Source organism: Eucalyptus grandis, chromosome 1 (genome assembly GCF_016545825.1).
Source record: "Eucalyptus grandis isolate ANBG69807.140 chromosome 1, ASM1654582v1, whole genome shotgun sequence".
Classification (NCBI taxonomy): Eukaryota; Viridiplantae; Streptophyta; class Magnoliopsida; order Myrtales; family Myrtaceae; genus Eucalyptus; species Eucalyptus grandis.
Window position 1 is genome coordinate 12,229,059 of NC_052612.1, and position 72,089 is coordinate 12,301,147.

The 72,089-nt window shown below is 39.3% G+C and overlaps 2 protein-coding genes and 4 pseudogenes across 2 annotated transcripts; 1 reads left to right on the forward strand and 5 right to left on the reverse strand.

Moving 5' to 3' along the window:
• Window positions 1–1,704: 1,704 nt before the first annotated feature.
• LOC104441785 (thaumatin-like protein) lies at window positions 1,705–2,648 on the reverse strand. Its single transcript, XM_010055011.3, has one exon. It carries the CDS (start codon window positions 2,598–2,600, stop codon window positions 1,923–1,925), a length of 678 nt encoding a protein of 225 aa, XP_010053313.2. The 5' UTR covers window positions 2,601–2,648; the 3' UTR covers window positions 1,705–1,922.
• Window positions 2,649–7,418: 4,770 nt separating this feature from the next.
• Window positions 7,419–8,831, reverse strand: LOC108959231 (thaumatin-like protein 1). Its single transcript, XM_018872692.2, has 2 exons — window positions 8,825–8,831; window positions 7,419–8,253 (listed from the first exon to the last, which is right to left on the reverse strand). The coding sequence occupies exons 1-2, from the start codon at window positions 8,829–8,831 to the stop codon at window positions 7,571–7,573; spliced, it is 690 nt and encodes a 229-aa protein (XP_018728237.2). The 3' UTR covers window positions 7,419–7,570.
• A 1,352-nt stretch (window positions 8,832–10,183) lies between these two features.
• LOC120295436 lies at window positions 10,184–11,006 on the reverse strand (annotated as a pseudogene).
• A 421-nt stretch (window positions 11,007–11,427) lies between these two features.
• On the forward strand, window positions 11,428–13,917 carry LOC120293161 (annotated as a pseudogene).
• A 33,677-nt stretch (window positions 13,918–47,594) lies between these two features.
• Window positions 47,595–48,171, reverse strand: LOC120295439 (annotated as a pseudogene).
• A 10,226-nt stretch (window positions 48,172–58,397) lies between these two features.
• LOC120295443 lies at window positions 58,398–59,144 on the reverse strand (annotated as a pseudogene).
• Window positions 59,145–72,089: the final 12,945 nt, after the last annotated feature.

Here is a 72,089-nt window from a genome sequence, read left to right on the forward strand (position 1 = left end):
TCCTAAGTAAAGTCGTAATAACAAACTCTTTCTTAAGAATTATCCCTAACAAATGACACATGATACTCTAATTTGCAGTAGATTTATTATTCTCCTTACAAAGAGTACTTCTTTTTGCACTCTCCACTCACTTGCTTCCCATTAGGATTTGTACTTGCCTCAATCAATCAATACTATTACTTGTGTTCAACCAAAAAACATAAAAAGTATTGGTTCTTATAGCATAAGTTTTGATGAGTTTTAATGTTGCAAATTAGCAATTATTGATGATCCTAACATTTTCTATAGCTCTTCTCATAAAGTATTTATCTTTTGGAACATTTTAATTATTTTCTCTCAATATCTCCTTAATGGATTGCCTTTAAAAGTGAGACGTGGAACTCTAATGTATAATAGATTAATTTGCAAGGAGTATTTTTCTTGCACTTTCCACTCAATTTGCATTTACCTAGGATCTGTGCCTGTATCATTCAACACCATGAGCATTGTTCGAATACGTGCTATGAAAATGATATCTCGCAAATGACAAAGTTGGCAATACACGTAAATATATTTCTCCTTCAAACATGGTCTTTGACACCGCATATTGAAATCAGTTTTCCATGGACAAAACAACAATCCAATCAAACGGTGGAGTAGTGATCGATATTAGGATGTTTGAAAAAGACAACCATCTTCTACGTGCGTGTCCTTGTTTGAATACCCATGTAAAAGTGTCAATCTTAGTCCAGTCATATAGCACTTAGATTGCTCATAATTTCTCATGTAGCAGAATCGATAAAGTGGGCCCATTGTGAACATATTTTCCCTAGTTGGACAACATTGACTAAGTCTTGTGGATTTTATGTGTGTGGCGAATAATTCCTCTTTCCATCATGAATCACTATTACAGGTGCTCTCATTGCCTTTTATATACCGAATTATCAAGAATTGTCAACATAGACTTTTTTTCCTAAGTAAAGTCGTAATAACAAACTCTTTCTTAAGAATTATCCCTAACAAATGACACATGATACTCTAATTTGCAGTAGATTTATTATTCTCCTTACAAAGAGTACTTCTTTTTGCACTCTCCACTCACTTGCTTCCCATTAGGATTTGTACTTGCCTCAATCAATCAATACTATTACTTGTGTTCAACCAAAAACATAAAAAGTATTGGTTCTTATAGCATAAGTTTTGATGAGTTTTAATGTTGCAAATTAGCAATTATTGATGATCCTAACATTTTCTGTAGCTCTTCCCATAAAGTATTTATTTTTTTGGAACATTTTAATTATTTTCTCTCAATATCTCCTTAATGGATTGCCTTTAAAAGTGAGATGTGGAACTCTAATGTACAATAGATTAATTTACAAGGAGTATTTTTCTTGCACCCTCCACTCAATTTGCATTTACCTAGGATCTGTGCCTGTCTCATTCAACACCATGAGCGTTGTTCGAATACGTGCTATGAAAATGATATCTCACAAACAACAAAGTTGGCGATAGACGTAAATTATCTTGAAACGAAGTTGGTGGTTTAATCTTCCAAATGCAAGTAGAGTAAGTGGTAAAACCCATCGTTACACGAGCGCGGCCTGAAGCCTTTATTATTTATCTACAAACAATAGTCTCTTTTATCCAAGTGTCGCCCTCGCTCTGCACCTCTCGATTCCAACATCCCAAGAAGAAAAAGGCGAGATAGCTATGGATAACCCAAAGAAAAGGGAATACTAAACAGTCATATAAATTGCTCGATTAAGAGCGTCTAAAGATGTTCATTTATTCAACTCCTTAAACATTTGTTCTTGCCTCAGCTGCATACATAGAGGAGCTTGAGGCAATACACTCGTGCAAGTACACTAGCTCAAACTAACTTGAGCACCATTATTTCGGCATAGGGTCTCCTATAGAGTATTCCCTACGATTCCGCTCTTACTTCAAGGACAGAACACAACCTTATAGTTGGTTCCGCCAGGGCAGGTGAAATTGCTGGTTTGATCATCCTTAGGGTAACTGTAAGCATCGGGGCACCTATCCTTGAAGAACTTGGAGAAATTCGTGGGCCCGCAGCTTCCGGAGTAGCAGCAGTACTGGTTGGTCCTGAACACGGTGCAGGGGTTGTTGCAACCGCCGGGCGCCTTTAGCCGGGCAGGGCACTGGCCATTGATGTCGGCCGTGCACTTGATCCCACGGGTGCACCCATTGGAGTTCGGGCTGAAGTCCATGGGGACGTTGAAGCCGTCAACCAAGGAGATGACAAAGAAGTCCATGCCGCCGAACTGGTTCAGCGCATACTCGGCCAGGGTGTTTGGGGGCTGGCCGTAGGATGTGCACTCACGGACGCCGCCACAATCGCCAGTCTTGCACTTGCCTTTCCCGGAGGCATCAAATTGGCAGTTAGTCCGGGCCCAGATACGGGCTTGTTTCGTACCAGGGCTCACGTTCAAGCTCCAGGACTGGCCTCGGTCAAGCTGTTGGCCACCTCCTGGGACCGCCGCAGCCCAGACCGTGTAGGTGCAATTGTTCCTAATATTGAAAGTGGCAGCATTGGCGCAAGTGAGGAAGAGGGAGAGCAAGAGGACGGAGGAAATGCAAATGGCATGGGAGCGAGCCATGCTTAGGGTTTGCTCAGAACTTGGTTTTGTGTGATATGTGATAGTACTTGTGTACTAGCTTGGTGGGTAATGGAGAAATGCACGAGGGTTTATATAGGGGCGAGCGTAGCTAGGGATTGGCTGAGAGAGGCCAACAGGTGTCTCTACATGATTAGTTGATCGAATATCAGATGGGGTTTGATAATGCTGTCCTTGGCTTGGCTCCAAGTCAAGTCAAGAACGAAGATAAAGCCTCCACAATGCACACAGGCTCATCTGTAACCGGTCAACAATTTTTACCGTGCGAGTGCTTGAGAGCTTTATCATCAGGGAGCGGCTAATGGTTTTGGCAATTATCCATCATTCAGGCCCTTCTGCTTAGAAATTTCAACCAGTCTTTGCTATAAAACAATGAGCTCAATATCTGAAAATGAGGAAAAGGGATTAGAAGCTGAGCAGAGAGAATTAGCAGGTGAACTTCTGCAAGACAAGTATGTGAGTTGCAGCGTACCATTTTTAATTTAAGTATCTACTTGTTATTTGATAATTACTTTAAAATGAAAATCTTGATATTGTCCCCTGATGCAATTTCACTATGTCGATCAAATTGTTATTTCGAGTTTTGAATTGATAGAGATTATATACTTCTTTATCATACATGTGTCCATACTAAAGCCCTATTGAGAAATCTCTCTCTAACGTGGGATTGTTGGAGATAATGAAGCCATGTGACAATCATATCAATCTCATGAACTTTATGGAAGAGCTTGATTTAGGAGTTATCCATGATAATTCAAAATAGAATATACAAAAAAAGAATTGTAATTGACATGGTAATAAAATTTGCTACTCTTTTGGTGGTCTCAACTTCAAGCCCCATTGAAGTTAAATCCTAAATTCACTGGGCCAATATTGAGGGAATGTGCCCTTAAGATCACCCAAGGAGTCGGACGTCTCGTTAAGGAACGTGAAAACTAACTCGGACAATACTTGATCCCACTACCAAAAAAAAAATCACTATATATGGTCATTTCAAGTATATTCATTCATTTTAAACTCGGTATTATTTAATTATATATTTCCCAAATTTATGATTATCTAGATATTTTTTAATTCCTCTTTTCGAGATATTAAATAAAATTTAAGTTTCTTCGTCGAACGGCGATCACTCTCCAATATCGCAAAAAGATTGAATTTTCCTAGACAAAATAAATGTTATATATGGCAAATCACTTGAAAGTTATTTTCGCTTAGTTATTTTTATTTTTTCTTTTTTTGGGTCTTTCGATGATGCTATTGGGGAGGGAATTATTCTTGGGGGATCGATATTCACCATCAAGAAGAGTCCACAAACGTTATTGTCAAAGTCTTGACTAAGAAAACACGACGCAGAAAAAATCAAAAGCAGAAGAAAGAGGTGCAATCACGTGCTTATGCTTGTTAATCTCACAGGTAGAGGTGTTAAAATGGGTCACAAACCCATTTATGACCCATTTAAATCTTAAATGGATCATAAATGGGTCACTTGTTTATAACAAAAGATAATTAAATGGATTTCACAATTATAGGTGTAAGATAGGTGGGTCTTAATTGGGTTTTTAAATGAGTTGGGTTGAAAACTCATCTTTAACAAAAACATTATAATTCCTCCTTCTCTCTTCAACTTTATAAAAATCCAAATTATAATTTTTTATTTTATTTTCTCTTTTCTTTTTCTTCCTTTTTTTTTTCTTTCTTCTTTTTTTTTCTTTCTCTTTTTTCTTTCTCCTTCCTCCTTCCGGTCGCCGGCACGGCGACGGCCGGCGACCGGCCAGGCGAGCCTCGAGCTCGCCGGATCCGGCGAGGCGGAGGCCTCGCCGACGCCCGGCGAGGCTTGAGCCTCGCCGATCCGGCGAGACTCGAGCTCGCCGGCGTCGGCCGTGGCTCGAGCCTCGCCGATCCGGCGAGCCTCGAGCTCGCCGGCATCGTCGAGCTCGCCGGCGTCGTCAAGCTCACCGACATTGGGCAAGGCTCGAGCCTCACCAGATCCGACGAGGGCGAGCTCGAGCTCTCGGCGTCGGGCGAGCCTCGAGCTCGCCGGCATCGGCGAGCTCGAGCTCGAGGCTCGCCCGTGGCCGATCGCCGGCCGTCATCGTGGCGGGGGCCGACCAAAGAAGAAGAAGAAGAAGGAGAAGAAAAAGAAAAGAAAAAAAAAGAGAAAAAGAAAAGAAAATTATATTTTAAAATAAAATAAAAATAATTAAAAATTTAATTTAAAAAATAAATTAAATTTCGATTTTTTAAATAATTATTTTAAAATTTATAAAAATTGTCCATTAAATTTATATTGTATAAAAATTTTTAGCAATACAATTTTTAAAAAAAATATATATATATATATATATATATATATATATATATATATATATATAAAAGCTTGGAAGTATTTTAATAATATAATCTTTAAAAAAAACATGGGAATAAGTTTTTCTAAATTTGTTCAATATGAAATTATTTTATTAATATGAGTTAGGTCGGGTCGGGTATGGGTTGGGTATGGGTCGGGTTGGGTTTGGGTCGAAAAATTTACATTAAACATTAATGGGTCATAAATGGGTTAATGGGTTAATTTGGGTCGGACCATTAATGACCCGACCCAACCCACCCATTTAACGGCTCTACTCACAGGACAAGTCGCAAGCACCCGATACGATTATTCCGAGGAATCAAGAGAGGTGCGATTTCGACTGGGTGGCATGACAATGAGCACCAATTCATGTGCGGTGAGCACATTATGTCAGTTCAATAGTTAGCACGTGAGAATTTGCATTTAATGACATATTTATTTCGTGAAAATTAAATAATTTATACGAAATAATTTTTTAAAAATGATTGTTTCTATCACTTTTAAAAATAAATAAATGAAAAATATTTCTACTGTCACGAAAATATTTAGAAATATTTTTGTTAAAAATAAACATATCTTTCATTGACTAATTATTTTAAGTGATATAAGTAATTATTTTTAGGAAAATATTTTTCAAACCATTCAATTTTTACAAAACAAATGGAGCCTTATTTCCTTCCTTTCTTTTATTTCTTTTTGTGGTTTTTCTTCTCAATATTAGGGTGAATCCCCAGGGGATAATTCTTGTACCTAAGAGTAGATGAAAGAAAACTATTTTCATGTTGGGTTTAAAGTCGACGAAGAAGCTTTGTTATCAAAAGTCACCTTTGGCTGAACATCGGATGAAGAAACTTTGTTATTATTCTTGCACCACCAAAGTATAACTTTAAATCTTATCGTGGAACGAATATCTTAATCACGATGGTATAACTAATGACATTAAATTCACATCAGCAAAATCCGTTACTAGAATGGTAAAAAAGAAGAACGATGAACGTTTTATAAAAGGTATAGAATCCACTTGAGTTGAAAAAAAAAAAAAGATTTTTAATCTTGTATAAGAGTACAAAGACCGCTGATGTTATAATCCCAAACCCATTCGATGCACAGAAGGAATTCACTGATTTGAGTCAGACAATCAGTTTTTTTTTTTTTTTCTAAGTTTGTTTTCTTTTACACCCTTGATTTTGTGTTCTAGGAAATAAGTGGGCAAGTACACGGATTTTAAACAAGACCATGAGTCTCGCTGGATGCCCGATACATGTGAAGACGTATCAACTTCAGTGCTTCTCCATGTCCAACTATGCCTAACCCAAGAGACAGAGAGGCGTCATTCTATCTACAGGAAAACCTTATCCTAAGAAAACGATTTGAATTGAAAGCGAAACAGTTCTTGAGAGCATCCATCCAATGGGTTTATCCTAAGGAATCAACATGCATACCTTTCAAAAATCAATTTTAAATTTTAAATTGAAAAATAAAGGGATTTCATATCTATATAAGAGTGTATGAATCCTCTAAAGAGGTGATGTGAGATAATTTTAACACATATGATTTCAACTTATGACTAGTCAGCATGATAACAACATTATGTCAATTCAATAATTAGCACAGCAGCTTTTGCACTTGTTTTCAATTTTAAAAATAAAAAAAATTGAAAAAAATATTTAATATTAGTAACAACGATGACCTGTGTCCATGTCAACAATTTTTGGCCAAATGGATTCCATTAGCTAAATGTAAAATTCTTTAGAACTAAATGGGCATTATTAAAGGATTTATAACTGAATTAACAAAAATGAATTTCGTGACGTTTTGGACAATTTTCCCCATTGGAATTGACTCGCTTATTTAAATATTCAATCGCATTCACCACACCGGCTGGTTCTCCCTTGGAATCGAGAACCAAACTATTTGGACACCAGTTCCCGATTTTAGAAACCAAGAACTAGACCAATACTTCTTGAAACCTGGACTAAACCACCAGTCCGATTCAGTCTAGGCCGATTCAGTTTGAACGGTTTTTGACTTGGGCATCTGTCTCTCGGTAAACCGTAGGACAGCCCCTCTCGTTTCTTATTACTAGCCTTTCCAATCCGTGATTTCAAAGGTAGCTAGAGTAGGCCCAATTACTGGATGGACTTGGGCGGGCTGAATTTGAACTTTGCCCAACGAAGAAACCAATGCAAAAAGGCTTGGTGGCCTTAGACCGATCGGCCGAAGATCGATATCCAAGCTCACCCAATTGCCCCGCGAACTCGTCGGGTCCGTCCATCGCGAGCCCCCGATTAGGTCCATTTTTTCTCTAAAACCAAATTAAACCCATGCGCACATCATGAAACACGAACCGATATTGAGTCATGACCAACTTGTCAAATCTCCAAAATGGCAAAGGCAATCTCTTTCATTTAGAGGATGTTTTTATAGCATACCGAAGAATTGAAAATAATACGGGTATAAACGAGAGGAATCTTAATTTGCGTTGCGTATAAATTGTCACCAAAGCTATTAAAGTAGTGAAGGGCAAAACCCCTACAAATTGAGCTCATGAGCTACTTTCATTAATTGGCCAACACTATTTTTACTCTACGTAAAATTTTGTCCCTTATGGGCAAAATGTGACCGTATAGTTGGTACCACCTGGGCAAGTGAAGGTTGCTGGATCATCTCGTGGGTAGCTAAAAGCATCCGGGCACCTATCCTTGAAAAATTGGGAGTAAGCAGTGGAGCCACAGCTCTCGGACGCATCGTTGCAACAATACTGGGCGGTCTTGAACACTGTGCACGGATCGTTGCACCCCCCAGGGGCCTTCAGCACCTCTGGGCACTGGTTGTTGATGTCATCTGAGCACTTGATCCCCCTGCACGCACCGGTGGTGGGCCTCAATTGCATGGGGATGTTGAAACCGTTGACGAGCGATATGTCCAGGATGTCCCGACCGTTCTGGCTCGAGTTGAACTCTGCGACGGTGCTGGGCGGGCTACCGGAGCTTGAGCAGTCCAAGAGTAGGTCGCAGTCGCCAGTCTCGCACCGGCCCTGGCCGTTGGCGTCGAAGCTGCAATTGGTCCGGCCCCATATGCGCCTTGTGGTTGTGCCCGCGCCCACAGATAGGACCCACGTCTGGCCACGGTCAAGCCTGCGCCCGCCACCAGGTGTTGCCGCGGCCCAAACAGTGTATGTGCACTGATTGACAACCCTAAAAGTAGCTGCATCTTTAAAAGTAGCTGCATCTGTAAAAGTAGCTGCAGCAGAGGGGACGAGATTAGGGACGGAGGCCGAGTATTGAGCTCATATAGGTTCTTGAACACTTGACCGGGACACAAGTGCTAGAACCGCTTGAAGAAGAGCCATTTTTTCCATTGAGCTCCCCTCGCTGATTATTTTGACTCGCAGAGAGGGGGTCTATGTAGATTGAGGAACCATAGACTTGGCGTAAGGAATGGGGAAATCGACGATAAAATGCCAGTGAACTTTCCCAGAAATTTCTGTGCAGACGATCGTGTCAAATGGGGGACAAACCACGAGTCAACGAATGGATATACGCGCCTTTCGCGGAGGCCGCGTAAGGACCAAGGACTAAAGAGATCGAGAGAGGAACTTCTCTCAGTTTGATTTAGTCAAAGCACATGTCATCGATAGAAACTAGAAACCCGTGACTACACGGCATCACTCTTTCGGGTTCGTCTTCCCACCCACCACTACGTGCGCCAAAAATTTAACTCCGCTCTTGTCGGTCGTCGGATTCAAGGTTCGTTGAATCTTGCGTCGGTGTCCGATCTAAAAAATGTCAATGTCGAGTCTTTCGAATTTGAACTCGGCAAGTTCCCTTTGATTTGATTATATGCATGGAAAATTTACCCGGCATTCTTGTTAGTCGTCAGATTTTTTTGTCACAGTCGACTATAGATCTTGCGTGGATGTCCGATCTAAAACTTGTCAACGTAAAATGTGAACGCAGTAAATATGCTTTGGTTTTGCTCATGGCGAAGTAGATTAAGCCCTTCCTTTCCCTAAAGATATGATCACTGAGAATAGATAATAATCAACATGTCCATTTAAAGGATAAAATCCCAAATACATTTCACGTGAACAACGCCATGTTAATTATTTATCTTTGTTAGGTATAATTTGTCAATATTTCATAAGGATTTTGTCAAAACCCAACTAAAGAATATTTGTTACTTTCAAAGCACCATCCCTCTTGTGTCATGTGTAATCAATATATTGAAAATAGTCACCAAAAAAAAAAAAATTTCTTATTAGATGTGATAAATGAGTGATCTAGTTACTGCACTCATTGACAAGATCCATACTAGAATACCCATATGAACTTGTGCAGCCACATAAATCATAGACGTACTTACTCATAAGTTGGTTTACTTGTCTAGGGTTCTATGCAAAAGTGATCCGAGAGCAATAATTAAATAATCAAATAAGTAAATATTGCGATTTTGAATGCACTACCTAGTCTAACGATATGCACAATCACCATTAATTGATGCTTTATTAGCAAATTAGGCTTCCTTTTATTTAATTTTATGTTAGGTCCTCTTGTTGCACCTTCTAGGGAACAACCACAAAAGAAAAGAACAACTCAAAACGATTCAGGCTCCATTTATATTATGAAAAATGAATAATTGAAAAAATATTTTTTTAAAAATAATTATTTGTATCGTTTATAATAATTAATTAATATGCCATGTTTTGAATATCAACAATAATTTATGTCTAAATAATTTTGTAGAGGATAAAATATTTGTTGTTAATTATTTTTTTCTTTTTTTGTGATTTAAGCAATCATTTGTTTAAAACCTCGAAAGCAGACATCACTTTGAGACATTTGTTTAGTCAAGACAAGACTAAGTCAAACTCGCAGATGTAATGAAACTCGTTGGAAAAATATTTGATTTTACTTTCAGTCAAGCACGTAAAGTTCGATTCTCCCGTTAATCGCGGCATCTCGGTCGGGTTTCAACATGTTTTTTAGTCTTCACCCTTATTCTCTGCATATTTTTAGGTCGAGGTTGAATTGACTATTATCAAAATAGATCTAATTTTTTTGGCTTTTTTTCTTTTACTGAAACCCCTCTGCAGAAAAAATTAAAAAGATTAATAGCTGCAAAAATAATCTCTGAGGCCAAATCACAGTAAAAACGCAAAACAAAAAGAAGACAAAAACAAAAGGTTTGTTTATCACAAAAAAGTTTGCAATAGAGATTATTTCAAACCTTTTTCAGAAAATAATAGAGAACATCGTCTATTTCCATACTTACATTTGTTAGGGCAGAACACGACCCCATAGTTGGTTCCACCAAGGCAGGTGAAAGTGCTGGTTTGATCATCCTTAGGATAACTGTAAGCATCGGGGCACCTATCCTTGAAGAACTTGGAGAAATTTGTGGGCCCGCAGCTTCCGGAGTTGCAGCGGTGCGGGTCGGTCTTGAACACGTTGCGGGGGCCGTTGCACCGCGGGGCGCCTTGGTAGGGGGGCAGCCATTGATGTCGGCCGTGCACTTGATCCCACGGGTGCACCCGTTGGAGGTCGGGTGAAGTCCATGGGGACGTTGAAGCCGTCGACCAGTGGAGATGTCAAAGAAGTCCTTGCCGCCGAACCGGTTCGGCGCATACTCGGCCGAGGTGTTTGGGGGCTGGCGGATGATGTGCACTCGCGGACGCCGCCACGGTCGCCGATGCGGCACTTGCCCTCACCGGGCTGCATCAAATTGGCGGTTAGTCCAGGGCCGAGATACGGCCGCTGTGCGGGTGCCAAGGCGGCGTTTACGCTCCGGGGCTGGCCTCGGTCAAGCCGTCGGCCACCTCTGGGAGGGCCGCAGCCCGGACCGTGTAAGGGCAATCGTTCCTAATATTGAAAGTGGCAGCATTGGCGCAAGTGAGGAAGAGGGAGAGCAAGAGGACGGAGGCAATGCAAATGGCATGGGAGCGAGCCATGCTTGGGGTTTGCTGAGAATTAGGGTTTGTGTGATTTCTCTAAGTGATAGTGCTTGTGGAGTAGTTTGGTGGGTAATGAAGACATACATGAGGGTTTATATGGGGGCGAGGGTGGCTAAGTTGTTGGAGAGAGGCCAACAGGTGTTCCTACAAAATTAGCTGATTGAATATTAGACGCGGTTCGATAACGTCGTCCTTGGCTTGGCTCGAAGACGAGTAGACGAGTCAAGAACGAAGATAAAGCCTCCAGGATGCACGGACCAATGAGAAAGTGACGCGTCAGCGTGCGCCAAGTCAGCGTGCGCCCCCGTCCAATGTTAAAGTGACGCGTGGCTCTACGTGTGCGCCATGGACCCACTGGTTTTCTGCACAAAATATATTATTTTCCCTTTTTTATTTAAAAATTTACGGCCCTTTTTTTTTTTTTTTTGGTCGCTAATTTACGGCCCTTAGTAGACTTGCTGTTGCTTTTTCTCTCCCCTCTCTTTTGGAGTGGGCCTGCACGCATTAATGGCGCTTTCTCGCTTCTCCTTTCTGAAGAATGGATACCCCCACGCTGCAGCTTCCCTTCCCTCCTTTCTTTCCTTTTCCATTCAAAATTTTGGGTGAGAATTCGCTCTCTAAGTTGCTTTGCTTCTCCAGCCGGCTCCAGGGCTGGGTCGTCTCCGCTCTCTAGCCCAAAGCACGTTGCTCCTCCACCTTGCTCCGGCGCTGGCTCATCTTCGCTCTCTGCCCCAAAGCACGTTGCTTCTTCGGCCTGCATCGTTGTGTTCCTTCTCCCCTCTGCTCCGGTGTGGTTTCCTTGCGCAAGACGGCGAGGAATGTTCTTGCTGTAAGTCGTAGACTCCAAGCAATAAGAAGTTCCAGCTCTCTCCGATTCAGCTTCGGATCTGCTACATTCGCGGCTCATAACAGTGAGTTGATTTGGCGAATGCTTGCCGCTACCGGCTGCGTGCGGCGATGGAGGTGGAGAGAGCGAGTGGAGGAAGGTGATGGAGGCGTCATTCGGAAAGCTGGACGAGGTTGGAGGAAAGGAGGTGGACGCATCGATCAGGACGGCGGGGTCGACGGCGGTGGTGGCGGTGGTGGGGAAGGAGGAGGTTGTGGTCGCAAACTGCGGGGATTCGTGAGCGGTGTTTTGTCGTGGCGATGTGGTCATGCCCTTGTCTGTTGATCACAAGGTGAGCTCTCGCTTTGTGTTTGTTCGTTTCCATTGAAGCTGTGGAGCTCAGGGGATCTAATCTTGTTCTTCTTCCCCCCAAAAGACACTTCATTTTTTTTAATTTTTTATTTTTTTGGTAAGAGCAAAAGACACTTCATTTATTCAGACATTTTGCCAGAAATCTTGATCTACAAGTCTTATCCTTTTTGTCTACTTCGTGTCGTTTCTAGGTTATACTTCCAAAAGATCACTTGGTGTACTTTCAAAGGTGCTTAATTTATTAGGTTGACTTTGGGGTCATGCTTCGCAGGGTGGACATCCTATGATTAGGGGAACTTGCTACACTATGGCATTCTCTGTTTTTCGTTCATGGTTATGTAGACAGGCTGAAGCTCATCTTGCCCTGTTGGTTTAATCAGTGAACTAGAATTCATCCCTGTGATCTTTTGTGGTCAGCCACGCATTGTTCATTCTGCAATTCTTTCATAGAACACTGTTGAAATCACTTCAGGTCGCCACGAACGGGAAATAGCTAGTGGTGCCCCATCGCAATATGGCATGTTACCGGGTTGATAAATGAATGCAAACCTTTGAAAGCTCTTGCCAATACTTTTATACCGTCTCTTCTTCAATGACATGTCTATTTTTTGATATTGAAATAGTAACAAGGTCTTCAGCCAGTGAAAGCGAGTAAAGTCATCTTCATATTGAAATGGTACAATTTGAAACGTGGGAAGATTTTCCTGAGCAACATCTTTAGAGCATTTGCCACAGTAGATACTCAATTAGTTGCCAATGCTAAATTGGTAGCAGAATAAATTACTTGAGCTAAAGTGAAAATAGTTACGTCCTGTCATGCGTCATACCTTGAGTTAAATCTTTTGGATTTCGATTAAAATGGCTTACTGATCCCCTGAATAGCCTGACAGGCCTAATGAGAAGGAGAGAGTGGAAGTAGCCGGCGGAAGGGTCACAGATTGGAATGGATCCTGTGTCCTAGGCGTGCTTGCTACATCGAGGTCAATTGGTATGTGGAACTTCATCAATCAAATGGCTGTAATGACAGACTTTATTCAATGCTTTTATGCATGTAATGTTGGTTTCCAATTGCACTGATTACTTCAGCAAGTGCTAAGCAAGTCGAATTTGTGGTTAGCATTAGTACTATTGTGGTGCCAAACCTCTACTTGAAAGGAACATATTGAATCACTCGGATACTAGATTGGTAACAAGTTGTTTGAGTGCACCTTAGAATTGGTAACTGCAGCCTTTCGACATGTACTGAAACAATGCCGGGGGCGAATTACCAACAGGGATCAATAACCAACACCTCTCATGCAGAAGTTTTAGGTGGAGACTGGCTTTTTCTATTGTATTGTGTGGTGTCTATATCTGATAGCGGCGTTTACTTGCTACAGGGGACTATTATTTGAAGCAATACGTGATGGCTGAGCCAGAGGTCACGGAAAGCAAGAGAACAAAGTTGGACGACTTCCTTGTGATAACAAGCGATGGGTTATGGGATGCACTCTCTAATGTGGTTGCCCGCCAGGTCGTGAGGAGATGCCTCGACGGACATATAAAGAGGAGGTTCCCTAAGGAGTTGAGAGGAAGTAACGCCACCGAGGTGGCTGCAATGCTAGCTAAACTGGCTGTGGTTCGAGGTAGCCAGGACAATATCAGTGTGAGTGTGATCGAGCTGAAGAAACCAAACTAGTAAAATGTAAATAGGTACTCTGCAACTGAGAACGTTTCTTTATGGCCAGTGTTGGGCTAATCAATGTTCATCTTGTATAATGACTTCAAGTTGGTATTTAAATGCCAGATCCTTAATGATGAATTTTTTTCCCAAGATTGGCAATTACAACATCAACATTGTGTTGGAGATTGTTTTATCTCTACTTGTGACAGATACTATCTCTATATCCATCCATTAAGTGGAGTCCACTTGAGCTTACTACTTTGCGACAATATGCCAGTCTTGTTCAATTGGTAAACTTGAGAATGTTGAGTTCGGGGTACTGGTGGTTCCCAACTAGAAAAGATTATGAAAATAGATTATGTAGACCCAATCTTACTTTCTGGTATACAGATCCTCTGCATGCATAATGAAAAAAGAAAGTAAAGAGGAGTGCAGGAAATTCATGAACAAAGTCAACATGGGAATAGCTCTCTCCAAATGAGCAAAAGTAAACTTTCATACCTTAAATTCTTCAAGAACCGAATAGACACAACTCTCTTGCAGAAGGCTATATCCTAATAAACACAAAAATTGTTGCAAAGCTTTTTAAAAACACAATCATAAGAAGGAAAAGAAGGAAAAGTTCAAGAAACAAAAAGGACTCCGCAAACTATAAGGTAGCCCTTTGCTCAAAAAAAAAAAAAAAAAAAAACTATAAGGGGCCCTTTCTTTTCTCAGTTCTCAACAAACCATTCTTTGGTGTGGCACATCTCAGACTCTTTCTCTTTTAATCGGCAAAGTCGAGGGGAAAGAGGATGAGCAGTCGTTTTATAATGTCTCTTCACTCCTTTTGTCCTCCGATCCTCACCCTTATTCAGCTTGGAAGCAGGTTCCAACATCATGAAGCGAAGATGAAAATTTTCAAAAAGAAAGAAAGCGAGAACTTTTTGAGGTCGTATCCAACAAGTATTGCTACACAATCCTTTACATCCCTGAAACCCCAGAAAAACTGTGCAATTACTTATGAAGCTGGAGTATCTTCCTATGCCATAGTGTAGCTTGAGATGGAGATGTCCGCTTGAGGCGAAGCGTGGATGTACACAAACTCAAGGCTCTTCCCTGAAGGTAAGGATTGGATCCAAGAAGGGTACACATACGAGTCGCCGGACTTGGTTAGTCCCCACAGAGGACCGTAGAGCTTGGAGATCAACAGGTTGACATATTTCAGCGTCTTGTCCAACTTGTCGGTCACCACCGTCAACTATCTGTGGTAAGTTCTCCCGTTGGCAGTCCATGACGCTGTTGGCTTCTGCTTGGTGGACAGCTCGTTGGAAGCTGTTACTGGAGTCAAGAAGGCGACGGCAGATGAGCGAGGTAATTGAATCACAGAATTAATCAAAGAAAACAAGGGAAGGCAGAGGAAATTGTACCAAGAGCGGGACTTGGCTCTGCCATGGCTGCTTTCGGCGCAGGAACAACCACTCCATTGAATAGAAACCCATCCATCAGATGCCGAAATATGTCAAGACATTGCTTTTGTCTGAAATAACAGCAATTTTCAAAGATCAAATACTTGGAAGGAGCTGACCGTAACCGCCATGACCACCACTCAACCGGACTAATATGCCAGGGAATGGAGCGTTGTTGTGAGTAGCAGGCTCCATTTGCTTGTAATTGTCTCTTTGATCAGCAAAGTTATCATATGCATCGGGGCCACCGACGATAGCACCAGTGATGAGATTGGGTTCGCTCGCTTTGCAACTAAACTAGGTGGCATAACCGCCTCAGCAGCTCACAAAGGACGAATCCTCCTTAATGGACACAATAGAAGCCGCCCGATGATGGACCTGCCTTGGGTAGTTGTTCCCATACCCGATCATGTAGCTCGTGGCTCTGGGGTTGTCTCCCAGGATATAGTCCACCTGCATATGTTCGACACTCATGGCCAGAATATTATCCCATTGTATCTTGAGCTAAGGAAAAAAATTGAGATTTTCCGAGCACAAACATCGAATTGTCACGTTTTCCTCGACTAACTGATTGTATCAGTGACTAGGACACGATCAGAAAGATTGTATTACCTGAGATTTTGCAAAGGAGAGGAGTTCTGATGGTTGAATGCTACCGATGAGCATTGCAAGCTTTTGCCTGAGGAAGAACAAGGAAGGTATAAGTCATTGCGATCAGCTAAAATGTAACAATAACAGGGAAGAACAAGGAAGGCATATGATCCCTTCCACAAAAAGCACCGGGATCACCAACCAGGACTCTCGCTTCTTGAAAACCTTGCTGCAGTGACCTAACAGCTCGAGAGGGGTCAACAGAGAATGGACTTCAAAACCGTTCGTCATAGAAGCCACTGCAGTAAGTCACCCCAAACATGAAGATGGCTGGTCAAATCCATCATTTGACTGTATCTTCTTTAACATCGTCAACATCTAAGAAACAAAACCAGGACATCAAGGTCTGCACATAACTGACTTGCACGTTTTCATTCCTTTCAACTCCCATCGATCCAGCATATTGACGTACGCTTCAATATTGTTCTTTTACCAGTGCCCCAGCATTCTTGACCTATCAATCCAGCATATTGATGTACACTTCAACACCAAGTAAACTAGCTCCACGCAATTATTTGCAATCAAATACACAGGCAGAAAAATGGTCCAGCCCAAAGTACTGAGGACGTAGCCGAAGCTCTTAAGGCATTCCTCGAGCTGAGCGAGGTCGCTGTGGTTCTTCTTGAAAACCTTGTTGCACTAACCTAACAGCTCCTCGAACGACACGGCCCCAAACGACATGGAGTCAAGCAAATTGAGATCTGTTGGGAATTACTGATCCGAAAAGCCGGATTCGACACTAAATCGAACCCTAAATCAATGCGGAAGACGAAGCCGGGAAAACACGCATCACCGATCGTAAAGCACACCACGGATTCAGCGTACCTTGTTAGCCACAGATTAAACACCAACGCTGAAGAAGAGGAAGAAATTCTGGCCCCGTTCGATCTGATGATGACTTGAAGGAGAGAAAACAGTGCCTTGAACTTACTGTTCTTTTTGGAGGAAGAGAGAACGCGCGGGGGAGAAGACATACGTTGAATTGTCAAACGTTATCTTCTCTCTCTCTCTCCTCCTTTTATACCTCTCCCCTTCCACGGGCCCTATTCCCGTGGGCCGGGGCCCCCAGGCCCACAGGCGGGCGGACGGCCAACTCGGGCCCATCTCATAAATCCATCATCTCCCACTCGCACATGGTGGTACAAAACTAACATGGGCGGACAAGCCCTACTCGGCCTCATTAGAGAAAAAATCCATCATAGACTTTCTCTTAACATGGTGGGTCGAACATAATCCTCTTTTCCTCTATTCAACATTCATACCGGTGAATAATCCGTGCGACAAAGCATACTTTGAGAGCTCGTTGCCATACATACGTTAGGAATACATAGCAGCTCATAATGGGCATCACTTCTGAGTAGATTTAGTATGCAGTACCCTAGATCGATCGATCACATTTTATCTCTCTTGATCTCTTTTAAACAATGATATATTTATTGTATTCACAATTATGATTATCACAAAGACAGTCATAATTGGTTAACCGGTGAATACAAAACTACAATGTGATTCTCCAAAATCAATCTTCTTCTTTCTTTCAAACTCTCAATTTCAGTCCAGCTTGCTTTTCTAGAAATGCCCCATTAGATCGAATCAAACTCATGATCATTGGCAACATCCTAAGATAGCAAACACTAAATAGAAATCTTGAGAATAAGTAAGAGTCATGAGGGGACTAAGAAGTTGAGGAACTCTCTTCCTCAAGAGTCTCACACGACATAAAAGTTGAGATCAAACTTTTGCCACTCTTATTGGTCGTCTCTTGCATACGTAGTATGAAATACGTATTACGGTATTAACTCCTTTCCCATGGAGCGTATGTCTACACCTTTCAATACCGTACAGATGATAGTTTAGACATACCCAATGTCTAACTTGAGTTCACGTATCTACTCATTCACTAAATTCATCGGAACTCACATCGGCATCATAGGAGATAAAGTAAAATATGTGGGGTATTTTACTCTCGGACATAGTAAGTATTATGTCCTCATCTTAACATCCAGTTAAGGCGACATACGTGTTTTAAGCTTGAGCTCTCAATTATCACCTAGATAATAAGCTTAAAAAACAGTCTCATCTCTATTTATCACACAAGTAAATAGAGGCGTACCCGTGTGAGTGGGCTAATCTCATCTGTCCGACATACTTCTTCTAACTTAAAGTAATGCACTGAGCATTAAGATGCATAAAAGATCAAACAAAGATTCATAGGCATTAATGATGAAAACACAAATTCATCAAATGTGAACTCTTAGGGAAATTACAATATTCAGTACATCATCCTCTACGCAATCCTAGAGATTTCACATGGCCACAACACACATCTCTAGGTATTGGCTTTGTCATAGGATCTGCTACCATTCCATGCGTAGTATGTACTCTAAGTTCACATCTTTTCGTGCAATTATATCCATAACAAAGTTATACTTGGTATCTATATGTTTGGTCTTGCCATGATATTTTGGATCTTTAGTGTACACTTTTGCTGCTTGATTATCATAGTTAACTAATAACAAATCTGCAGCACTTCCAATAACACCTAAATGATCCAATAATCTCTTAAGCCAAACATCTTCTTATATTGCTGCTGATAATGCCACGAACTCAATTCCATCGTGGACAAGGCTATATACTTTTGTTTCTTACTGCTCCAACACATGGTGCCATTATTCGGTAAGAGAACAAACCTAGAGGTAGATTTCCTTTCATTTAAATCTCCTCCCCAATCAACATCAGAATAGCCTTAGAGTTGCAGATCCTTTCCTTAATAACTCAGCATATAATCAGCAGTTCCCTTTAGATACCTCAGTATTCTCTTAACGGCTTTCTAACGTGCTTGACCTGGATTAGATTAGTATCTACTCACCATTCCAACTGCAAAACATATGTCAGGTCTTGTACACATCATAGCATACATAAAGCTTCCAACAGCACTAGCATAAGGAACATGTTTCATTTGTTCCTTCTCTTGTGGAGTCCTTGGACACAGTCTATGGCTCAATCCTTCACCTTTTGCAATAGGAGTGTCAATGGGTTTACAATCCCATATCATTCAATTCAAAATTTGGAAGACAACCAACTTTTGATAGTATTGACTAGCTCCATATTGCTTCCGGCAATTAGTATATCATCAACATATAATGATATGATCACAAATTGATCCTTGGATCTTTTGATATATACACAATGATCCTCATCTATCATTGTAAAGTCATATGCCATTATGGCATTATGAAAACGTATATATCCTTGTCTTGACGACTGCTTAAGGCCATATATCGACCCCCAAAGTCGACATACCTTTTCTTCTTGGCCTTTCACTATGAAACCAACAGGTTGTTCCATATATATTTCATCCTCTAATTCTCCATTGAGGAAAGCAATCTTTACATCCATTTGATGTAACTCAAGATCCATACTAAACACTATTGCCAGAACTATGCGAATCAAGGCAAATTTTACTATAGGAGAAAAAATATCTTCATAATCAATTCCTTCCTATTGATTATACCCCTTCGCCACAAGGCGAGCCTTATGCATTTCAATCGAGCCATCAGCCTTTCGCTTTTCTTTGAGAACTCACTTGTTCCCAATGGCTTTGCGTCCTTTTGGAAGATCAACCGGTTCCCGGACTTGGTTTGATTTCATTGACTCCATTTTCCTATTTCATTGCATAAATCCATTTCTCCTTACTAGGGCAATTTAGAGCCTCATTAATATTTCTTGGCTCATCCTCATCTTGCGGAGCAACCATAAAAGTTTCCCTTTCAATGTCAAAACATCGACGGGGAATACTTTTGGCGACTTGTTCACCGTATGGGAGATTGTACACTTAGCACATCATTCCCATTATGCTCCCACTTGGATTAGGTAATGATGATGTCGTCACATCAGGTGGTTGCAATTGAGAATGAGTTGAATTCAATTCATCACATCTTATATTACTCCCACTTGGATGAACTCCATTAATATCATAATCTTAATCCAAGGTTTCAAATAGGAAGTAATCTTCCCTATTTCGCCCTTCTTAGGAAATTCATCCACTAAGAATGTGACATCTGTGATTCAAATTCAGTTATTCTCCCACTTTCCTGCTCACTTACGAACACATACCCTTTTGAGTGTTCGGAGTATCTCATTAAAATACTCTACTTTTATATGGGACTCAATTTCCCAAACTTGTGAGAGGACATATGAGTATAGACAGCATAACCCCATGGCTTAAGTAAACTTAAGTCCGGTTTCTACATATCCATAACTCATATGGAGTGAAACTAAGCTGATTTGGAAGGCACCCGGTTAAGTATTTAGGCAGCAGTTAACAACACATCACTCCATAAAAGTGATATGTAAGTTAGCATACGCCATCATGGACCTAACCATTTCTAGTAGGGTTCTGTTTCTTCTCTCTGCAACACCATTTTGTTGAGGAGTATATGGAATAGACAACTGTCTTTCTATTCCTTTTTCATCACATAATTTTCTGAACTTATCAGATAAATATTCTCAACCTCGATCGGATCTAAATACCTTTATTTTCCTGTCTAATTGATGTTCTACCAGGTTCATAAACCTTCTAAAACAACTTATGCTTCAGATTTATGAGAAATCAAATAGACATATCCGAATCAAGTAGAATCATCTATTAAAGTGATGAAACAAACAGCCCCTTGCCTTCCTCTCACATTCATTGAACCACAGACGTCCAAATGGATTAAATGCCGAGGAAATTAAGCTCTTTTACCTTTTCCAAATGGTCTCCTTGTCATTTTCCCTACTAGGCAATGCTCGCATATGGACAAATCAACTTTTTCAATATTGCCCAACAAGCCCTTTTTGGCTAGTCTTTTCATATATTGTTGGCTCATATGACCAAGTCTAGCATGCCATCATATTCACATCATTATCATATAAGATAGAAGACGTGAAACAAGGGGATAACATATTGACATCATCACAGTCAACATTTAGTACAATAAAACCATCTAGAAAGTGACCACAACCATAGTAGTTTGTATCTAAACACAAATCTACACATTTATTATGGAAGTTCATACCAAAACCAAGCTTAACCAACACTAAGACAGACACTAAATTTCGGAATTTCTAGAGCATATAGAACATCAAGATGCGTCCACCATGCATGTTCTATTGGTCGGTGCCAATTCCTTTACATCAGCTCTAGAGTTGTTTCCGATATGGATCCACTCAGTTCCAGTTGGTACTCGTCGGAATTCCACAAAGGATCCTCTATCCTTTGCTACATGGTCTGTCGCTCATGAATCTACATTCCACAAAGGATTGGATTCAGCCAATAATTCAGAACTTGACACATAATCAAAGTTCTCAAATGTACAAGAGGTGTATGCCTTCTTTGGCTCACGACAGTCGCGAGCATAGTGACCCTTCTTGTCACAGTTGTAACATTTCACCCTTGACATTTTCTTCAATTGAGGACTTTTTCCTCTCTTGTGTTGGTTAACTCTTGATCTCTTGTAATAAGGACTTGATCCTTTGCATTCCCACATATTGAACGAATCAATACGCTTGCGCTTAGAGCTCAAAACTCTTTATGAGCTAGAACCAGCATTGCATATATCTATTCTCAGCTCACATGCCGTTAAGCGGTCCTCTACCAGCTTAAGGTGGCGCACAACATTCTCAAGATCTTCCATAACATGGTCAAGAGCTTCTAGTGCTTCTTGCTTTTCCAGCACATATTGAATCTTCATATTCAATATTTCACAATTGTAGCCGTTCAAATCAGCAATTAAATTCTTAGTTCTTTGAAACCATCGTCCGAACACATCGAGACATACATGCCGAATAAATAATGCCTATCATTTATGCATCCCTATTTGCATAGACCCATCATATTAATGAATAATTTTAAGTAAGGCTTCAGAATCAAAAGGTCACTACGTTTCCAATCATCCTCCAAAATCCTAACTTTAAATTATCATTAATATGATTGTCATATGCAAAATCGATTCTATGAAGTTACAAAAACTTCTATAAACTACCTGACTAACTACCCACTGCCAATCGATATGAATGAAAGCAAATATTATCTAACATCCAATAGAATAACAGAGCTTTCACATAATACAACTAATATATCGGTTGCTACATTAACAACAATCGAGGTAGTAATCATTACATAATCAATCAAAGAAATAAATAGGGAATGTCCATTCTAATCTATCAGTCAAAACATCTGAGAAAACTGAAGGTACATTTGCCAACCATGGAAAAACTTTTGGAGAGCTCTCATGTCGCCACCAAGGCGCATTCACTCTGCGCCACGTAGCGCACAATCTAAGGGTTGAAGTTTTGGCCAACTCAATCCTATAGTACTCTCTTACAAAAGCTTCCACGACCTCCTATAACCGGGACCACGTTGACCTCCCATAGCCGATCTAACACTGCTTGCCATTCGGGTGGAAGAGTGTTCAACAAAGCCGGCACCTTCTCAAAATCCGGCATAAGATAACCATTATTGATGATTTCTGTATCATCGATTGACCTTGACCATATGTGATACTAAATCACCATCAAGCCACTGAAAATCAGCTAACTCTTTCATCAGCCTTTTCAGTCTAGCTCTTCCTTCGTCCGTTCTCGGGATTGCGGTATCCGTGCATTACGCATCATAGTTACGCAACAAATGCGGAACTAAAATGGATCACTTATAATCCATAATAAACAAAATGGAAAATACATAAATTTCCATGATTCATGCAACAAATGCAGAATAAAAATGGATTACCTACAACCCACACAGACATAATTGAAAAAGAAACAAATTCCTTTTTTTTTTTTTTTTTTTTTTCCAGGTCAACGGTCAAAGTCAACGGACGGTCAACGGTCAAGTCAACGGTCAACGGTCGCGCGGGTCGGACCGGTCGGACTGGTCGCGGACCGGTCGCCGGTCGGACCGGTCGGACCGCTCGCACGGACCGACCGCCGTGCCTCGCGCGTGCGGGGATGACGTCACGCAGGCGTCATCGGCACGTGCGGCGCGTGCCACCTTCGCGAGTCGGGTTGGGTCGCCGGCCGGGTCAGTCGCCGGCCGGTGGACCGGCCAACCGTCGTCGTCGGCGTCATCAATGACGTCATCCCCGATGTTATCGACCGTTGGTGACGTCCACGATGACGTCGGCGAGTGACGTCGGCACGCGTCGGTCCGCGGACCGGCGCGTGCCGGTTCGCCGGCCGCCGGCGCGCACGTGCCGGTTCGTCACCGACGCGTGTGGCCCACGCGCTGGCCATAGCCAGCGCCCGGGCGCGTGGCGCCCACGCGCATCGGCTTACGGCGCGCGTGTGGGCGCGTGCGGTGCGTCCGGCGGCGTGCGACCACTCGCCGGACTCGTCTCGACGTCGCCTTTCTCCCAGTGCCTTCAGAATTTGATTTTGACTTACGAAAACTCAGAAAAATGGCGAAAAGCGCTCGGGTGTCGGGATTTTCGCCCGGTTCCGTACGGCCGAAGGGATTTCGCGAAAAATCAATCAAAAACATCAGAATTGATCGGGAAAGACGTGAAACAGGGCTCTGATACCAATGTTGGGAATTACTGATCCCCGAAAAGCCGGATTCGACACTAAATCGAACCCCTAAATCAATGCGGAAGATGAAGCCCGGGAAAAACACGCATCACCGATCGTAAAGCACACCACGGATTCGAGCGTACCTTGTTAGCCACAGATTAAACACCAACGCTGAAGAAGAGGAAGAAATTCTGGCCCCGTTCGATCTAATGATGACTTGAAGGAGAGAAAACGAGTGCCTTGAACTTCTTTGTTCTTTTGGAGGAAGAGAGAACGCGCGGGAGAAGACGTACATTGAATTGTCAAACGTTATCTTTCTCTCTCTCTCTCCTCCCTTTTATACCTCTCCCCTTCCACGGGCCCTATTCCCGTGGGCCGGGCTTTTTGGGCCCAACTTGGGCGGACGGGCCAACTCAGGCCCATCTCATAAATCCATCAAGATCGCTGCTCGTAGTCGACACGCGTCGGTTCACACACTGAATGAAGGTCGAAGAAGCTAAATCTGTGATCAAAACACCAAAAAACTAATCAGTTGAGAACAAGGAAAATGCACGACCCGAAATAAAAATCATCCCTTGCAAATATTGTTGAAATAATAGTTATTTTCTTTTGCACGTTTTGCTGATTTGGTTTTTCAGTTATAAGAGTTAGTGTAGTCATGTGTGTTAGTTGTCCTAGTTTTTAGGTGTTAGTGGAGTAAGTGTTTTATGCAAAACATGGGTAGTTATGAGTCCTATTTTAGTGGTGTTTTTACGTTATGTATTTATCTTTTGTAAATGATTTCGTTCTTCTGTACAAAACATGAAGTTTCAACCTCATCTCTCCTCCCTTTAGCAATTTAACAGTGGTATCAGAGCCTGAGAGAAATCTGAGACAATTTAAAAAATAATAATAATAAAGAAGGTTTAGAGGTGTGAGATACTTTCATCAGATAATTGCAGTAGCAATATTTCCAATGGCCACTGACAATTTTGTTCAACCAGCAATTCTACGCTTTGATGGTCATTATGACCATTAGAGCATGTTGATGGAGAATTTTTTACGGTCAAAGGAGTATTGATCAGTTATTGAATCTAGAATTGAAGAGCCATCAGCAGGCATGGCTTTGACAGATCCCCAGAAAGCATAATTGGAAGCTAGAAAGTTGAAGGACTTGAAGGCAAAAAATGATCTCTTTCAAGCAATTGATCGTTCCATCTTGGAGACTATTCTTTGCAAAGAAACTTCCAAGGATATTTGGGATTCTATGAAGACGAAATATCAAGGCTCTGTTAGGGTGAAGCGTGCATAGCTTCAAGTCTTGAGAAGAGATTTTGAGACATTAGCGATAAAGGATGGAGAATCTATCACTAGTTATTGTGCCAAAACAATGGAGATCAGCAACAAGATGCGATTCCATGGCGAGAAGATGGACGGCGTCACCATTGTGGAGAAGATTTTGCGTTCCTTAACACCAAAGTTAATTATGTTGTCTGCTCAATTGAAGAGTCAAAAGATATAGATGCGCTATCTCTTGATGAATTGCAAAGCTCCATATTAGTCCATGAATAGAAGATGAACAGAAGTTCAATAGTAGAGGAGCAAGCGATGAAGGCTTCTATCAATACTCATTCCAACAATTTCAAAGGAAGGGATAGAGGTAGAGGTAGAGGAAGGAGAAATTGAGGAAATAGAGATGTTAGTAAGAATTTCAAAGCCAACAATGACCAATTTCAAGGCAAATGTAGAGAACGAGATCCTGACAAATCCAAGGTAGAGTGTTTTAGATGTCATAAATTTGGTCATTATGCATCTGAATGTTATACTAGGCTACCTAATAATAAAGAAAATGCAGAGAGTTCAAATTTTTGTTGAAGAAAAAGAAGTAGAAACATTGTTGATGGTTGTTCAAGATGAAAAGAAGCCCGAGTCAGATATTTGGTATGTGGATACAGGCTGCAATAACCACATGAGTGGAAGTAAGCCCTCTTTTTCTCATCTAAATGAAGATTTTCATTCCACTATGAGTTTTGGGGATCATTCTACTGTGAAAGTGATGGGAAAATGTGATATTAAGATAAAAACCAAGAATGGTTTTGTGGAAACGATCTCTAATGTGTTGTATGTTCTTGACTTGAAAAGTAACATATTGAGTGCTGGCCAATTACAAGAAAAGGGTTATGTAATCACCATTCAGAGGGGTGCTTGTGAAATTTATGATTCCATTAGAGGTGCTATTGCAGTTGTTCCTATGAGTTCAAATAGATTGTTTCCATTAAAAATTGAAAATATTCAATCTTGTTTGATGGTTGAAAAGAAAGATCCCTCATGGCTGTGGCATTTTTGCTATGGTCACTTGAGTTTTGGTGGATTGAAGACCCTCCAACAAAAAACATGGTGACGAGTCTTCCTCAAATTACTATTCCTTCCCAAGTCTGCGAAGAATGTGTTGTTAGCAAACAACATCGTTCTCCAATCTCAAAAGAGAAGTCATGGAGAGCAAATGATGTTTTACAGCTGGTGCATTCGAACATTTGCGATCTTATAAACCCATCTTCTAATGGAGGTAAAAGATACTTAATTACCTTGATTGATGATTTTTCCATAAAAACCTAGGTTTATTTTTTATAAGAAAAATCAGAAGCTTTCTCCACATTTAAAACTTCAAAGCTCGTGTGGAAAATGAAGCAAGAAAGACCATTAAGACCCTTCGAACAGATCATGGTGGTGAATATTGCTCAAAAGAATTTGAAGTTTTTTATGCTGAGCATGGCATTCGAAGAGAGCTTACTACTGCATATACACCACAACAAAATGGTATATCTGAGAGAAAAAATAGAACAATTCTCAACATGGTGAGAAGCTTATTGGCAAGAGAAAGAATTCGAAAGACTTTCTGGCAAGAAGCAGTAAATTGGAGTATTCATGTTTTGAACAGAAGTCCAACTTTTGCTTATCAAAATATGACACCATAAGAGGCTTGGAGTGGGAGAAGATCGGCTGTAGATCACTTCAAAATCTTTGGATGCATCGCATATGCCCATGTCTCAAATGAGAAAAGGAAGAAACTTGTTAACAAGGCCGAAAAATGTGTCTTTTTTTTGTATAAGTGAAGCATCCAAACATATAAATTACTCAATCCACTAATAAAGAAGATTGTGACTAGCAGGGATGTTGTTTTTATTGAAGAGAACACTTGGGATTGGAATAGGCAGCAGCCTACCCAAGTCCTTTATGACAATGATGCTTAATAGGAGCAGATTTCAGCACCTTGTATGCCCCAAAATTCATTAAATACGACTTCTACAGCTACTAGAATTTCACCAACAGGCGCTGAAGTCAATGAAGAAGAAGCTCAATCTCTTCGCCGCGTTAGAAGAAGGCCTACTTGGATGGAAGATTATGAGGTAACTGGAATTGGAGATTTAATTACTTACTTTGCCTTGTTTTTAAACTATGATCCTACAACTTTTGAGAGTGCTGTCAAAGAAGAAAAATGGTGAAAAGCGATGGATGATGAAATTAATTCCATTGAAAAAAAATAATAATTGGGAGCTATTCGATCTTCCGGATGGACAAAAAACCATTGGTGTAAAGTGGATCTTTAAAATAAAACTAAAAGAAAATGGTGAAGTTGACAAATACAAAGCATGTTTGGTAGCTAAGGGATATAAGCAGCAATATGGGATTGACTATATAGAGGCTTTTTCTCCAGTTGCGAGACATGACATGATCAAATTGGTGGTTGCATTGGTAGCACAGAATTCTTGGCCTATTTTCTAGCTAGATGTCAAATCAGCATTCTTACATGGGTACTTGGAGGAACAGGTATTTGTTGAGCAACCCCTTGGTTATGTCAAGATTGAAAATGAGCATAAAGTTTATAGATTGAAAAAAGCTATTTATGGGCTAAAACAAGCCCCTCAGGCTTGGTATAGTTGTATTGAAACTTATTTTCTTAAAGTTGGTTTTTCAAAATGTCCTTATAAGTATACGCTTTTTATCAAGATTGGAGATAAAGGGAAAATGCTCATTGTCTGCTTGTATGTTGACGATATTATATTTATTGGAAATTGTGATGCCATGTTTGAAGAATTCAAAAAATCTATGATGGATGAGTTTGAAATGTCTGATCTTGGTATGATGCATTATTTCCTTGGCATAGAAGTAGTACAATTGGATGATGGGATCTTTATTTCTCAAAAGAAATATGTGGGAGAAATTTTGGGCAGATTTCAAATGAAGGATTGTAATCCTATAAACAGTCCTGTTGAGTTTAGCTTAAAGCTATTCAAAGATCATGAAGGGAGAAAGGTTGACATCACACTTTACAAACAAATTGTGAACGGTTTGATGTATCTAACTGCAACAAGACCAGACATAATGTATTATGAGAGTTTAATTAGTAAATATATGGAGATTCCTACAAAATTGCATTTGTTAGCTACCAAGAGAATCCTTCGTTACTTGCAAGGAACTAGAGACTTTTGACTATTTTACAAGAATGGTGAAAAGTCCAATTTGTTGGAATTTACTGATAGTGACTATACAGGAGATCAAGATGATATGAGAAGCACTTCGGGTTATGCTTTTATGTTTGGGACATGTGCTATTCCGTGGTCATCCAAGAAGCAACCAATTGTCACCTTGTCAAGTACAGAAGCTGAATTTGTTGTTGTAACAACTAGTGCTTGTCAAGCTATTTGGCTAAGGAGAATTTTTGAGGAGTTGCAATTCAAGCAACCAGGAGCTACTAAAATTTTTGTGACAACAACTCAGCAATCAAACTCTCCAAGAATCATGTGCTACATGGAAGAAGCAAGCACATTAATGTGAAGTTTTATTTCTAGACAGATCTTAGCAATGATGGAACAATTGATCTAATCTACTGCAGGAGTGAAGATCAAGTTGCTGATATATTCACCAATGCCCTCAAGATGGAGTCATTTGTAAAGCTCATAAGGTTACTAGGTGTTTGCACGTTGAAAACAGTCAAGGCTTTAAACTGAATATTAGTAAACATCAGTTTAAGGGAGGGATTGTTGAAATAATAATTATTTCCTTTTGCACGTTTTGCTGATTTGGTTTTTCAACTATAAGAGTTAGTGGAGTCATGTGTGTTAGTTGTCCTAGTTTTTAGGTGTTAGTGGAGTAAGTGCTTTAGCAGAACATGGGTAGTTATGGGTCATATTTTAGTGGTGTTTTTACGTTATGTATTTGTCTTTTGTAAATGACTTGTTTCAGCCTCATCTCTCCTCCCTTTAGCAATTAAACAAATAAACTCGACTCACTATCCAAAGGAAACGCAAAGTAACTAGATGTAGCAAGTGAAATGAGAAGAGATTCAACTCAGTGATGCAATTCATAGCTTTAATAGCTAGATGGAATGAGAATCGGAAGAAGGGAGGGAGAGAGAGAGAGAGAGGACCAAGAGGGATGGGACGACGTCGATGTTGCTGTGCAAGTGGTTGCAGAAATGGGATCCCCCAAATCTCGGCCGCCACGGCAGATTAATGCGCGAAGGAAAGCTGCGTTGAGCAGAGACGGAGCAAAGAGCTAGTGCCGGAGCAGAGACAGAGGAAGCGATGGAGCAAGGAGCGAGCAAGCGTCGGAGTAGCGAGCAAGCGAGCACCGGCATAGAGACCGAGTGAGGGTTGGACGACAACGAGGAGCGGCCGCTTGATGAACGCCGGAGCAGCAACAACGAGCACGGAGTAGCAAACGAGAGAGGAGATTCAAAATGTGAAAGCTTTCGCTTGCGTGAGAGAGGAATTGCTTTTCTTCTTCTTAGAAGGAAAGAACGAAGAAGAGGACAGAGATTATTTTAAGTGCAGAAACTCCGTACAGCGCCACGTCGGTCCACGTGGCGCTTCATGATTGGTCTGGGACCACTTAATATTTTCTTATTTGTAATGAGTCGAACAATTTTTACCATTGCAAAATATTAGCAAGTTTTTTTTTCCTACAGACCAGTGGAGTTGTCTTGCCATGCGAGTGCTTTAGAGCTTTATCATCAGGGAGCGACTAAAGGGCTTGGCAATTATCCACCATTTAGGCCATTCTACTTAGAAACTTCCCACCAATTCATTGTACAAAACACGAGCCCAAAATACGAAAACGAGGAAAAGCGAGAAGGAACCGAGCAGAGAGAATTAGCAGGTGAACTTCTGCAAGACAATTATGTGACCTACAGCCTACCTTTTTGAATATAAGTATCTACATGTTATTTGATAATTACACACATTAATGTTAGAGAAATTATTAAGTGATAAGTCTCCAATTTATTGTGAGAATAACAATCTATTTTAGACCACAAAAAATTAATTAAAAATTATTGTGGATCCACTCTTTCAAGAATTAGTGGCTCATAATAAACTATTATTTTCACGGTAACTCAAAAACTGTTATGCTAGCAAAACCCTTAATGTAAAGGAAAATTTTAATGCTGTCACCTAATGCAATTTCACCATGCCATTCACATGAGTATTTTGAGTTTTGAGTGATATCATGTGCTTCTTTATCATACACGTCATTTCATGCGAAAGCCCTATTGTGAAATCTCTCTCTAGTGTGAGATTGCTGGGAACAATGAGGTCATGTGTCAATCGCACCAGTCTTACAAAGTCTATGAAATAACTTGGTTTAGGAGTTGTGGGTGAGCACAAAAAGTCATGCGATAATTTGAAATAGCCTATACTAAATAAAAATTATTTTGTTAACTAACATGATTAAGGAATTTGCTGCTCTTTTCGTGATCTCGACTTCAAGCCTTGTTGAGAGCTCTTCAGAAGTTAAATCCTAAATGCACTGGGCTGATATTGGGGAAATGTTCCCTTAGGATAGCCCGAGAAGTCGAACATCTAGTCGAGGCGCATGAAAACTAACTCAGACACTATTTGACCTCCTCCATAACAAAAAATCACTATATATAGTCATGTCAAGTATATTCAATCATTTCCAGCTGGGCATTATTTAATTATATATATTTTCCAAATTTGTGATTATCTAGATGTTCTTTAATTCCCATTTTCTAGATATTAAATAAAATTTAACTTTCTCCATCAAGCAGCAATCATTCTTCGATATTTCAAAAAGATTGAACTCTTCTAGACAAATTAAAAGTTATAAATAGCAAATCACTTGAAAGCTATTTTCACTTAGTTCTTGTTTTTTTTTTCTTTTTTTGGGGGGGGTGTCTTTTGATGATACAATTTGGGAGGGAATTATTATTGGGGATCAAAGTTCACCATCAAGAAGAGTCCACAAACGTTATTGTCAAAGTCTTGACTAAGAAAACGCGACACAGGAAAAATCAAAAGCAGAAGAAAGAGGTGCAATCTTGTGCTTACACTTGTTAATCTCACAAGACAAGTTAGGTAATTTAGAGCGCATTTGATAACCATTTTATTTCCAGGAACAATTTCTAATAAAAATGATTTTTTTTATTCTGTTCCCGAAAACAATTTTTAAGCATTTTAAGTCATTTAGTAACTATCAAAAAAATTTATTCCCGGAATAGAATTGCGTTTGGTACCGTTTTTGACAATTTTTAATCCAAATCATTTTATTTTAATATTTTAATAATTTTTTTTTTTTCTTTCTTCTTTTTCTTTTCTTTCTCTTCTTCTTCTTCTTCTTCAAGGTTTGCCGGTCGTTGGCCTTGGGATGACTAGCAATCAGCCAAACGAGGGCCGGCAACCCCGCAGGAGCGTCGTCGGCCCTCGACGAGGCCGTGCCTCATCGGTCGAGCCTCGACGGTAGCTAGGCAAGCTTAGTTTCGCTCGGCCAGGCGAGCCTTGCCGATGGCTAGGCAAGCCTAGCCCAACCAGGCGAGCCTCGCCAATGGCAAGGCCCATCGATGGCTAGCCGGAGGGCGACGGCAACAGCGCGGTGATTGAAGAAGAAGAGAGAGAAAAAGAACAAGAAGAAAGAAGAGAAAAAAGAAAATTAAGTTAGCTTGATTCTGGAATTGTTCGAGAATAAAGAAAACTTTTTTAACTTTTCAATTCTGTTCAAAATCTACTTCCGGAAACAAAAAATAAAAATAAAAATTTGTTCCCAAAAACAAAAAATTTATCAAATGGATTTCTATTCCAAATTTACTCTCGGGAACAAAAGAATATAAATTTTCACTATTTGGTTAGTTACCAAACACGCCCTTACTAGAAAAGAACCTTATTAAAGGGAGATAGATTTTGAATGGAAAGGTGATGAAAAGTTGTTGAGGGAGCATCGAATAACATTATTCATGAGGAAATCAAGATAGGTACGATTTTGACTCGTGACATCACAATGAGCACCAATCCATGTGCGATGAGCACATCATATCGGTTCAATAATTAGCACGCGAGAATTAGCAGTTATGATGTATTTATTTCATAAAAAATAAATAATTTAGATAAAATATTTTTCTAAAAATGATCATTTTTATTACTTACAAAATGAATAAATTAAAGATATTTTCATCGTTCACGAAAATATTTAAATATGAATTTTCATTAATGATCAAAATATTTGTAATTAACTAATTAATCTAAGTAATATAAGTGATGAATTTAGAAAATATTTTTCAAATAAATTATTTTTGCGAAACAAATAGAGTTTTATTTCTTTTATTTTAATTTTTTTTTTTTTTTGGTTTTGCTTTTGGATATTAGGGTGAATCCTTGGGGATAATTCTTGTGCCTAAGAGTAGATTAAAAAATTTTGTTTTCACGTTGGGTTTAAAGTCGATGAAGAAGCTTTGTTAGAAAAGGTACCTTTGGCTGTATATCGGATGAAGAAACTTTGTTATTATTCCTGTACCACCAAAGTATGACTTGAACTCTTATCGTGGAATGAATATCCTAATCATGATGGCATAACTAATGACATTAAGTTCACGTCAGCAAAATCCGTTATTAGAACGGTGTAAAGAAGAACAATGAACGTTTTTTAAAAGATATGAGATCCACTTTGAGTAGAAAAAACAAGAAAGGACACTTTTTTAATTTCGAATAAGAGAACAAAGACCACTAAAGACACTATCCCAAACCCATTCAATGCATAAAAGGAATTCGCTGATTCGATTTGGATAGTGAGATTTAAAAAAAAAAAAAAAATTGTTTTCTTTTACACCCTTAATTTTGTGTTCTAGGAGATAAGTTGGTAAACTACAAGGCTGCGTTTGACAGTCGGGATAAAATTCGGGATAGGATATGATTTATCCTATCCTACGTTTGGTGCTCACTTAAGACAGAATAAAGTCGGATATAATTGGGATATAGACAAGATAAAATTATCCCATGGATGAGATGGGATAAATGTGGATAGGATTTATAATGTCCATAATAAGAAAGTTATTTTTCTCGAATAACAAACTTATTAAATTCACAAAATTGAAATTATATTTCAATATAAATAATATTAGAATTCTAATTTAAGAAATTAAAAATAAAATAAAAATAGAAATTTATTTTAAATTAATCTTATTTCAATTTATATATTCAACTTTAATTCTATCTTATAATAAATGTTCAATCTATAAATTAAATATTTATATTTATTATATATTTTAGGTTTTTTTTTTTTTTTTTTGTATTTTAGGTATGTTAGTACAGTTTACTATTTGATAAAATTTTATTGAAGAATGATGAAATGGGAAAAATAAATAATAAAGGGAATAATATAAAAGAGGAAAAATAAAATAAAATAAAAATAAATTAAGGAATAATGTTTTGAGAAATTTTCACTATCTTTGTTTATGAACATTTAGGTTCATTTATAATGATATGCCATTTATATATATATATATATATATATATATATATATATATATATATATATATAATACATGATATGATGTGAATATATCTGACTTTAATATTGCAATTCACCAAATAATGGACATGATATAAAAAATCACAGGATTTTATATCATATCCTTTCCAGTCCTATTCCAATTAGAAATTCAGAGGACCAAACATAGCCCAAAGGTTTTAGACAAGGCCACTAATCTCGCTGGATGTCCGATACATGTGAAGACGTAATTACTTCAATGTGATCGATGTCCAACTATGCCTAACTCCAAGGGATAGAAAGGCTTCATTGGGAAAACCTTATCCTAGGAAAGCAATTTGACTTGAAAGCGAAACAATCGTCGAGAGCATTGGATTTGATAAGTTTATCCCTAAGGAATCAACACGCATACCATTCAAAAATCAATTTAAAAAGTTAGATCAATAAATAAAGAGATATCACATGTATATAAATAATATATGAATCCTCTAAAAAGGTGATGCGAGATAATTTCAACCCATATGATCTCAACTTGTAGCTAGTCAACATGATGACAACATTATGTCAATTCAATAATTAGCACGACAGCTTTTGCACTTGTGTTCTCTCTCTCTCTCAGATTTGATATTTTTTTCCTTTTCTTTTGTTTTTGCTTTGATATTTTGGTAAATCATGAGGGATAATTCCCGTAGCTAAGTGTAAAAAACGTTCATGTTCGGTCTAAAGCTGATCAAGAAACTTTGTTATAAAGTCACCATTGGCTGCATATCGTCCTGATATATATGTGTGTGTATTACAATTTAATCAGTAATACGTAAATGATGTGTGCATGGGTTTGATTTGGTTTTAGAGACAAAATTGGACCTAATCGTGGACTTGTGATTGACGGACCTGACAGGTTCGCCCAGCAATTGGGTTAGCTTGGACATCAATGTTCGGCCGATCGGTCTAGGCCACCAAGCCTTTTCGCTTTGATTGTAACCACGGATTGAAAAGGCTAATAATAAGAAACGTGATGGGCTGTCTTAATTTTCATGAAATGACCATGCGCTCTTGAAAGGTCCTCGAAGTGCCCAAGGAACAAGGCCTTTTGGACCGATGGTGGTGAGTACATGCCTAGGACGGAGAAAAGGCAATGATAAATGCTATTGTCACGGCCAAGAGGTTTCAGTAGCTAAAGGGCCGTGCCTTGCCGCGGAAGACCTCCTGTGTTCGCTTGGATTCCCAACAAGACTTCTTTCGGAACTTTCCAAGGGCGGGCAATATGGTAATTGAGCCATATTCTAGAAGTCTCCTGTCATTAGTGTCGATAGTTGGCAGATATGGCGGTGCAATCTTGTCCACTGGATAAATACTAGATCAATGGATGTAATCTGAGAGCCTCTAGAATAAGAAGGGGTGCCCTCCCTCTCATTTGTAATTATCCAATTCTTTCAGTAATACAAAGTTCTTTTCTTTCCAGAGCTCCTCTCTCTAGAAGCTTTCTCTCTCTACGATTCGGGTGAGCGAGTGTGCGATTAATCGAGCAAGGCTTGGCTTAGGTGATCCAAAAGTGCCTAAGTCGTTGCACGGTCACGATCCCAATGTCAAGCCAAGAAGCTGCCATAGATGGAGAGGCCATTCAAGTCAAAGAGACTCGCAGTCGAACGAAGAAAAGAGAAGCCTTGATGGACGTCGTAGTTGCCTTGGATGAGAAGCTCACGAAGATCCGGAGTGCCATGGTCGAGTTCATGGAAGGACTTGACGACGTGAGAGACCGCATCATGGAGGTTGAGGTCTCGCTTCGTAAAGACTTCGCAATCGGCATCAACCAAGCGATGGCCCCACTGCACAACAAGGATGAAGCTCTTGAAGCGTCGATCGATGTGTTGAAGGAGCGCGTCCAAGTGATCGAGGAAGTAAGCCCTTGTAGAGACGAGGTCGAAGCCATGAAGGCGAAGATCCAAGAGCTCAAGACTAAGCTTGCCCTATGCAAGTTGAGCATCGCCCATGGATCGATGCCCACACAAGCGGTGCCAAAGCTTGAGGTGCCAAAACCCAAAGAGTTCAAAGGTGACCGATCCACCAAGGAGGTGGATAACTTCGTTTGGAGCATGGAGCAATACTTTGGCGCTGTCAACATCCAAGACGAGTCAATCAAGGTAAGAACCGCTTTGATGTTCCTTACCGATACTGCAATGCTTTAGTGGCGCAATAGGTGCAACGAGACCAAGCGCGGCGCTAATCCCGTGGTCACATGGGATGACTTCGTGAGGGAGTTCTGAGACTACTTCTTCCCTGAGTTTGCTCAACAAGAAGCCCATAGCAAGCTCCATCGCCTCAAACAAAGGGGCACGATCTGAGAATACGTGAAGGAATTCATGGAGCTCAAACTCCAAATCCACAATCTTTGAGAGGAGGAGGCTCTTGGAGCGTTCATGGATGGATTGAAGCCATGGGTGCAACTCGAGCTCAAGTGACGGGATGTGAGTACCCTTGCGAGAGCGCTAAGCGTGGCCGAGTCTCTCATCGACCTCACCAAAGCCAAACCAAAGAATCGAGCAAAAGATTGGAGGTCGGATCGATCCTCTGAGGCGCGTATGATCAAGGTGGCCAAGTCAAGACATGGGGGAAAGGAACTTCCAAGCCGTCCTTTCAAAGGGGTCGACCACAAACGGACTACATGACTAGTAAGTTCGATTAACCCCCGCCTTCTCCTTGCTTCATTTGCAAAGGTCCACATTGGACCCAAAAATGCCCAAAGAAGGGCAAGATCAATGCCCTCCTTGCCATCAAAGAAGTGGAGGAGGAGCCCAAAGAAGATAAGCCGCAAATTTGGCTCGGAGCTGTGAAGGTTGTCAACACCGTCCAAGCTCAATTGCCGTCCAAAGAAGAGAAAGCTACCCCAAACACGGACATGTTCTTCGTGGAGGTCGAAGTGTGTGGCCAAATGTTATACGCCTTGGTCAACACTGGTGCGTCGAAAATGTTCATGTCGACTGAAATGGCGAAAGCCTTAGGACTTCGCTTGGAGCCAACCGGGAAGTCGTACAAGCCCATCAACTCGAATGACTTCCATGGTGTAGGATCGACTCTTGATGTGGACGTCCGAATATGCGGATGGAAGGGCAAGCTCGCATTCGAGGTAATTCCTCTTGACAATTATGATCTCATTCTAGGAATGCAGTTTTTCCATAGCATGAGGTCCATGATCGACATGAGGACCAAGTGCATCATGATCCTCAATCCAAAATGCCCGACGATGATCCCCATGATGAAAGGGGTGATCGACACCAAGACCATCGCGACGATCTGACGTCTCGACAAGAGCTTGAAGGCCAAGAAGCACATGAACAAGCTAACCAAGGAGAAGCCAAAGGAAGAGATGGTTCTACCCCAACACACGACATGCCGATCCAAGTGCTCTTCCCCGAGGTTGAGTACTCGCCGCATTCCATACCCAAGCCGAAGTTGGAGCCAAAGTGGGAGCTGAAGTTGGAGGGGTGTGGTCCATCGTACAAGCAAGTCCGAACAAAGAGGAATCAAAAGAAGAACGCTCGCACTCATGCCAAGAAGGCCACCCTTCTACGAGTGGGGGAGAATGTCATGGCCAAGAGGTTTCGGTAGCTAAAGGGCCGTGCCTTGCCGCGGAGGACCTCCTGTGCTCGCTTGGATTCCCAACAAAACTTCTTCCGGAACTTTCCAAGGGCAGGCAATATGGTAATTGAGCTATATTCTAGAAGTCTCCTATCATTAGTGTTGGTAGTTGGTAGGTATGGCGGTATGATCTCGTCCACCAGATGAATTCTAGATCAACGGATGTAATCTGAGGACCTCTAATATAAGAAGGGGCGCCCTCCCCCTCATTTGTAACTATCCAATCCTTTTAGTAATACAAAACTCCTTTCTTTTCATAGCTCCTCTCTCTAGAAGCTTTCTCTCTTTACGATCCGAGTGAGCGAGTGTGTGATCAATCAAGCAAGGCTTGGCTTAGATGATTTAAAAGTGCCTGAGTCGCCGCACGGTCACGATCCCAATCGATCGGCCCGTAACACTATCATATCCATATCTAGTGGTTAGATATAAAGTATAGCATTCTAGCCGGAAATTACCAAAAATGTTTTAAATATATTGTACTCATGCCAATTTAGTTTTAAGCCTTTCAATTTGATTAATTTAGTCCAAACGTTTTGACCATTTGCCCATTTAATTTTAAACTTTTGAATTGTACCAATTAATTGACTGACAAAAAAAAAAAATTGTACCAATTAGGTCATAAGTCTTTTGACAATCTATCAATTTAGTTCTTTTAACTAATTTGGTAGGAAGTCATAGACGTGCAGTCCGATTAATATTGGTTGTACTATATAGCATAATTAGTATTGACGTAGTCGATTTTTGTAATCTTTTAAAAAAAAATTGTAAACTTTTTTACTTTTTTTTTCTTTCTCTTTTTTTTTTCCACTATTTTCCTCCATGGGTCGCCAAACCTTGGCAATGACCAGCAAAGGTCACCAGGCTTTGGCAAAGGTCACCAAGCACTAGTGAGCTCGGCCCTCCCAAATCCAATGAGAGTTGGGCGACGACCTTAGGCAACCTAATCCAATTGTGGCCAAAGGCTAGGGAGGGCTAGCAAGGGTTGGGATGCTCTCATCCTACGAAAAAAGGGAAAGGAAACAAAATCTGAAAATTAAAAAAATCATTTGTAAAAATCATTTACTTCAGCGTTGATTGTACCATTTAAGATGACTAGTGCTAACTAGACCATCATGTTAATGATTTTCGACCATAAGTAACTAAAATAGCTAAATGGGCAAATCTTCAAGATGTTTAGTACTAAATTGGCAAAATATCAAAATATTTAGAACTTAATTGATACAATACTAAATTAGCATAAATACAATAGGTTTATGACTAAATTGACAATTGAAATGTTTAAAACTGAATTAGCATGAGTGCAATATGTTTATGATTCTCTTGATAATTTTATTCAAAGCAATTTATCCAGAAATACAATTACACACGCTTGCTTTAGCATTGGCAGCTCTTTATATCTGTTACTTGTGTCACGAGTAAAAGTCCATAATAAGAAAACACACGACCGTGAAAAAGAAAAGAAAGAAGAAGGCAAGACACTAACGCACGTTACCGTTTGCTTCCACAAAACTTGGGCCTGTCTGGTAAAACTGAAAATTAATTGTAGAAGATCTAATATTGTATTTTAAATGTTCGCCATTTTAAGTGCTCAAATTGAAAATAAAATGCTTTTAAAAGATTTTTTTCTTGCCAAATACGGAATTCTGAATATATTGGCAAGTTTTACGCTTTTGGTAATGAATATCTAAAGGCAAGACTTTGTTTGCGATTTAGATGCCCTTTTTATCAAACGAATTAAAAAACTGCATTATTACTCAGCGAATTCGATCATTTTTTTTTTATTAATTGAATTTTTAAAGTCAATACTGCTTACTCAAACATATCTAATTTTATTAGGTATTGAAGGTATTAATTTTCAAAAATTATTAAAGTTATAAAACAAGGCTAGTTCCAAAACTGTTTTCTTTTATCTATTTAATTTTTGTGTAAATTTTCTTTTTCCATACGGCATAATGAATTCAAATCCGTAGCAGGTTCTTCTAGTAATCTAGATTGTGCATTGAAAAATGTTTTTCATCATTGGTTCTGATCAATCTGGCTCCATCGAAGTTCGCCTCTAGTCTATATTGAGGAAATGCATTGGAGATGATGCTGACCCTAATTGTTCGAAAACGAGATTGTCACTTGAGGCTCGGCCGTAGATGACAAGCAGAAATAGACTCACCCAAGGTTGCCACGTGAAATTAAGTAATTTATTCATCCCATTATAATTTGCCGACATGCCCTTCAATCGGTTAAGTTTTATCAATAAATGGTTAAAAAAAACACATATAAAAGAAGATAATACAAAAATGAAATTCATGGTGACATATTCTTATATTATATAAATTCATCGTTCCAAAAGCGAAACTTCATATTAAATATTTTGTATAATCAAATAATGTTTGAATTGTTATTTCATCAATGGATAATAATATTCAATATTTAGAAATAATTTAAGGATTATATTTAATAAATTAAAAAGTACCCAAAAAAATAAAAAAATGACAATACAGTGTGGCCAAACTTTAGTAATCGTTTTCCCCCACCTCGCGACGGCTTCAACTCCCTCATGTTTTCGCTCTCTTTCTTCCTCCTCCTTCAGCGTCTCGCGCAAGCTTCTACAAGCTTCTACCTTTACTCTCTCTCTCTCTCCCTCTCTTCCTCTCCCACAAAGCTTCGCAGAGAAGATGATGGAAAGATCGGTTTTTTGAACACCAAAACACCTCCGATTTCTCCCGCTGAACTCCAGACCTCCCTCTGCACATATATATATACGGGCTTTCTCGACGCTCTCTGCGATCACGCATCCCCCATTTTCCAGCGACGATCTCTAGCTGTTTCGCATGGTTTCCCCAGCTCGGCTTCGGCGTTCCCCCCTTGTCGGCCGCCGTCCATTCTCGGAAACCCCGAGGGAATTCTCTCTTCGAGGTTCATCTTTGTTTTCGTCCATGAACGTGTTGCGGTTTTTCGGTTTCTTGTTTTTTCGTTTTTTCGTTTTTGGGTAATGCTCGGCTCTGTTTCGTGTGTTTTTCCTTACCCACGACAACGTGGAGGTGGCAGCGGAAGCTGTAAGAATTATTATGGCCCACGTGATATGATTTATTATATGATTTAATAATAACTAAAATGTTATAAAATAAATAATGTATTAGTTATGAGAAGTTACGACTCTAATAAAACGAAAAGGCGTGATTTTTATGGAAGTTGAAAATGCGTTTCGATGAAAGGCATCTATTGAAAAAACATATAAATAGAGTCTTCCTCTCTCCGCCTTAATAAATAACAATAACTGAAAAAAGTCGGTATTCTCTCCTCTATCGATTGAATACATTAAAGATTAGTGGGTTAAGAGAGAAAAATCGGATTTTTTCATTTGATTTGAGTTCTTCGGTTTTTTCACAACGATTATCATCAAAAAGTAATAAGATCACTCTTTTATTATGAATTTCCGCATTAAAGAATTATTTGTATTATCTAATAGAAGCAACTCGCGGTCAAGTTTGAGGAGTTGCCCGCGAGTTCGGTTTTCTTGTTGGGTCTTGTTCCTTAAGTGGAGCAATGGGTAGAATCTTGTTGCTGCTTCTTCTGCCCGAATCCTTAGTATCTTCGTTGTCGTGTTCGTGAGCTTCGCTTTCGTGAGCGGATAAATCTGTATGTGTTAGTTAAGCAGTAGATGTTAATGGCAAAGCCTTGGAGGTTGATACGTCTCGAAGGAGTCGGGGAAGATGATCACTTGGACTGAATTGCGATCTTCTGTTTGCGTTGGCGCTGATTTTGTGCTCTTGGGAACCTTGGGTGATTTCGCACGATTGGTTTTTCGTCAGTTCTTGTTTCCTTTGACGTGTCATTTGTCCTGATCTCATGCTGATTTACTTTGTCGTGCCTTCTTTTTTTGGTTAGCATGGTGAGAGTTAAGGAGGAATACGATGTGGTGGCGAGTACTTCATTTTTCAATGGCAGCTGCGACTCGTATCCTAAGAAATTACTGTCCACTTTATCGTACAGTTCCAGGTTTTACTCTGCTTTTAAATTTCCGAGGCCTTATATCAGTCCTACCTCTTGTTTTGGTAATCGTTCAGTAATGTAGCAAGTTCAAAATCTTCTGACTGCAGTTATGATTAAGTTAATTAGACATTAATATTTAAAATCAGCATAAAATAAAAACTGAGGTGCATACTTGTGACTTATTTGCATCAGCATGATTTAACCCATTGTTCAATTACAGGGGAACATAAGTCATTTGTTCAGAAGCATATTAGATCAACTACTTTTCTGCATCTTGAATGAATTGCGCTTGATGTTCCCTCTTAATGCGGCATTTGATTTGACTTTAGGAGGGCAATTGGTCCAATTAGGCGTTCAACAGGAGGAAGATGGACAAAGGAAGAGGTTAGTTTGGAACGGCTAAATTTTGATTCTTCAGTATGTTAAGATGTGTTAAGTATAAAGCTTTTTACTGTAGATGATAGACCAATTAGGCAAACAAAGCTTAGGGTGGGAATACCAATTGTGCATATTCAAGCAGATTGGGCTACTCTATTGTTACTGTAAAGGGTTTAATTCCCTCCAACTTTCATATGACAGCAGAACATACTTCTTTCTCAGAATTTTCCTATTCAACTCTGTATTGCCATGCAACATTTTCTTTCCGAAAGAGTTCTGAAGCTTTCTAACTCCAGCTACATTGCAATTTGATATGAGCAGGACAGATTTCTTATTGCAGCGGTGCAGAAGTTCAATTGCAAGAATTGGAAGACAATAGGTCGGTGTGACTCTTTCCTCCATCTCCCTCAAGATTTACTTGATTTTTGCACAAAGAATTGCTAGTTCTTTATTTTGGTGGGGCAGGACCATCAAGAGATACGTAATTGGCCATCCATCATCAGAACTAGATTAAGCGTGATATGATGGTGTCATTAAGCATGATAGCTTCAACATATTCAGACTAGTTTGTGAATTCTTGCTGTGCTAAGTGGAGATTTCTTGTTCAGGAATCAAGCACCTCCAAATAACTACAACATTTTCCAATGTTTTCCAGTAATATGGTTGACAAAAATAGATGTGTGAAGTAAATGATGTGGAGATTCCATTCCATATACATAAGTTTGCACTCAGCAAAAGGCTGATGCTTTGGTTGTTTTCATGTGTTACCAGCTGCATGTGTCCCTGGTAAGACAGATAGTCAGTGCTTGCATCGCTGGCTAAAGGTTCTAGATCCTCGTCTTATTAAAGGCTCTTGGACAAAGGGGGTAATGTCAAATATCTGAGCCTTTATTAATTTGTTGTTATGATACTGTGTATTGTCAGGGAAAGCAAAATGATGTGCTTCCTCTTTCTATTTTAGGAAGATGATCTTTTAATCAATTCAGTTAAGAGATACGGCTGCAAATGGTCGCTGATGGCAAAAACCTTTCTTGGTCGCATAGGCAAGCAGTGCCGAGAAAGGTGAGCTGTCAGTCTCTAGTGAATGAACAGCATGTATACTGGAACTGTATACCCGTGATATTGGCACTCTTCAGTTTAATTTTCCTTTTACCAGATTGAGACTCTTTATTGAAAAATGTAAATATTTAGTTATTATTCTTAATTAATTATACATAAGTTTGTGTTCTTGTTATAAAGTATTAGTGACAAAGGAGCTGTTTACTGTAGGTGGACTCGATCCTTCAGTAAAGAATGTTGCCTGGACAGCAGAAGAGGAATCCATTCTTGCTCACTGGCACCATATTTATGGTAACAAGTGGGCACAAATCGCAAAATTTCTTCCTGGAAGGTACATTTAAAAAACTTGAAGATAATTAACGATTTACCAGTGGCTGGCCCCCATTGTTGTTCCACTCACGATTGCTCTTCATTGTTTCTCTCCAACAGAATTCTTCATGAAAGTTATCGCACATTTACTCCCCAACAAAAATGGGATTGCTGGAAGAAAACATCACCATCTCTTAGAAGTTGCTCAAGCCCTTAAATTCCAAGCCTCAATTTCGAAAAAGTTCTGGGGAGACTGTGTGGTCATGGCAGCCTACTTGATCAATAGGATGCCATCTCATATTCTTAATGAAAGGACTCCTTTCAAGTTACTCTTTGGCAAGTGTCCAAACAATCGTCACCTCCATGCCCAAGGATCAACAGTAGACACACAACAAAGACACCCAGAAACATGTGTGTCTACCGTTGATCCTTGGGACAATCTAGATCCCTAAGCCCTCAAGTGTGTATTTATTGGGTATCCAACTCTTCAAAAGGGATAGTTGGTTCTTAATCCATCGACTGAACGATTTTTTGTCAGCAGAGACATCACTTTTCATGAGGATATTTTTCATTTCCAGGACAAATTATCTTCATATCAACAAGAGGATTTGACTTCATCTCATGATCTATTCTTAAGTGAAATTGATTCTTCAAAGGGATAATTAATTATGCTTCCTCATATGACACCTTCCATGGCATCCCCTGATGCTGCTGCAAGTCTTACACCAAATATTGATAACGGCGCATCCAATAATCCATCACCAGTAATGCCTAAGACTTGTGTATCTCCGGAATCATCTACTTTGCCAAGTAATACTTTTATTGAACCATGGGATGATGTTCCGTCTATACTAGCCAATCCTCAGCATTCAGGCCACACCATCCGATCACTGATATGGACAGTGGATTATATTTTGCTCTTCCATGGACACATTTGGTACATAATACATTGTATCCTCTTATTTAAGTTTTGATCGTCTTTCGGTTGAACATTCGTGTTGCATTAGCAGAATTTTGCAGGAACCATCCTCTTATGAGGAAGCCACCAAAGATCCTCGCTAGCTAAAGGCAATGGAGGATGAATTAGGTGCATTGATGGAAAATAGAACTTGGGATTTTGTTCCTCTACCACCCCATCAAAGACCCATAGGCTGCAAATGGGCATACAAGATCAAGTATAAAGTTGATGGATTCGTTGAGCGTTGTAAAGGTAGACTAGTGGCAAAAGGATTCACACAATGAGAATGATTTGACTATATAGAAACTTTCTCACCAGTCGCAAAGAAAGTCACCGTTCAGTCTTATTTTCTCTATTGCTACTATCCATGATTGGCCTCTCCATCAGATGGATGTCCACTATGTTGTTCTCCATGGAGCTCTTGCTAAGGAGATCTACATGGTTCCTCCACCAGGATTACGCAAACAGGGGGAGAATAATGTATGTCATCTTCGTAAATCTTTATATAGGCTCAAACAAGCATTTCGTCAATGGTATGCCAAATTCACTGATGCACTTACGGCTGCAAAGTTCCAGCAATCCAGGCACAACTATACTTGGTTTAAATGGAGACAAGGTACATCATCAATTTATTTACTCATATATAGATGATATACTCATTATGGCGAATGATGCATCTGCCATTGATAAATTCAAAAAATACTTTATCTTTCACATTAAAGATTTAGGACCTCCAAAATACTTCCTTGGAATAGAGATTGCATGGTCAAATAAGGGCATTTGTCTCCGCTAACGCAAATTTGTCTTGGAGATCATATCAAAAGCAAGATTGTCGGGATCTAAACTAGTTCCATTCCAATCGAACAGAATACAAGATTGACAATAGCTGAGTATGACAAAGGATTTTCACCCGTGAACAAGGATCCTTTACTTAAAGACCCTTCGGCTTATCAAAAACTTGTTGGAAAACTAATTTATTTGACCATGATCAGACCCAAAATTTGCTATGCTGTGCATAACCTTAGCTAGTTCATGCACGCCCTAAAATAGTCCACATGAATGCGGCATTGAAGGTTGTAAGGTACTTGAAAGGATGTCCGAGATTGGGAATATTATTGTCATGAAATAGCAACACGAAGATGGCAACATACTGTGACATGGACTATGCTACCTGCCTCATGAGTAGAAGATCTGTTACAGGTTTATGTATAAAATTTCAAGATTCATTGTTTTCTTGGGAGACAAAGAAACAAGCAACAGTTTCCTTATCATCTACCGAAGCAAAATACGGAGCAATGGCGAAGACTAGTTGCGAGATAGTATGGTTAAGAGGCCTACCCCAAGACCTTAGTGTATGGATAAAAGAATCAAACTATCTTATTCTCTGACAATGATACTGTACTCAAACTAGCAATAAATCCAATTTTCATGAGAGGACAAAGCACATAGAGGTTGATTGTCATTTCATTAGAGACAAGATTTATAATGGGGTAATCAAGATAAGAGGGATAAGGACAATAGAACACTTGCGACATCTTTACCAAGGCTTTATGTTGAAGAAAAATTGTATCTCCGAGCAAGCTCGGCGTCCTTGATGTGTATAGACCGCCAAGCTTGAGGGGGAGTGTTGAAGATACGGTTGCCGATACCAATTGATCCTAATTGATCTTCATCAATATGCTGTTGGAAGATCAAAATATCGCGTATCATGGAATCTTTTGTGTATATTTTATTTCCAAATTCATTTAGAATTCTTGTTTTATAAATAGGACTATAATTATGCATTGGAAGATCAAAATTCTTGTTTTACCAATTGATCCTAACTGATCTTGATCAATATGCTGTTGGAAGATCAAAATATCGCGTATCATGGAATCTTTTGTGTATATTTTATTTCCAAATTCATTTAGAATTCTTGTTTTATAAATAGGACTATAATTATGCATTGAATAATATGAAAGCAAATACACAATTTCAATCTTTAGTTGCTTGTCATCCTCTAAAACTCTGACAAAAATTAGTGTCGGTAACAATAGTATTTCTCTTCGAGTATGCCCAACATTGCTCAACAAATTCATGAACATAAATGCTAGCAACGCTCACAATCATCATATGATAATCAATTGACACTTTCAAAATATCGACACTATCTTCTCCGTCATTTGGCATTATTGTAACAAAGAAATTGTTATATAGGCTGAGCTCTAACAATCTATTCCGATCACATATTAAAAAATAGTGAGACACATAAGTATAAATTTTTACTGGGTGAATGCATGGCGTTTAACTTAACTTGTTAAATAGAATAAGTATAATGGTGTTTAACTTAACTTGATAAATAAGTATATTTAATACATATCAATGTGTAATCATAACATGTGCATGTCTCGACATACCCATAGAGACAAACTTGTACCATCAAATTTTTCACTTGGAGATGGCTCAATTCAAATTATGATATGCTCTAAAAAGAAATATGATATACTAAATTATTTGGCCAAAACAATTGAAATGCATCAAAAAGTGAATTAATTAACATGAGGGTTAAGTATTGAAAATGGAAATATCAGATTTTCGTTAATTGAGGAATTCAAATCTTCAAGTTATAATATTACATTCGTCGTCTACCTATGATCAAATAACAATCAAGAGAAAAGGCTAGCGGACAGGGTTAAAGGAAATTTTTCTGCACTAGAATTTGGATTCACTGTGATCATTTCATGAAACATGAACTGATATTGAGTCATGACTAACTTATCAAATCTCCTAAATTGCAAGGGCGATCTCTTTTATTTAGATGATATAATGACAGCATACCATAGAATTGATAATAATATGCAGGTAGAAACAAGAGGAAGCCTAACTTGCATTATGATTATTATTGTCTTATTTGTATAAGTCGTTACCAATGTTATTAATAAAGTAGTGAAGAGTAAGACCCTATAAATTGAAATCGTAAGCTAATTTCATTTATTTACCAACATTATTCTTATTCTACGTAAAATTTTGGCCCCCCGTGGCAAAATGTGACCTCACAGTTGGTACCGCTTGGGCAAGTGAAGGTCGCTGGTACATCTAGTGGGTAGGTGTAAGCATCCGGGCACTTATCCTTGAAGAATTGGGAGTAAGTGGTCAAGCCATAGCTCTCAGACTTATTGTTGCAACGGTACTAAGGGTCCGTTTGGCTTGGTTTTGGGGAAATGACTTTGAGAAAATACAAATACCTTTAAGGTGAAGGAGTTTTCTGAAATGCTACACCGTTTAGTGAATTGTAACCTCAAATAGCATTGGAAAATAGCTTTAACATAAATACCGTTTGGTAAAACACATATTTGTAAAGGGCTTTTGCTATTTTTTTTTATTTTTTTAATCTGAAAATTTAATCCGGTGTAGGTCGGCCGTTGCGTCGCAGCCAACCGCCAAATCTTGCCTCCAAACGGCTAGATCTAGCCTTCAGACTGCCAAATTTGGCGGCTTGAGGTCACAAAGGCCAGATCTGGCCTCTAGATTGCCAGATCTGGCCTTCAGACAATCAAATATGGTGACTTGAGGCCGTAGAGGCCAAATCTAGCCTCCGCACTACCAAATATGGGGGCCTAAGGTCGCAAAGGCCAGAAATAGTAGCTTGAGGTTGAGACCTCAAGTGATGCCGCCGCTAGAGGTCGCGTGACCTCAGGCGGCATCGCTTGATTTGTGCAGCCAAGCGATGCCACCTGATTGTCGCGCACTCAAGTGGCGTCGCCTAAGTCATAGGTTGCGCCACCCCAAGCGATGGTTGCTGGAGACACATAACTCCCAGGCGGCGGTGGCAGTTGCCAGAGAAGATCGACTCTTAGGCAGCAAATCGAGGGAAGATGAAGATGAACGAGAAGAAGATGAACAGTTACGCGAATGAATAGTACACTTGCATTTCCGAAATGCCAAAAGCTCAAAGTAGATTCGGACTTGCATTGAGCTTTCAGCATTCCCAATGCTAATATTTGGCCGAGGGACTTCCAAAAATACTTACCAAACGCCTTAAAATTTTCTCTAAGGAGTTTTGGGGGCCCAAAGCCCTTTGGAAAAGCTGAACCAAATGAGGCCTAAGTAGTTTTGATCACTATGCACGAATTGTTGCACCCATCGGGGGCCTTCAAGGCCCAAGTAATTTTGAACACTATGCACGGATTGTTGCACCCACCGGGGGCCTTCAGCTCTTCCGGGCACTGGCCGTTGATGTCATCTAAGCACCTGATGCCTCTGCACGAGCCGGTGGTGGGTCTCGAGAGCATTGGAAGGTTGAACCCATTGATGAGCGAAATGTCCAAGAAATCCAAGTAGTTGGACAAGCCAACTCAACGACGATGTGAGCAGGCTCCCAAAGCCCGAGCAATCCAAGAGTCGATCGCAGTTGCCGGTCTGGCACCAGCCTTGGCCATTGGCATCGAAGGTGCAATTGGTCCTACCCCATATGCGCCCTGAGGTCGTGTTCTAGGCCACAGATAGGACCCACATCTAGCCAGGGTTGAGCCGGCGCCCACCGCCAGGTGATGCCGCAGCCCAAACAGTGTATGTGCATTGGTTGACAACCACAAAAGTAGCTGCATGTGTGGGAGGGAGGAAGAGGGTAAGCAAAAGGGACAAGATTAAGGACAGAGCCGCGAGGATTGAGCTCATCATCTTGGTTCTTGAACACCTCATCGGGACACGAGTGCTAGAACCGTTTGAAGAAGAGACATTTTTTCCATTGAGCTCCACTTGCTGATTATTTTGATTCGCATGGAGGGGGTCCATGTAGATTGAGGAGGCAGAGGTTTGGCGCAAGAAATTACATGCCAGCGAACTTTCAAGGAAATTTCAGAGCATACGTTGGTTTCAAATGGGTGACAAAACACGAGTCAACGAATGGATATACGCGTCTTTCGCGGTGGCTGCGTAAGGACCGAGGACTAGAGAGATTGAGAGAGGAACTACTCAGTTTGATTTAGTCAAAACACATGTTGTCAATAGAAACTAGAAACCCGTGACCACACGACATCAATTTTTCGGGCTCATCTTCCCACCCGTGACTACGTGCGCCAAAAATTTAACTCCGCTCTTGTGGTCGTCGGATTCAAGGTTGTCGATTCAAGGTTGTCGACGTCGGACCATTGAATCTTGCGTCAGTGCAGGATCTAAAAAATGTCGATGTCGAGACTTTCGAATTTAAACATAGCAAGTTCTCTTCGATTTGATTATGGGCATGGAAAATTTACCCGGCATTCTTGTTAGTTGTCAGATTTTTTTGTCACGGTCGACTATTAGATCTTGCGTAGGTGTCCGATCTAAAACTTGTCAACGTCAAATATGAACGCGGTAAATATGCTTTGGTTTTGCTCATGGCGAAGTAAATTGAACCATTCATTTCCCTAATGATATGATCACTGAGAATAGATAATAATTAACGCGTCCATTTAAAGGATAAAGTACCGAATACACTTTACATCAACGACACCATATTAATTATTTAACTTTTTAGGTATAATTTGTTGATATTTCATATGAATTTTGTTAAAAACCCAACTAAAGAATGTTTGTTATTTTCAAAGCACCATCCCTCTTGTGTCATGTGTAATCAATATATTCAAAAAAAAAAAAAAAAAAAAACGAAGCTTTTCTTATTAGATTTGATAAACAAGTGACCTAGCGAGCACAACCTAGCGAGCGCATTCATTGACAAGATCCATACTAGAATACCCATATAAACTTGTGCAGCCACATATCATAAACGTACTTACTCATGAGTTGGTTTAATTGTCTAGGGTTCTATGAAAAAGTGTTCCGAGAGCAATAATTAAATAATCAAATAAGTAAATATTGTGATTTCGAATGCACTAACTAGTCTTACGATATGCACAATCACCACTAATTGATGCTTTATTAGAAAATTAGGCTTCCTTTTATTTAATTTTATGTTAGGTCTTCATGTTGCTGTTGGATGTATGCCCTAAAACTACCATGTAAAAGTTATATATTAGGGATTTTAGTTGTATGTCACGACTGATTTTTCGGGTGAACCACCTAAAATTTGGCTAATGGATTATTAAGCCTAGACTTAATTCGGGCTCTCCCAAGCCCATACCAATTCCGCGACTTAAGTTCAAGTTCTTAACATGCAATTGATTTTTTTAATCGGGAGTCGCCACTAATCTATTTTTGGTGGGTCGATTAGAAACCCAAGTAAAGTAACGGGAGTTTTCTTTATTCCTACGAACCAGAGATTATGGGTACGGGGACTTAGTTACATTAGATTTCTCTAATGCCCTTTCGGTACCATTCTTTTATTTTCAAAAATGTTTTGCAGGCAGCTAAAATTGATTTTAAATCTATTTTCCTAACATGTGAGGTGATCATGCGGGTGCGCAATCCACCAATTTAACACCCAGATAAACAATAAATAAATTGCAAAAATTTACTTCAAAGCAACGAAAGCATCTGCAATGTTAAGTTAAAAAACCACATCAGCAATCCTAGATATGGTTTCTAATTAACACGCAATTTCTTTTTGTTTTCACTTAAATAAAATCATGCAATATGCAATGCAGTATTAACTAAATGACATAATTCTAATGTCATGCAATTTCTAATTAAATGGACCTAATAACAATATCTAAATGACATGCATTTCATGAATCTACTTTTAATGATACGCAATGATATTTTTGTTTTTCCTAAAAATGCAATCTATCCTAAGGAATAGAACTAATTTATTCTAAGACATTTTTTTGTATTTTTCATGAAATTTCGGAATTAGGAAAAATGTGAAAGTTTATTTAACTAGATTAAGATTCTATTTAATTTGCATTAGGAATTAGATTAAGCCAAATCCTAATTTAAACTAAAATATTATCTTAACCTAGATAATCCTAAAATGCAAAATATCTAAACTCATAATAAATTAAGAAAGATATTATCTAGAATTAAACTAAGTGCAATTTAACCCTAATATGCAATGACGTACAAAATATGCACTAATTCTACATGACATATGCATGATGGTTTTTTTATTAATTTTCGAAATTAATAATTGCCAAATAATTAAACATGCAATCCAAATTAAAAATCTAGCAACCTAAATTGATTGATTTGATTTTTTTGATTTTTGATTTTAAAATTCGAAATAAGATTCCTATTCTAAATGTGTAAACCCTAAAATATGCAACATTATAACCCAAAGACATTTCAAGATAAACAAAGCGATCATGACAAGCTAAACCAAGGATATCACACATCATTCAGATCAAGGATAATATTTGATAAAATCGAAAAATTGATCTTAAGCCTTAAAGATCAAAATATCAATTTTATTCCCGCTTAATTAATTATTTCATCTAAAGCCTTATAGATGAAATAAAAAAATCCCGGCGCGGTTGCAAATCAGGTGATATGTTGGAATTTCCATTATGCGCATCAACAGATATCTCAAATGAGGTAATGGAGTTTTCGAAAATCAAAATAGTTAAGATTTTCACCTAATTCGAATATTGGTTTCTGAATTCCGATCCTTGAATGACTACTCGCAATGCAACGTGGCGGTGCTCGGTTGCTTGAAAGTCATGGGCTCCACGAGTCCTGCGAAACAAAAATTTGTAAGCTCGACAAGGGACGCGTCGGTGATTGGGCGCAGGCACAAACAATTTTTTTCTTTTCAATAGGTTTGTTCTTCACTGTTGGCTCCGTGGGATCCTTTAACCCTTTGATGATCCCACTAAATTTCCAACCTTTGACCACAGATTCTCCACCTGCAAAGAAAGACCAGTATGCGTCGTTGGGGATTCCGCGGATGACCTAATGGGCCACACGGATGCGGCTTGCGTCGGGGTGGCAGCCCAAACTCGGAGAAATCGTCAGGACTCTGAAAACACTCGCGGGAGTGGAACTTGACTTTGGAGCAGTGCGGGCAGGCGATGTTGTCGTTGTGGGACACGGGTAACAGCTCCTCGATGGTGATCACCAGTACCGAGTCGTCACCAAAGGGTCGCGGCGCGGTGCAACAAACGTGCAGCGATGGCATGTAATCAGCAGGGGCAGCGCATCGAGATGGGGGAACAGCAGCTTCGTTGTCCGCACGGCGAGACCAGAAAAACAGCGCCGTCGTGTGGCAAGGCCACGACAACAGCGTGATCGCCCGGTGCAAGGAGCTTGCGGTGACCGAATTTGGCTGTTTTAGCCGTAGAAGTTCAACGTCAGAGCTGGCCTGAATGGACTGAGGTGTCACGGAGGAATGGGACATGGGGATGATAAGTGGACCCCTTTGAAGCCTGGTGTTGAATACGATGATGGGTGGTCGGCACCGGATTGGCGGTTTGTTGTGGTAGCAGCGAAGTCACAGCAGCAAGTCTGTTGTTGCTGGCTAGGGGCGATGCGGCAAGGACAGTGCGGTGGCAACACGGGCGGCTCAGGTGCGGCACCGCGACAAGGGGTCTTGCATAACGTGGGGTCTCCTTGGTTCGGCCAAGAGGACTCTCTCTTCTCTCTCGCTCTCTCTCTCTAGGCTGCAGCTCTTTTTTTTTTCAATTGCGGCCGTATGTTTTCAATTGAGTGGCTTCCCTTTCTCTCCTAAAACCGAAGAAAACCCTCACTTTTTGCTCTCCATTTTTTGGATCTCTCCTCTCTTTTTTTTCTTGCTCACGAAAATTATGGCTCCTTTTATAGTGATTTTCAGATGACCATTTATAGCAACGTTCAACTTTCCATCTTCTGCTGCATTAAATCAAGCCTGCAAATCGGAACGCGATTTCGCAATCAGCTCGATCCTACTCAGATTTATTCCATTTTGCAAAATTCTTGCCTCTTATTCACTTGATTTTTAAATTGCTTCTGCATTTAGCGAAATTTGAATGATCATCAGAATTTCAAATTTCCATGCATAATCAATTAAATAACTTTCCCCCATTTTTTTTATTTTTTCCTTTTATTTGTTCCAATGCAATTGTTATTTTCCTTCTTTTCCTAGATTTGCTAAAAATAGGTGTCAACATTGTACTATCATTATTATTATTTAATTAATTTCAGTGACGTATTTATTCATTTGTCTAATTATTTTATATTTACGAATGATTCCATAAGATCAGTTGCGACTAAACCTATTCTTGAGACGTTAAGAATATATATGACGAGTTTATAGTTAAACTGAATCTTTAAATCATTCCCGATCGATAGATTATTAAGTGGATATTAGTAATCTTGTTGAGACCAGTTTCTTCTAAACTTCACCATTAAGTATTGGATACTTAAGAAAATGATGAGTCGCAAGTTATTAGATATTGTGATGCCTGAGTTAGAACACGAGTGTTTGTATTAGACAAATTCACTAAACGTGACACATATGGAACGATTAGCGACATGAAAGCTTTTAGCGTGGTCAATGTTTAATTGTTCATATTTTGGTCTTATGTAAATAATCCTTAGACCTTAGGCACAGTGTTAACTTGTGTGTCAAACAACTATGGTTCACAGGTGCATGTAATGTCGAGTCGTTGATCCATCTTTATAATTGATGGTCATAGTTTGTTCATATATGAAGTTGCAGATGTATGCAATATGGAATCCGTCTCCTTGTTACATGCAAGATATAATAATAATGTCCTATGCAATCTAATTATGACAATGCATTGAAATTCTCAGCCGGGGTTGTAATCGAGAATAAATTATTTATGTCTTGAATAAAATACATGTCAATTAGATTTGTGCATATGATCAAATTGGTGACTTGACAAATATTGCATGGTTTTTGTTCGATCGGGACGTCGAAAGACATAAGGATTGAATTACACCGTAACCAAAGCTGATAAGTTCATTATGTTCTTAAAACAATCACACTATCTGGATAGCCATGACATATTGCTAGATGTCAATCATTATGGGTGAGCATCGGTCCAGGGTCAATCCTGGACCGACCTTGGACCGGCCCAATATATATATATAATATTACTTATAATTTTTATATAGAGAAAACCTTAAATAAATGACACCAACAATATTAAACAACTCTTTTAGTGAGGAGTTCAAATAATTTTACATTATTTCTTAATAACTTAGATTTTTAATATCTTTTACGGTATTAATATTCATAATTTACGAAGGAGAAAAATGTTTTTGTGAGGAGTCCTCACGACATCCAAAAAGGCATAAACAGCTCCTTATGGCATTATTCTCTAGTATTCGTTCTCTTCTGTTTTATTTGCCTTTTTATTCTTCAATTTGCCAAAATTGAAAGAAACAACTTCTCTGCTCACCACTTGACACTTGCCTCACTCTCTTTGGGTCACTCATGCCGCTCGCCGCTCGATGTTCGCTTGGCTTGTTGTTTCCACTCGACATTCGATACTCATTTTGTTCAATGCTCACCCCACTTAACCCTCACCGTTTGCTTTTCTTAGCTAACATCACTCATCATCAAACCCATTGGGTTGGTATGGTTCTCGATTGCCCTTTTAAGGAGTACAAAAAACGAAATAAAAAATTATTTGACCTTGAAATTGAACCGAACCCATTGGGTCAGTTCGGTCCTCAATTGTTTTCTTAATGAGTACAAAAAATGAAATAAAAAATTATTTTTTGGTCCTAGGTTGACCTTGAAATCGGACCGAGCCCATTGGGTTAGTTTGGTCCTCAATCGTTTTTAAGGAGTACAAAAAATGAAATAAAAATTATTAATTGGTCTTGGATTGACCTTGGAACCGGACCGAACCTATTAGGTCGGCCCGATCCTCGGTCCCAAGCTCAATAAGGTCGGTCACCGGTCCTAAAATTTGAGGACCAACACTATGCGAGTTGGTTCTAGGGTTAAGGGGCAAACCGGTCCAACCTGGATCATTCCCACCCCTATCAATCATGGCTTGTAGGACCCAAAGATTAATCGGTACAATTAATTCTTTTGGGAGTACTAATGTGTTAATACAAGTCTTACTACCAGCTTAGTGATGAACCTAAGGATGTCACACACCATAAACTATTAGGATAACGTGGAACAAGAGGGAAATAATATTGCAAATGCGTTTACAATTACTGCAATTGAATTGTGTTGACCTGGAATTAAATTAAATGAGATTTAATTTAATTTGTATTATAGTCATGAGCCTACATGCATATGATGTACACGCATGCCCAAAGTGAATATATGTTAATGTATTCCAAGTGCACACATAAAGATTTTGTCCTTTTTTATTTTTATTTATATATAAAAAAAGGGATCAATTAATTATTTTTTCATTTATTTAATTAATTAATCAATGTGCACATGGTTAGCTATTGTTGCTGACCATGTGCAATGCCCATCACATGTGCGTTTCTTTTTAATAATAATAATAACTAAAAAATATATATGGGAAGCTTCGTGCATAATGGTTAGCAACCGTTGCTGACCATCATGCACGAAGCATCGTGCATGAACGATCAGCAACGGTTGTTGATTGTCCCACGATCAGCAATCGTTGCTGATTCAAGAAGTTTTTTTTTTTTAAATGCCGCATAAAAGAGTGCATGAGCAACGGTTGATAAAAAGAGAAAAACGTGTGTGTGTTTTGTGTGTTGGTACGTAAGAAAGAAAAAGGGATTCCCTCTCATTTGGGCCGTGGCAAAAATATCAAGGATACGGATGATTGTCTCCACGAAATTGCTAACATAATCATAGTGGTGATTATCCGAAAGTTCTCTCTTCCATTTGACATCCATTGGTGGTGTGTCTGAACTAGATACCACTGTTAGGGTTTCATGAATCATGTATAGGTAAAATTAACAAAAACACAGCAAAAACAAATATGATATATTTCTATACATGATTCTCCGAACGAGTTGTTCATGCGTTTTAATAAAAAAAATCTGAATATAAAAGGGAGTTAAACAAATTACCTCTCGAAGCGCACTTTAAATGAATTGGTTCGGATGTTCTTCAGTTCAAACCCTACAAACGTCGAACCTCTAGTTCAGACATACCACCAATGGACGTCGAATGAAAGAGAGAACTTTCGGATAATCACCACTATGATTCTATTACCAATCTTGTGGAGACAATCCTCCGTATTCTTAATGTTTTTGCCACGGCTTGAATGAGAGAGAATCCATTTTCTTTCTTGCGTACCAACACACAAAACACACATGTTTTTCTCTTTTTAGCAACCGTTGCTTATGCACTCTTTTATGCGGCATTTAAAAAAAAAAACTTCTCGAATCAGCAACAATTGCTGATCATGGGATGATAAGCAACCGTTGTTGATCATTCATGCACTAAGCTTCCCATGTTTTTTTTTTTTTTAGTTATTAATATTAAAAAGACATGCACTTGTGATGTGCGTTGCACATGATCAGCAACAATTGCTAACCATGTGCACATTGATTAATTAATTAAATAAATGAAAAAATAATTAATCAATCCCTTTATATATATATATATATCGCCCAATCATATGTTTGGATGTGAGCTATACTTCATGAGGAGCCAAACGGGCATATGGCTTTGCCTTGCCATTTGACCTCTCTTCCCGTGTGACTAGGAATGCTTAGTGACATGTACGGTTTCGTAGAGTAGCAGTAAGGGTGACTTATCTGTCAACTTTTCTACTATCACCCCCAAAAAACCAAACTCTGCCTTATGTAAAGTTGCCAAAATACGATTAACCTCTGGATTTGAAATCACTGCTTATATACCTAGTATTGGCCATAATTCACAAGAACATTCTGTAGTCTTAGTAAGAGGGGGAAGGGTTAAGGATTTACCCGATGTGAGATATCACATTGTTCGAGGAACCCTAGATGCTGTCGGAGTAAAGGATCGTCAACAATGGCATTCTAGTGCGTTGTAGATTCTTATCCAAGACTTGTATCATTTGATGATACCATGTGAATCGCTAGAAACATGTGAAGTATATGGCTAACCCAATAACGAAAGTTTCGTAAGGGGACTAGAGTAGGCTACCATGAGACAAAAGATCTTCTTTCTAAAGAAATTCGATTCGAAACCATTATATGTCCAAGGTCCAATATTGAAATAATTTCAGAGGTTTTCCTTGACTTTGTTTGTGTCAACAAACAATTTGAAATGCCATATATATATAAAGACACGCACATGTGATGTGCGTTGCACATGGTCAACAACAATTGTTGACCATGTGCTCATTGATTAATTAATTAATTAAATTGTTTGAATACCCATGTAAAAGTTCCAATCTCAGTCCAATCGTATAGCACTAAGGGTCCGTTCGTTTCGCGGAAAATGGGCAATTTCCGGAAAATATTTTCCCAGAAGTCATTTTCCAAGAAAATGACAATATTTTCTGGTGTTCGGCTAAAACCTGAAAATGTTTCGGAAAATCTTTTCCGATGTTCGGTAAGGAAAATATTTTCTAAGATTTCACCACTTAGGCATGCATCACTTATCGACCTATAAATCCATCAAATATGAACTTGCCTTTAAATCCGGGCAAAGTTGCTTCATATCTTTGTTCCCTCATTGTCATCAAGAAAAAAGGGGAGGGAAAAAAGGGGAGGAGGAAGTGAGGATTTGTAGAGGTGTCGAGATAAGTGAGATCAAAAGATGAAAATGTTTTTCACTTTTCAAAAGTGAAAAACATTTTCCCTAATTTAAAAGACTTTTTCCTTTCATGGAAAACATTTTCCCAAGGAATTCATTTTCCATGAAACGAACGCCAGAAAATCCGGAAAACATTTTCCTGAAAATTATTTTCAGCGAAACGAATGTAGCCTAAGATTGCTCAAAATTTCTCATGCAGCAAAATCGAGAAAGTCGGCCCATTGTGAGCATCTTTTCCCTAGTTGGACGACATTGACTAAGTCTTGTGGATTTTATGTGTGTGTCGAATAATTCCTCTTTCCATCTTGAATCACTATTATAGGTGCTCTCATTGCCTTTAATATACCGAATTATCAAGAATTGTCAACATAGACTTTTTTTTCCCACGTAAATTTGTAATAACAAACTCTTTCTTAAGAATTATCCCTAACAAATGACACATAATACTCTAATTTGCAGTAGATTTATTATTCTCCTTACAAAGAGTATTTCTTTTTTGCACTCTCCACTCATTTGCTTTCCATTAGGGTTTGTACTTGCCTCAATCAATCAATACTATTACTTGTGTTCAACCAAAAAACATAAAAGTATTAGTTCTTATAGCATAAGTTTTGATGAGTTTTAATGTTGCAAATTAGCAATTATTGATGATCCTAACATTTTCTGTAGCTCTTCCCATAAAGTATTTATTTTTTTGGAACATTTTAATTATTTTTTCTCAATATCTCCTTAAAGGATTGCCTTTAAAAGTGAGACGTGGAACTCTAATGAACAATAGATTAATTTGCAAGGAGTATTTTTCTTGCACCCTCCGCTCAATTTGCATTTACCTAGGATCTGTGCCTGTCTCATTCAACATTATGAGCGTTGTTCGAATACGTGCTATGAAAATGATATCTCGCAAACAACAAAGTTGGCGATACACATAAATTATCTTGAAACGAAGTCGATGGTTTAATCTTCCAAATGCAAGTAGAGCAAGTGGTAAAACCCATCTTTACACGAGTGCGGCCTGAAGCCTTTATTATTTATCTACAAACAATAGTCTCTTTTATCCAAGTGTCGCCCTCGCTCTGCACGCTCTCGATTCCAACATCCCAAGAAGAAAAAGGCGAGATAGCTATGGACAACCCAAAGAAAAGGGAATACTGAACAGTCATGTAAATTGCTCGATTAAGAGCGTAGATAGATGTTCATTTATTCAACTCCTTAAACATTTGTTCTTGCCTCAGCTGCATACATAGAGGAGCTTGAGGCAATACACTCATGCAAGTACACTAGCTCAAACTAACTTGAGCACCATTATTTCGGCATAGGGTCTCCTATAGAGTATTCCCTACGATTCCGCTCTTACTTCAGGACAGAACACAACCCTATAGTTGGTTCCACCAGGACAGGTGAAAGTGCTGGTTTGATCATCCTTAGGTAACTTGTAAGCATCGGGGCACCTATCCTTGAAGAACTTGGAGAAATTCGTGGGCCCACAGCTTCCGGAGTTGCAGCAGTACTCGTCGGTCTTGAACACTGGTGCGGGGTTGTTGCAACCGCCGGGCGCCTTCAGCCAGGCAGGGCACGGCCATTGATATCGGCCGTGCACTTGATCCCACGGGTGCACCCGTTGGAGGTCGGGCTGAAGTCCATGGGGACGTTGAAGCCGTCGACCAGGAGATGTCAAGAAGTCCTTGCCGCCGAACTGGTTCAGCGCATACTCGGCCGGGGTGTTTGGGGCTGGCCGTAGGATGCGCACTCGCGGATGCCGCCACAGTCACTGGTCGGCACTTGCCCTTCCGGCCGCATCAAATTGGCAGTTAGTCCGGGGGCCAGATACGGGCTTGTTTCGTACCGGGGCTCACGTTTAGGCTCGAGGACTGGCCTCGGTCAGCTGTCGGCCACCTCGGGGACCGCCGCAGCCCAGACCGTGTAGGGGCAATTGTTCCTAATATCGAAAGTGGCAGCATTGGCGCAAGTGAGGAAGAGGGAGAGCAAGAGGACGGAGGAAATGCAAATGGCATGGGAGCGAGCCATGCTTCGGGTTTGCTCAGAACTTGGGTTTGTGTGATCTCTTTATGCGATAGTACTTGTGTAGTAGCTTGGTGAGTAATGAAGAAATGCACGAGGGTTTATATAGGGGCGAGCGTGGCTAGGGATTGGCGGAGAGAGGCCAACAGGTGTCTCTACATGATTAGTTGATCGAATATTAGATGGGGTTTGATAATGCTGTCCTTGGCTTGGCTCCAAGTCAAGTCAAGAACGAAGATAAAGCCTCCACAATGCACAGAGGCTCATCTGTAACCGGTCAACAATTTTTACCATTGCAAAGATACAAGTTTTTGGTGCAGACCAGAGGAGTTTTCTTACCGTGCGAGTGCTTGAGAGCTTTATCATCAGGGAGCGGCTAATGGGTTTGGCAATTATCCATCATTCAGGCCCTTCTGCTTAGAAATTTCAACCAGGCTTTGCTATAAAACGATGAGCTCAATATCTGAAAATGAGGAAAAGGGATTAGGAGCTGAGCAGAGAGAATTAGCAGGTGAACTTCTGCAAGACAAGTATGTGAGTTGCAGCATGCCATTTTTAATATAAGTATCTACATGTTATTTGATAATTACATGCATTAATGTTGATACTTTAAAATGAAAATCTTGATGTTGTCCCCCGATGCAATTTCACTATGTCGTTCAAATTGGTATTTCGAGTTTTGAATTGATAGAGATTATATACTTCTTTATCATACATGTGTCCATACTAAAGCCCTATTGAGAAATCTCTCTCTAACGTGGGATTGTTGCAGATAATGAAGTCATGTGTCAATCGTATCAATCTCATGAACTTTATGGAAGAGCTTGATTTAGGAGTTATCAGTGAGCATAAAAAGTCACATGATAATTCAAAATAGGATATACAAAAAAAAAAAAAAATTGTAATTGACACGGTAATAAAATTTGCTACTCTTTTGGTGGTCTCAACTTCAAGCCCCATTGAAGTTAAATCCTAAATTCACTGGGCCAATATTGAGGGAATGTGCCCTTAAGATCACCCGGGGAGTAGGACGTCTCGTTAAGGTACATGAAAACTAACTGAGACACTACTTGATCCCGCTACAACAACAAAAAATCACTATATATGGTCATTTCAAGTATATTCAACTCGGTAATATTTAATTATATATATTTCCCAAATTTATGATTATCTAGATATTTTTAATTCCTCTTTTCGAGATATTAAATAAAATTTAAGTTTCTTCGTCGAGCGGTGATCACTCTCAATATTGCAAAAAGATTGAATTCTCTAGACAAAATAAATGTTATAAATGGCAAATCACTTGAAAGTTATTTTTGCTTAGTTATTTTATTTTATTTTTTGGGTCTTTCGATGATACTATTGGGGAGGGAATTATTCTTGGGGGATCGATATTCACCATCAAGAAGAGTCCACAAACGTTATTGTCAAAGTCTTGACTAAGAAAACACGGCGCAGAAAAAATTAAAAGCAGAAGAAAGAGGTGCAATCACGTGCTTACGCTTGTTAGTCTCACAGGACAAGTCGCGCTCCTATCCTGGACAAGAACCTTATCAGAGGGAAACAGATATTGAATGGAAAGGTGAAGAAAAGTCGTCGAGGAGAGCACCCAATAGGATTATTCCTGAGGAATCAAGAGAGGTGCGATTTCCACCGGTGGCATCAGCGAGCACCAATCCATGTGCCGTGAGCAAATTATGTCCGTGCAGTAGTTAGCACGCGAGAATTTGCATTTAAAGACGTATTTATTTCATGAAAAATAATAATTTGGACGAATTAATTTTTAAAAATGATCGTTTCTATCGCTTATAAAAATAAATAAATGAAAAATATTTTTACCGTCCACGAAAATATTTAGAAATGTTTTTTGTTAAAAATAAACATATATTTCATTGACTAATTATTTTAAGCAATATAAGTAATTATTTTTAGGAAAATATTTTCAAACCATTCAATTTTTACAAAACAAATGGAGCCTTATTTCCTTTATTTCTTTACTTTCTTTTTGTGGTTTTTCTTTTCAATATTAGGGTGAATCCCCCGGGGATAATTCTTGTACCTAAGAGTAGATGAAAGAAAACTATTTTCGTTTTGGGTTTAAAGTCGACGAAGAAGCTTTTGTTAGCAAAAGTCACCTTTGGCTGAATATCGGATGAAGAAACTTTGTTATATTCTTGTACCACCAAAGTATAACTTTAAATCTTATCATGGAATGAATATCTTAATCATGATGTCATAACTAATGACGTTAAATTCATGTCAGCGAAATCCGTTATTAGAATGGTAAAAAAGAAGAACGATGAACGTTTTATAAATGGTATAGAATCCACTTTGAGTTGAAAATAAAAATATTTTTAATCTTGTATAAGAGTACAAGGACTGCTGATGATATAATCTCAAACCCACTCGATGCACAGAAGGAATTTACTGATTCGAGTCAGATAATCAGTTTTTTCTTTTTCTAAACTTGTTTTCTTTACACCCTTGACTTTGTGTTCTAGGAACTAAGTGGGCAAACTACACGGATTTTAAGCAAGACCACGAGTCTCACTGAATGCCTGATACATGTGAGGACGTATCAACTTCAATGCTTCTCCATGTCCAACTATGCCTAATCCCAAGAGACAGAGAGGCTTCATTCCATCCTATAGGAAAACCTTATCCTAAGAAAGCGATTTGAATTGAAAGCGAAACAGTTGTTGAGAGCATCGGCATCCAATGGGTTTATGCCTAAGGAGTCAACATGCATACCGTTCAAAAATCAATTGAAAAATTTATATAAGAGTGTATGAATCCTCTAAAAAGGTAATGTGGGATAATTTTAATGATTTCGACTCGTGACTAGTCAATACGATAACCTATGAAGCACGGACATGTTATACGTGCTTCCGTATTGTGTCTGACATGTGTCATAGCGTGTCGGACATGTCGACACGCTCGGACACGCGTTGACCGCGTGTCCAATTTGTCGACACCTGGTCAACTTTTGTCGACACATTTCAACACGCATGTCCCAAAGACAATGGAGGGTGGAGGCGAGGGTGAGGGAGCAGAGACGAGACCGCGAGCGACAACAAGCCCGCGACGGTGAGAGACAGCGAGAGAAAGAGCAAAGACTGAGGTGAGGGCCGCCATTCTATAATGCTGCGATGGATCGGCAATGAGGCTGCAGCTGTGAGGGAGGAATGGCTAGAGGTGAGGCGGTGAACAATTGTGATGAGGACCGAAAAAGCAAGCAGAGATCGAGAGGAAGAGGAGAGGAGGGTCGTGCGGCGAGAGGAGGAAAAAGAAGGGTGCTGCTAGGGTTTTGAGAAGGAAACTAAAAGGAAAAAAAAAAAAAGGATTTGGCATGTTGGAGGGAGGGGAAGTGACAGGAGGGAAGGGGAAGTGTCAGGTGGTGGGGAAGTGACAGGTGGTGGGTGTCAGGTGGTGGGGAAGTGACAGGAGGGAGGGAAGTGTTAGGTAGTGAGGAGAGAAAGAAAAGTGAAAAAAATTTGGGGGTGGGGAAAAGAGATGAGGGGGAAAAGTAAAAGGTAACTGAGTCCAGGATAGGCAGAGTCTAGACCTAGACCCTGTACCCACTCTGTTATAATTGGTTCCTCTTTTTTGGACCCTATATCCGACTATGTTTGTATTGGACCTTGTACCTAGGGGTGAGCGGTTCCCAGTTCCTTATAGATTTCGCTTAGAACCTAGAACCTATCCTTGGGTACGGGTTCCTCATTTTTTGGAACCTGGAACCTACCTTGTCACAGGTTCCAAGGTCGATTCCAAGTTCCAACAAGTTTTGTTTTATTTTTTTTTCATTTTTAGTTTTAAAAAAAATGGAAATGAATGCAGCAATAATAAACAACAATAAATAAACCAATAGGACCACAGAGCACCAGTATATTTCAGGCAAACCTCATAACAACCAAACTTGGAATTTAAAGATGTAAAGGAGATAAAAAAAAAAAATTCAGGTATTTCAACAATAATATCTATAGGATGCCTGAGATAAGAAGCGAAAAAAGAACAAGTATGACTAAGTTTTTTGAAAGACAAAATTATCAGAACCAGTTTAGTACAATGTGTGAGAGGTTATAAACCAGAAAAGAGCTCATATGAACAGAGGAATAGCCTTCTCAACAGTTACATGATTACCTGTCATCTATCCTTGTCTGAGCTTCAATATAAGACAGAGCTACACATGATTTAATAATGCTTTTTTTATATCTTGTGGATATTATCTCTGCTTCAGGTGTCATTTCCTGAAAATGGGTAGTAAACAAGATTGTTCTCCTTTCATGGGAAGATCAATCAATATATTTGTCTACACAGGGCTGACAATTCATGATTAGTCAGCACACAAGCTATCATTTGGTGTAGTCTGGTGATGGCGGCTAATGGACATGCAATCCTCTTTACCAAAAAGAGCACAACGAATGACGAAGATAGAACAAGAAACATACCCAGAAGTGAACATATATTTGCAACATAAATTCACATGTTAAGTTTGATATAGGCAGGACCATGGATTAACCTCAATCAGTCTTTTCTCTGATGTCAAAGAGACGATTTTACAGCTCTAAATGTCATATTACCTTCTGTCAAAGGCTTTGCAAGCATGTCAAGGCAGGACCACCTCAGAAGATGGTGGCACTTACTACAAAGTGAAGGACGAAATTAATAAATACTCAGAAATTGGTGGCACTTACTACAAAGTGAAGGACGAAATTAATAAATACTCAGAAGATGGTGGCACTTACTACAAAGTGAAGGACGAAATTAATAAATACTCCTTGAATATGCTTGATAACAAACAAGGTGCACCAGAGAAGTTATTATCGGAACACATACCCACAGGATAAGTAGAAGTTTCATAAGTAGCTAGTCAAGATTAAAGAAAATAAAAATCCACACAAGGATTGGGAAGAAACATAACCGAACCAGATGAGGTTCTGTATCCATTAATTTAAGTATTCTAACATGACATCAACTTCAACTTCTGTTTACCTGAATACAGGCCATGAACTTTCCTATACAAACGATTCTAGAAAAACCATTATGGCAGGATTAATCTTAAGTCACAACCATGTTGAATCTAAATACGAAGCCCTGGGAAGCCCGACTCTAAGGATACGAACTCCAACTTCAAAATTTCCATTGGAAAAGGGCTGTACAGTGCAGGGCATCATCAATATCCTTGCATCCTACCCAAAGCAGAAGCATACACTAAACATTAAAGTAGAAATGTAAGAAAGGAACAAAATTGGAAATTAGCAAGTGTATGTAAGTTAGATACTTGGAGGATCCACATTGAAGACACGCAAATGCCGTAAAAATCTTACCTGATGGGATTTGCCAAATGTTCTGGAGATAACCATGGTAATGGAGGCAAACATGCCAATACTTGAGAAGAAAATGGCCTTGCATCAATGTTATTCTCAATCAATACAACCTACACACATTGAAGGAAAAAAAAATATTGTATTCCATCTTATCCAAATAATACCTGTGGCACTCAAGTTATTCAGTCATTTGTTCATAGACTGAGGAAAGTTCGACACAAATGACAAGATTGAGGAAAGTTTAGAAGAAGATGGGCATCCCAGAATAAAGCAAGCAGCATCTGATCGATAGTACACAAGGACCTTTGCTCCCCACAAAATCATATGAACCCCCATCTTTACCTTCCAATTTCCTCTAAGGTCTTTCTCAAAACAAACCGAAACCTTACCCGAAAGAATCCCTCAAACTCGGATGCTCAACATATGTCCAATATTAGTGGTATTGTGCAAATGTCCTATTTTCCGGGTGGGTCAGTTCGGTTTCCGAGTATATCCAATCCGGTTGCACACCCCTAGAAAAAAGGGAGTTGGGGTGGGGTGGGATACTTGACCCCCATGGGGGACTTTATTTAATAAAAAATAATTAAATGAAATAAAAAATTGAAAAATAAAATATTGATTTGTTGAATGATTTGTGTAAATTTATTGTAGGTTCTTTTTAATTAATTAATTATTTATAAATTTGAATTAAATTAACTAAAAATGAAAATGTTTATTTAATATACAAACGTGTTGGCATAATCGGAATTTTATTTTTTAAAATGATATGTCGCCGGAATGGTGTCGTGTCGTGTATCGCCGGCGTGTCCGTGCTACTTTAACCACAGTAGCTTACATGCTCTCTCTCTCTTTCTCTCTTTCTTTTGGATTGTTATTTTTTTCCTTCTTTTTTTTTTTTTTGCTTTGATAGGAAATAATTATTGTACCTAAGTGTAGATAAAAAAAAAAGTTCATGTTCTGTCTAAAAGTCGATCAAGAAACTTTGTTATAAAGTCACCTTTGGCTCCATAATGTGTGCATGGGATTAATTTGGTTTTAGAGACAAAATTGGACCTAATCGTGGACTTGTGATTGACGGACCCGATAGATTCGCCCGGCAATTGGGTGAGCTTGGATATCAATCTTGGGCCGATCAGTCTAGGCCACCAAGCCTTTTTGCTTTGCTTTCTTTTTTTTTCTTTTTTTGTTCGGCAAACCTCAAATTCAGCCCGCCCAAGTCACCCAGTAATTGGGCCTAATCTTGACACCCTTGCAATCACGGATTGAAAAGGCTAGAGATAAGAAACGATATGGGCTGTCTTAATTTTCATGAGATGACCATGTGCTCTCCAAAGGTCCTCGAAGCGCCCAAGAATCGAGGCCTTTTGCCCCGTTGCTGAGTACTCACCAAGGACGGAGAAAGGACAATGATAGATGCTATCATATCCATATCAAGTGGTTAGATAAACGTATGGCATTCTAGTGGGGAAATTACCGAAGAAGTTTTAGATTTATTGTACTTATATCAATTTAATTTTAAATATTTTAATTTGACTAATTTAGTTTAAATATTTGACTATTTGTCAATTTAGTTTTCCAACTACTTTTGATAAAAAAATATTATAGAGGTGTGTGTGGTCGGTTAATGCCAACTGTCCTACATGACATAATTAGTACTAAGGTCATCGATTTTGTAGTTTTTTACTTTTTTCCCTTTTTCTTTATTTTCCTCCATCAATCACCAAATCGATGATGGCCAACGAAGGTCACCAAGCTCTAGTGGGCCCTCACCAGATCAACAAAGTTGGCAAGGGCCTTAGGCAACCTCAGCTAGCCCTTGCCTATGGCCAGCAAGGGTGGAAATGTCCTCATCTAAAAAAAAGGACAAAGGAACAAAATCTATAAAATAAAATAAAATAAAATAAAATCTGTAAAATTCATCAATGTCATTATCAACCACACCGCTTAAAGTAGCTAGCACTAACTAAACCACCATACTAATGATTTTTTGGCCTAAGTAGTGAAAATGATTAAATTAACAAATTGTCAAAATATTTATGATTAATTGGTAAAATATCAAAAGATTTAGAACTTAATTGGCATAATTGAAAGACTTGAGATTAAATTGGCATAAGTGCAATAGGTTTATGACTAAATTAACCAAATCAAAATGTTTAAAACTAAATCGGTATAAGTACAATATTTTTAGGACTTTCTCAACAATTTTATGCAAAGCCTTTGTCTAGAAATACACGCGCTTGCTTTTGGCATTAGCAGCTCTTTATATCTATTTTTTGTGTCACGGTAAAAGTCCATAATAAGAAAACACACGACCATAAAAAGAAAAGAAGGCAAGACACCCGCACGTTACCGTTTTGCTTCCGCAAAACTTGGCCCTGTTCGGTATAACTGAAAATTAATTGTTGAAATTTAATATTGTATTTTAAATGTTCAGCATTTAAGTACTCAAATTGAAAAAAGAAATTGCTTTCTGAAAGATTTTCTTTCTTACCAGATACGGAATTCTGAATATATTGGCAAGTTTTACGCTTTTGGTAATGAATATCCAAAGGCAGGACTTTGTTTGCTCTTTAGACGCCTCTTTTATCGAACGAATTAAAAAAACTGTTTTTATTACTTAGCGAATTCGGTAATTTTTTTATTAATTGAATCTTTGAAGGTCAAAACTAGTTATTCGCAGGTATTGAAGGTATTAATTCTAAAAAATTATTAGAGTTATGAAACAAGTCTGATTCCATGATCGTTTTCGTTTATCTATTTAATTGTTTGAGTAAATTTTCTTTTCTATACAACACAAATGAATTCAAATCCCTAGTCTTTGCATGCAGGTTTTCTAGTAAACAAGATTTGGCACTGAAAAATGTTTTCATCATCGGTTCTGATCCAGTAGGGCTCCATCGAAGTTCGCCTCGCTAAATCTAGTATAGAATAAGGAAACGCATTGGAGATGATGCCGCCTTAATCGGCCCATAAATGACAAGTGGAAATAGAATCAAAGGAGGCTAAAGTGAAATCTCAAGCAATTTATTCATCGCATTATAATTTGCTGGCAAGCCCCTTTGATCACTTAAGTTTTATCAATAAAAGGGTTAAGGAAAAAAAACGCATATAAAAGAAAATAATACAAAAATAAAATTCACGGTGATATATTCTTATAGTCGTATTAATCAATCATTTCAAAAGCGAAACTTTATATTAGATATTTTGTATAAATTAAATAATGTTAGATTGTTATTTCATCAAATGGATAATTATATTCAATATTTAGAGATAATTTAAGGATTACATTTAATGAATTAAAAAGTACAAAAAGAAAAGAAAATGACATTAGAGTATGGCCAAACTAATAATCGTTTGGGCCACCTCGCGACCACCCTTAAAACTCCTCATGTTTTTGCTTTCTCTTTCTTCTTCCTCCTTCAGCGTCTCACGCAAGCTTCTACTTTTACTCTCTCTTCCCCTCACAAAGCTTCGCAGAGAAGCTGATGGAAAGATCGGTTTTTGAACCCCAACACACCTCCGATTTCTCCCGCTGAACTCCCACACCTCCCCTGCATATATATACGGGCTTTCTCGATGCTCTCTGCGATCACGCGTCACCCATTTTCCAGCGACGATCTCTAGCTGTTTCGCGTGGTTTCCCCAGCTCGGCTTCGGCGTTCCCCCCGTGTCGGCCGCCGTCCGTTCTCGGAAACCCCGAGGAATTCTCTCTTCGAGGTTCGTCTTCGTTTTCGTCCATGAACGTGTTGCGGTTTTCGGTTTTCCGGTTTTCTCGTTTTAGGTAATGCTCGGCTCTGTTTCGTGTGTTTCCCTATACCCACGACAACGTGGAGGCGGTAGCAGAAACAACTCGCGGTGAAGTTTGACGTGTTGCCCGCGAGTTGGGTTTTCTTGTTGGGTCTTGTTCCTTAAGTGGAGCAATGGGTAGAATCTTGTCGCTGCTGCTTCTGCCGGAATCCTTAGTATCTTCGTTGTCGTGTTCGTGAGCTTCGCTTTCGTCAGCGGATAAATCTGTATGTGTTAGTTAAGCAGTAGATGTTAATGGCAAAACCTTGGAGGTTGATACGTCTCGAAGAGTCGGGAAGATGATCTTGGACTGAATTGCGATCTTCTGTTTGCGTTGGCGCTGATTTTGTGCTCTTAGGAACTTTGGGCGAAATTTCGCACGATTGGTTTTTCGTCAGTTTTTGTTTCCTTTGACGTGTCATTTGTCCTGACCTCATGCTGGAATTACTTTGTCGTACTATTCTTTTTGGTTAGCATGGTGAGAGTTAAGAGGAATACGATGTGGTGGCGACCCTTCATTTTTCAATGGCAGCTGCGACTCGTATCCTAAGAAATCCCTATCCACTTTATCGTACAGTTCAGGTTTTACTCTGCTTTTAAGTTCAAGGCCTTATATCAGTCCACCTCTTGTTTTGGTAATCGTTCAGTAATGTAGCAAGTTCAAAATCTTCTGACTGCAGTTATGATTAAGTTAATTAGACATTAATATTTAAAATCAGCATGCAATAAAAACTGAGGTGCATACTTGTGACTTATTTGCATCAGCATGATATAACCCATTGTTCAATTACAGGAGACATAAGTCGTTTGCTCAGAAGCATATTAGATCAACTACTTTTCTGCATCTTGAATGAATTGCGCTTGACGTTCCCTTTTAATGCGGCATTTGATTTGACTTTAGGAGGCAATTAATGGTCCAATTAGGCGTTTCAACAGGAGGAAGATGGACAAAGGAAAGAGTTAGTTTGGAACAGCTACATTTTGATTCTTCCAGTATGTTAAGATGTCAATTAAAAAGCCTTTTACTATAGATGATAGACCAATCAGGCGCATAAATCTTAGGATGGGAATGCCAGTTGTGCATATTCAAGCAGATTGGGCTATGCTGTTGTTACTGTAAAGGGTTTAATTCCCTCCAACTTTCATATGACAGCAGAACATACTTCTTTCTCAGAATTTTCCCGTTCAATTGTGTATTGCCATGCAATCCGGAAGAGTTCTGAAGTTTCTAACTCACTATTGCAATTTGATATGAGCAGGACAGAATTCTTGTGCAGCGGTGCAGAAGTTCATTGCAGAATTGGAAGACAATAGGTCAGTGTGACTCTTTCCTCCATCTCCCTCAAGATCTACTTGATTTTTGCAAAAAAAGAATTGCCAGTTCTTTATTTTGGTGGAGCAGGACCATCAAGAATCGTAATTGGCCATTCATCATCAGAACTAGATTAAGCGTAATATGATGGTGTCATTAAGTATGATAGCTTCAACATATTCAGACGAGTTTGTGAATTCCTGCTGTGCTGTGGAATTTCTTGTTCAGGAATCAAGCACCTCCAAATAACTACAACATGTTCCAATGTTTTCCAGTAATATAGTGGACAGAAATAGATGTGTGAAGTAAATGATGTGGTGATTCCATTCCATATACATAAGTTTGCACTCAGCAAAGGCTGATACTTTGGTTGTTTTCATGTGTTACCAGCTGCATGTGTCCCTGGTAAGACAGATAGTCAGTGCTTGCATCGCTGGCGAAGGTTCTAGATCTCGTCTTATTAAAGGGTCTTGGATAAAGGGTAATGTCAAATATCTGAGCCTTTAGTAGTTTGTTGTTATGATACTGTGTACTGTCAGGGAAAGCAAAATGATTTGCTTCCCTCTTTCCATTTCAGGAAGATGATCTTTTAATCAATTCAGTTAAGAGATATGGCTGCAAATGGTCGCTGATTGCAAAAACCTTTCCTGGTCGCACAGGCAAGCAGTGCCGAGAAAGGTGAGCTGTCACTTTCTCTAGTGAATGAACAGCATGTATATTGGAACTGTATACCCATGATATTGGCACTCTTTGGTTTAATTTTCCTTTTACCAGATTGAGACTCTTTATTAAAAAATGTAAATATTTAGTTATTATTCTTAATTAATTATACATAAGTTTGTGTTCTTGTTATAAAGTATTAGTGACTAAGGAGCTACTGACTGTAGGTGGACTAATCATCTCAATCCTTCAGTAAGAAGGTTGCCTGGACAACAGAAGAGGGAATCCATTCTTGCTCACTGGCACCATATTTATGGTAACAAGTGGGCACAAATAGCAAAATTTCTTCCTGGAAGGTACATATCAAAAACTTGAAGACAATTAACGATTTACCAGTGGCTGGCCCCCCAATGTCGTTCCAATCTCTCTCTTTAAAAGAAAAAGAAAGACTACTTTGAGATGATAAAAAATCAAATGGTTGGCTGATTTTTTCAGTGTTACTTTCATAACACTTAAATGCTATTTAAAATGCAACTGGTCAGAGGCTCGATGATCCTGATTTAGTCGAGTTCTGATGACACAGGTAGTATAATTTCTTGTCCTTGTTTTGCTCTCATCTCAGCTGTTGGTTGGAGTTTCATTGCATTTGCTCTTGGTCCTTTTGGACAATGACATGATGTGGCCATTGTTTTTTGCGTTTTTGCCCGATATCTACATATCTAGGTACTATTGGAACATCAGGATCTGATGAATATCCCTCCCCTTCCATATCTTGATTTGTTCAGTTAACTTTATGCATGCCTGTCTAAGGAGTCGCCAAAAAGATTATGAGGTATTGATATCTTTTCGCACCGGCAGGATGGACAATGCAATTAAGAACCATTGGAACTGCTCAATGAAGAAGAGATTGGGTTCATGGTCAACTGGCTGTATAATGGAAATGTCTGATGCTAGCTCTGAATTTTGCAGTCCAGAGGTTAAGGCAGATTGCTTGATGGTTAAGTTGGGCGACAAAGTGCAGATGAAATTACTTCTGTTGATCAGAGAATGCATCTGGACTTGAATAGAAAGTTGTTTCACTGACTTCACTTCTGAATATTCTCATGGTGGTATCATGGGAATCGGAAACGGTAAATTGTTGTATATCAAGAACTCCTTGGCATTCAACAGCAGGGGCAAATAGCAGAGGATGTCCGACTGCCAATCCATTTCATGTGGCTACTGGTTTTTCTGGAGATGCTGATAGCAGTTCTAATATTTCAGTTTCCTCACTGGCTGATCCTTCAAACATTGGTGCATGTTCAACCGTTGAGTTAACTCTAGTCCTGTCAAAGTCAATCTTTCTTTTGCTTCGAGTTTTGAATCACCCTAAAAGGATAAGAGTAGGTGCTACAAATACAAAATGTGGAAGTGATCCTGGATATTTTTGTTGAGCTCCCTCAAAATCCACAGATATGGACTTCACTGGTGCTGATAAGAGAAAAAACGTCAGTGATATGTTATCATCAGCACTTCAGCTGAAGATCCAGTCACTTTGGTTGCAAATAATGGTTTCACAGGTGTGGAGAAGCAATGTAGCCCATCAAGGACTTCGTATTACCTTTCCACTCCCTAACTCGGTGAGTAGTGTTAGTGTCAAAAGTTGGAGTCAGAGTTGATTTTGGGAAGTTGGCAATGACCTCACTGGCATACTCCCTCCATCATCAGGAGCGATGCTCAAAAGAACTCAGGCAATGCTTCTTACTCGGGCTCTGCTAGCACACCAGCATTGATGTTATCAAATTCTCAAGAGAAGGAGGGTGGTAGTGTGGATTTTCTGCATGTGGAACGAGGTCTTCTCTTGAATCTTCATAATGCTAGAATTTCCACTGCTGCTAAATGTCTGGAGAGACGCCTAGAACATGCCTTTGACATGGAAATG

Bases quoted from the DNA above. Each gene is read 5' to 3' on its own strand.
- LOC104441785 (XM_010055011.3), bottom strand. From the start codon at position 2,600: ATGGCTCGCTCCCATGCCATTTGCATTTCCTCCGTCCTCTTGCTCTCC.